We start from the raw sequence: 69051 nt of genomic DNA on the forward strand, positions 1-69051 counted from the left end.
CATATTTATCTTTTCCTTTTTAGAAATATCCTCTCTTTTGCCACACCGCCCTTTCGAAAACCGACAATCGCGACGAATATCTTATAAAGATAGTCCTCACCTGGTAACCGTCCGATCATCACAGATCTCCACGTGGCAGAAGTGATCCGATGCCACGTGCCGGAGATGAATCTATTTCTTTATGTTGATGGCGAAGTAAAACCAACTACTACTAGTATTCTATCGACCCCAAATTCTTAGTGGCTAAGGCAGTCAAGTCCCATTAGATTCTACTACTGTATTATTAGTAGTACTACCTTTTTCTTCTGTTTTTTTTTTTTATCAAATTTGTAGTATGTGTATGGTATATTATTCTCTCTATCCCAACTTTCACCTAAGATTGACACATATTTTTTATTAGTTTATATTTATATTTTTAAAATAATAAAATTAATTTTCTCTCTTTAATTAATATAATTGAACACTTTTTCTCTTAAATTCAAATATTCAACTCTTTTTCTCTTTCCATTTAATACTTACACCAACATATTTCTTTTCCAATCAAACATATTGACCAACAACTCCTAAAATCAAATGTGTCATTTAAGCCGGAACGGGGCGTGTATTTTTTAATTCTTGACTAGTGCTATAGTTTTTAACTTCTGAATTTGAGTTTCAATAAATAACTTTGAATTAAAATTTTTTTGGTAAACCTTTTTCTTATAATTCGATTGAGTGATATAGACTTCCGTAAAAGGTTATGGTTATTTACGGTTGTAGTATTCACTTTGTGTTATCGATAAATGACAAGCAAGGTGGTATATAATGCAACTCTATAACACATCTATAATTTATTATAGTGATTGTTTTATTTTGAGTGATACTATGATGGATAAATGAAAACAATCCAAATTCAGACATTGTTACTATAGTTGCATAAAAACTAGTAACGGTTATTTTTCACTTAATTAGTTTTTATGCAACTTACAACTAAAACATTCCACAAACTACAAATATGGAGTACATATAATTACATACTACACATATGTGGCCACATAATCCATAATGAAAAATGTTGAATAAAATCATAATTTTCCAACATATATCCTCATGACTCATTAGATATAGAAAATTGTTCATTCCATCAAAATACTTCATGCAAACAATACCCATATAAATTATTCTACTAATAAATTAAAATAATAAATAAAAGAATCTCATGACTTGGAATGTAGGCCAAATATATCCAACTCTAGATTTTTTAATTTTTTTTATAAAAAAAGTAGTAACATTTTCATGGGTCCTCAAATCCTATAAAAAGACATGCAAAGACAACTCCATTTTCACCAACACAAAAATCTCAATGTTTCATTGAAAACAATTTTGATACCCAATTTCCAAAATCCCTCCAAATTTCTTTCCTCAACCTATTAGTTAAACAAAGTGAAATAGTACTTTTGTTAGTAATTAGAGAAGAAGAAAAATGGGAGTTGAAGGAACATTTGATTACATAGTTGATTTGATCAGCAGCACAAAGAGGAAGAAGAGAAAGCAACTCAACACCGTTGATCTCAAAGTTAGAATGGATTGTGAAGGCTGTGGAGAAAGAATAAAAAATGTCCTCTCCGGCATGAAAGGTAGCGTCTGCTAATAAATGTCTCATTTTTCTGTTTTAAAATTTTCATCATTATTATATGTCTTATTTCATTTTTACTATACGTTTTTATTGAAAAAATGAAAATTTGTTGCAGGAGCAAAATCAGTGACGGTGGACTGGAAACAACAGAAAGCAACGGTGTACGGATTTGTGGATGCTAAAAAGGTGTTGAAGAAGGCGAAATCGACTGGGAAGAAGTCAGAGCCGTGGCCATATGTTCCGTACGGCCTCATCGCGCATCCCTACGCTAGCGGTGTGTATGACAAGAAGGCACCGGCCAATCACGTGCGCGGTACCGACGAGCCTGGTGTCGGCACCTTCAACCCGGTCGAGGAGAAGTACGCTCTCATGTTTAGCGACGACAACCCCCATGCTTGCGCGGTCATGTAGGGTTTTTGTTCGGATAGCAAAATGATTGTGTTTGAATCCGAATCTTGATATATATAGACATGTATCGGGTCGGTCCTAAAATTATTAGGGTCGATTATAATATATAGTGTGTTAATAAATACTTGGAACTTTAAATTTACAAAGTCTTTAAATTTACCTAAATTTTACTATAAATTACTACTATTACACAAAAAACATCTACTACTAATAATCTAAATCACTTAAATATCCATAATTCAATAAAACATTTAACCATTGTTAAAACAATTCAAACATATCTTTATTTTGTGTTGATGGAAAAAATTTCAATGTATGTGATTTGTTGTCAGAGTGATAACCGATGTATCTTCTCATTATTCACCTTGATAAATCCTCTAAATAGGAGTATATTACAAAAAGATTGACTTGTACAAAAATTAAATACGAATATTGGTCTTAAATGTAGGAATTTCACACAATAATCCGTCCTAATACAACTACAACTACAAAAAATCAAGAACATGACCGTTTCAAATCATAATTCAATATCATTTTCCATCTACATGCATGCAAATAATATAGATTTATTTCAATTGGCAAAATTATTATAAATAGATGCTGGCAATCCTTCATCCTCGGATGTTGCAGTTGAACAAATTCCTCACTCCTTTTCAACGTCTTGACACAGATAGATATCTTGCTGCTTCACAACACTATTAATTAATCGATTCCCCAAACTCTTGAATCTCCCTTCCACTTTTCAACAAAAAGCTGAAATCTTTGGAGAAATTTGTCAAGAAACCAAAAAAGCTGAAATCTTTGGAGAAATTTGATCAAGAAACCAAGAGGGCTTGTTGCATGGTTCAAAGAAGCAATAAAGATTTTATCTTTGATCCAAATTGTTGAGGCCCATAATTTTTTTATTAATAATCTTGATTGCTTTTTTGGGGGGGCTTGATTCATTGGGTGAGAGCAGCCAATTTGTAGTGTTTCTTGAGGGAATTTGATGTTGCAGAATGGCCCTTTGAAGATGGAGTATTTATTTAGTTGCCTTTTTGCCCTTAGGTGGGATGTGGGGTTGCTATTCTAAAAGCCCTTCATTCACTTTGTGTGGTTTTTGAACATTTTCTTGGTGAGAATTTATATTTATAGTAAAAAGATTGTATTAGTTCTTAAATATTGTACTCCATATTGATAAAATGTGCATGCATCACATGTTTTTTCTTTATTTAATGAATGTTGAGTTTTATTTGTATCCACCATCACATGTTGATTTTGGACTTTTAGTGTAGCTTGTTGAGCATCACTTTATTTGTACATTTTGTGATGTAATAAGATTTCTACCTAATTCTATGATGTTTCTATAGATTCACATTAGAAATTCTTGCAGTGGTGGATCAGTGAGGGTTTAAGTCCTGTCCTCTCCACATAAAACATGAATTGTTCAATGATTGTGGATTTAGGTTCAAAAAAGAGGTAAAAGAAGTTGTTAGTACGTAGAAAGTGTTGAAGAATATGAGATGCAAAAAAGGGTTTAAATCCCTTTTTAATTCAACACTTTTGATAAGCAAAATTTGGTGTGATTTTGAGTTTATTGATATTTTTGCATTTTATTAGGCCACAAATTTTACATTTTTGATGATTTCATTGCTGCATTTGTGTTTGTGTAGTCTGTTATCTTGATGGGAGATCCTAACAAGAAGAAAGAAGAAGAAATGGAGGGGTCTTCGCGCCATCCGTCGCTGCCATACAAGGTCGGCATTCCTCCAAAGCAGAAGCTGTGGAAGGAGTTCTCCGCAACTCTCAAGGAGACGTTCTTTGCAGACGATCCTCTTCGCTCGTTCAAGGACCAATCGGGACCGCGCAAGTTCCTCCTAGGAGTCGAGGCTGTCTTCCCGATTCTCTCGTGGGGCAGAGGCTACAATCTTAGCAAATTCAAAGGGGATTTAGTGGCAGGGCTCACCATTGCCACCCTCTGCATCCCTCAAGTATGTAGCAACTCATAAACGCGCCCAATCATTATCGTTTGCATCGTTTTAGTCATGTTTCTGTTACTGAATTTGCAACAACAGGACATTGGCTATGCCAAGCTTGCAAATTTGGATCCACAGTATGGCTTATGTGAGTGGCATTTATTTGTCGAATTCGCGCATTTTTCCTTCAAGTTTTATGTGATGTGACTAACTTTTGATTGTTGTGAAGATTCAAGCTTCGTCCCGCCTTTGATCTACGCGTTGATGGGGAGCTCGAGGGATATAGCCATTGGCCCCGTTGCTGTGGTGTCTCTGCTGTTGGGGACTCTGCTGCAAGACGAGGTTGATCCCGTTGCCAACCCTCTCGTGTACCGTAGGCTGGCTTTCACCGCGACTTTCTTTGCTGGGATCACACAAGCCACCCTTGGCATTCTCAGGCAATCAAATTTCTATGGCTTCCTTAACTGAAAGTAACCGATTCATCGACTGAATGTCGTGTGCGTTGTGCGTGTGTGCAGATTGGGATTCTTGATTGACTTCCTCTCACATGCTGCCATAGTTGGATTCATGGGTGGTGCTGCTATCACTATTGCTCTTCAACAGCTCAAGGGATTTTTAGGCATAAAAAAGTTCACCAAAAACACAGATATAATATCTGTAGTCAAATCTATCTTGAGCTCAGCCCCTCATGGAGTGAGCCTCTCTCTCTCTCTTGCTCGCTTGCGCCCTCTCTCTATCGTTGATTTGCAATTGCTTATGTGAGTTGTGTTTATGCAGTGGAATGTGCCTACTATTCTCATTGGAACAAGTTTTCTGGTGTTTCTCTTATCAGCAAAGTATATTGTAAGTTTTTGACATTCGGCTTTCTAAGCCACGAACGAACGTCATTGGTGTTTCTAAATCACGGTGCTTATGCAGGGGAAGAAGTACAAGAACCTCTTCTGGATAGCCGCGATTTCTCCCCTCGTCTCAGTGATCCTCTCCACCTTCATCGTCTTCGTTAGCAACGCTGAGGAGAAGGGCGTGCAGATTGTAAGGCCTCTTGTCGTTCTGTTTCTATTGTGATGAAGCCTTGTGTTAATGAACGCGTTCGTGTCGTTGGAAAACAGGTGAAGCATATTGAGAAGGGCATAAATAGGCCTTCTGTTGATGAGATTTACTTCACCAAGGATTATGCCTTGAAAGGCCTTAGGATTGGGATAGTTGCTGGCATGGTTGCTTTGACGGTGAGTTTATGTCTCGTTTTTGTGATTTTATTTGATTTTTTTGAAGATAGAATTACAAGAAGTTTATACCCTTTTGATTTTTTAGGAAGCTGTTGCAATTGGAAGAACTTTTGCTGCAATGAAAGATTATCAGATTGATGGAAACAAAGAAATGGTTGCTCTTGGAGCAATGAACATAGCCGGTTCGATGACGTCCTGCTACGTTTCTACAGGTTCATTTTCCCGGTCGGCGGTGAACTTCATGGCCGGGTGCCAGACGGCGGTGTCGAACATAGTGATGTCCATCGTCGTGCTTCTCACGCTCCTCTTCCTCACCCCTCTCTTCGAGTACACGCCGAACGCCATCCTGTCGTCCATCATCATCTCGGCCGTCATCGGCCTGATCGACTACGATGCGGCGATCTTGATATGGAAGATCGACAGGTTCGACTTCGTGGCCTGCATGGGGGCCTTTCTTGGCGTCGTGTTCATCTCCGTCGAGCTCGGCCTCCTGATCGCGGTAAGTGGTTGGGTCGTTTGGAAAAAAAGGGGTAATCCTAATAGCGTGCGTTCTCGTCTCGACAGGTGTCGATTTCGTTCGCCAAGCTGCTATTGCAAGTGACTAGGCCAAGAACAGCCCTACTTGGGAAGATCCCAGGCACAAATGTGTATAGGAATATACAGCAGTATCCAGAGGCAACTAAGGTTGCTGGAGTTCTCATTATAAGACTTGATTCTGCTATTTACTTCTCAAATTCAAACTATATAAGAGAGAGGTAACTTGATTTTTTCGTGTATTTGCTTTTAGTACTCTGTCGCGTATTATTATTGAGTCACGTCTAGTTTTTGCACCTACTCTTTGGATGGTCATGTGGGCCTACTCTTTGAAATTTTTGGGCCTGTCCAAGCTTCAGTATCATGCTGTACTATGTTTCACCACTCTAGTTGTGCTGCTTTCAATATACCGTCGCGTATTTTCAGTATAACAGCTTATTGCACTACTTGTGCTTACAAGACTTTTAGCACCTTAAATATCAATACTTTGTTGCGTATTATCAATAAAACGCATCATCCTACGTCTTTTGCAGGCTACTTAGGTGGCTAACGGATGAGGACGAGCTTCTCGGTGCCACATGCCTCCCTAAAATCCAGTTTTTGATCGTAGAAATGTCACGTAGGCTTTTCGCATTCGTCTCTAACTTTTTGGCTTCTAATCCTTGGAGTTGATCGATATAATATGTTTGTTTTCCCGATGCTGTTGCAGCCGTCACTGACATCGACACGAGCGGGATCCACGCCCTCGAAGACCTGCACAGGAGCCTGCAGAAGAGATCAGTTGAGGTAACTAGGCTCAACTTGATAGAAAAAATTTAGGGCTAATTTTCATAAATTTTGAACATTTTTTTAATATTTGGACAGCTTGTTCTTGCAAATCCTGGGCCAACTGTGATGGATAAATTACACGCATCCGACGTGGCAGATTTGATTGGTGAAGATAGGATTTTTCTGACAGTGGCTGATGCAGTTCAGACATGTTCATCCAAGTTTAGTGACGAAGTCTAGTGAGACTATTGTTGGGTGTATCTACCTTAATTTCGGTTAATCGAAGAGACTAATGTTGGGTGCAAACACTGTACTGAACTGAAAAATCAAAAATCCAATCAACACCAAAAGTATGAAGAATCGAAATTAAGATTTACGAACTTGTGATGGCCTTTTTGTCTTAAAAATTCTTTGAATGAATGATTTGTAGCGTATGAAATTGATAATTTTAATTCTCACTTGTTTTCAATGTCAAGGATTATTCTAATTCTTTTGTACAATAATTACTAAACTCTACTAATAAATTAACAATAACACGCTAAAATATTTGATTGTGTAAATGACCAACCTAAAAAATAAATTTAATGTTGGAATTAAAAAGACTTATTTGACTGTGATTTTATTTTTAAAAACTAGTATCTCTCCCGTGCTATGCACGGCACATTATATTTTTTTTCCGGAATCTATATAATACTTACCAAATAATTATGTAGAATAAATATTAAATGAAAAATAATTTATCATAATTAATCCATAAATATTAATGAAAATCTTTACATATCTAATATAAAAATTGGGAACACACGTCAACAACATATAATTAAAAAAATATATAATTCAATAATATAACACTATCACCAATAAATAAAAAATACAATTAAAAACTCTTGATGAAAAAATAAAATGGTAGAAGTATATCGTGAGACTAAAAAATAAATCAAATTTACATTACACAAAACAAAAAAACAAAGAATGTATAATTACCATTTCTCCTAATGAGATTTTAGATATTGATAATCAAAAGCTATAATCTAAGATTGCACTGGTGAGACACTTCCTAGTCGAGCTTCATTTTATTGCAATATAGTGACCCTATACACTAAAAACCCAAACCTTGAAACCTAAATCCTAAACCCTTAACTTTAAAATATACTCATCATGACTAACAAATGAGCCAAATATCAATAAAATTGTCCCTCCGTTCCAATTCAATTTTACTTTGTTGATCACCTATTTTATTTTGGGAGTTTTAGATTTGTCGATAATCCTTACTAACAAAACATATAAAATCACAAAACTGATAGAGAATACAGTACATTTACCTACAAATAAAATCATAAAGACGATTGGGTGACGATATACCACTTGGAAAATTTCTTCATTGAAATGATAATTTTAATTAAAGGAATTCAAATTTATAGAATGATTTTTAACGTTTAGAATTCTATGAATGACTTTTAGTTATCCTAATGTCCATTTTTTCCGTATCACGTTGCTGACATAATTGCAAAATTAAGAATCCTTAATCACACACGTTTTTTTGTTTTGGATAACTGCAAATTTATAGGCTCTTTTAAATCACACGTATTTAACCTTAATATAGTTTTTATTGTTTTTTCAACAGTAATATAATTTTTTAAATAAAATGGCATTCTTGTAAATTTTCCCAAAACTCCCCTTTTATATATAGTGACCCTATACACTAAAAACCCAAACCTTGAAACCTAAATCCTAAACCCTTAACTTTAAAATATATTCATCATGTCCAACAAATGAGCCAAATATGAACAAAATTCTCCCTCCGTCCCAGTTCAATTTTACTTTGTTGATCACTTATCCTATTTGGGGCTTTTAAATCTGTATTCGATATCTTACACTGGGTCGGGCTAATTGATAAATCTTACTGATAGTAGATCTTGACTGTAAATATGTTTATATGCTCATATCAAGAAAGTACTTTACAATCCTAAACCCTTAACTTTAAAATATATTCATCATGTCCAACAAATGAGCCAAATATCAATAAAATTCTCCTTCCGTCCCAGTTCAATTTTACTTTGTTGATCACTTATCCTATTTGGGGCTTTTAAATTTGTATTCGTTATTTTACACTGGGTCGGGCTAATTGATAAATCTTACTGATAGTAGACGTTTTTTTCCTGAATCTTGACTATGAATATGTTTATATGATCATATCAAGAAAGTACTTTATAATAGGGCTATGTGAATGGTAAACAAAATTTTTTTTTGCTTGCATTCATCCAAGCATCTATTCATCCAATAGTATTATTTATTGGAGCCGAAGTAGTGTTTTGTTGAAATGAGGAGTCAGAGACATCACCAAAAAGGGTTTAATTTCGGAACTTTTGGAGCCGAAGTAGTGTTTTGTTGAAATGAGGAGTCAAAGACATCGCCAGAACGGGTTTAATTTCGGTTGTGGCCAAGCCGTGGGCATTTTCATATTAACCGTTTCTACTTTTTAAAATTAATTTGATCATATGTTGAAATCATTAATTGCCTTATAATTAGGGATATAACCTTTCCTATTCCTCACTTCGGATAAACATAAGTGTGAACAACGGTTATTTGCCTTATAATTAGGGAATATGTAGTGTCATGTTTGGCTAATAAAATGAGGTAGTATAATTTTATGCATGACATGTAAACGTTTGGATGAGATGTGTCGTTTCATACACAATAACTATGGAAGTTATTTTTTTGTGTTAATTAATATACAATTATGCATGAAATGTACGTGTAAACGTGTTGACAAACATTAAGGAAGGAAATTGTACGCCCTATTTGTCTTCAAGTTTGCTTGAATTATTTTGCAATATCCACTACATTTAATGGAACTTTTAGTAACAACCCAAAATCAGTTTTAATTAAATAATAATTATATTTAGCAATATTCATTACATTTATTGGAAGTCTAATTAATTTCCATGAAAACTGCCGTTAACCCTAAACAAATTCACAAAGTAAAAGCTGGGGCTCTACTTTACAAATTATCGATGCACAATCCAAATATTTTTTAGAAACGAATAATGAGACGAATCTAAAAACAAAATATGACCGACTTCTCAAAGGAAAATAAAGACTACAATATTAGTAAAATTGAGCAAACGCCCATGCACTGCTTGGGAATTAATTTATTTTATAGTATTAGTTTAAATTTTAAAATTAAATACTATTTATATGCCATAAAATAATATAAATAAATACGTATGCAACAAAAATTTAGCTCTTTTTCGGCTTAACAGTCTCACCAAACGAAACCCCTTTTTTTCTTTTTCTTTTTCTTTTTTTCTTTTTTGACCACTAAGTGCCCGTAACAACATATTTATAAGTAGGAAACGAAAGTCGGCTTCGTTTTTAGTTCTTTGTGCAAATTATTTAATTTCCAACATATACTACTGTACATATTATTTTATTTATTAGGAGTATTATACATGCACAATTCTTTTGTCATAAAAATATCTGATTCAAGTATATAAACTTTTTACTTTATTATCACACACACGTATACATATAGATATATTTGTACATAAATTTATTGATTCATCATAAATAATCAAATATTATATATTGAGATAAAATTATACATGTTATATTCTAACTATTACAATTGAAGAAAAAAATAATAATAAGTGGAATAGAAATTACAATGAAAATAATAAAACAAATAGAATTATGATTAGTCGAGTTGAGAACATCCCACTTTCAGCAAGACAAATTATGTTGCGGCTAGCCTCTTGAATTGACGTATTGTTCCAAAGATAAACGACTCTCCTAGCATATAGAAGCACCTTAAATCCGCTAGGTACAAATGAAATTGATTAAGCTCCGAGAATTCAGCAATACAATACTCCTAAAATGATACATAAAAACAAAAAGAACTTTAGAGATAAGAGAAAGTGATTTTTTTGATATATAATCCATCCACAACTCTATGACTTTTATAGCCATAAATAAGGATATGGAAAGTTATGGAATTAACACACTATAAACCATCAAATTAAGATAACGAATGTTACTTATATGAAATGAAAAGCCAAAATTCTTCCCATGGCCATGATCACCTTCCACTACACACGACATTACTCCCACATTTAATTATTTCCTTAATTTCTTTGCATACTTTGTTAGAGGTAATTTGATGTGGGAAATTGATCTGTATGATTGTGATATAATATTAGTGATGGATTGCAAGTACTAAAATATTTCCAATCACACATTAAACCCAACAATATTCAAGAAAATTTATAAAGGAAAATTGTGCACGCACATAATATTAAATTAATCAAAGCTATAGTTTTGTAATTAAATTTAAAGTAGTATTGTTAAATAGATTGTTTTTGTTAACTATCATATTTGTGACTGTTCAATACAGAATATTTATTATAGTGAACGGCTTGTATTAAATTTATTTGTGTAAATGAAACCTTTTCATCTCTTTAATTACTACATTAATAAATAAAATCATTTTTAAATTTATAATTTTATTAAAAAAGTTATAACGGCAATCTTGTTATTTTTCCCAAAACTCCCCCTTTATAGATGTATAGATAGATTATCGTCTATTTCTATTTGAAGTTGAACTATGAGTACTGCTCAAATATTGAGAAACTAACTGATTTTGCATCTGTTAATTAAATATGAACTATTATATTTAGAGAATACGAATAGAAACGCCACAAAATCGATGGCTCTGCAATCTTCATTTCGTTGTGTTTTTTCTCAATTGCAACGCTGCGCTTCTCTCCAGCGTTCAGTCTTGCCCAAATTCTCGACCCCATTTCACAGAAATCTCTCTCTCCTCTTCTCCACTTCTCACAAGACTGCTTCCATTCGCCCACTCGCCGCCGCCAAAGGTAACTCAGCGTTTCACGAATATTGTCTGTTTGATTAAGTAGAGTGAAAAAAATTGAATCTTGTAATGCCCCAGTATGGAATTGGATAAAGAGGAAAAGAAGAAAACGTTAGTTGATAGCTTATCTTTGAATTACTATGTCGTTTCTTGCTGAAAATGTTTGGTAGTCAGTAAAAATTAGAATCTATATTTACATGAATATTTGATTGGTTGATGATAATAATAATAATACTACAGTGGTATATGAAGAACTAGTTTTTCTTGATTATGAAGCTATTGTCAAATTATTGTTTTTTAATTTTGATAGAGAACACATTAGTACTGAACAAAGATGAGAGGTTGGGGGATGGAGAAGTGAGCTGTGCAGAGCCAGTTCCGAGTTCGAGCACAATTGCTGCGATTGTGACCTCGTTGGGTGGGCCTCCCGGTGCGGTGGGGATAGTCAGGTTGTCTGGTCCTTCAGCAGTCTCTATAGCTGGGGAAGTTTTTAGACCGATGTCAAGAAAGAGGAGAAAGGGTGCTCGTTGGTGGCCTAATAGCCATGTTGTTGAGTACGGTGAGGTTTTGGATTCACATGGCAACATCATTGATGAGGTACACCTCGTGTTCTGGTATCTATATATCGAGGGCGTGTGTGGGCGTGGATTAGTCCTACTTTTGTAATGATATGAGTGTGTTTTATTTTTTCCAACCAGGTTCTGGTAGTTCCCATGTTGGCCCCAAAATCTTACACTCGCGAGGATGTGATTGAGCTTCAGTGCCATGGTAGTGAAGTGTGTCTGCGACGTGTGTTAAGGGCTTGCCTAGATGCTGGAGCGAGGCTTGCGGAACCAGGTCAAATCCTGTCTTCTTTTTATCTCGACTAACTATGATCTGTCGCTATATCCTTGATAATTCACTGGTTTGGTTGCAATTGGACCAAGCCAGTTGTGTCACTTTCTTGATGTTATGAATGGAATTGATAGTATTCCATCGGTATCTCAGGCGAATTCACTCTCCGGGCTTTTCTAAATGGACGGCTCGATCTTTCTCAAGCTGAGAATGTGGGGAAACTTGTAACATCCAAGTCGATGGCTGCAGCAGATGCTGCATTAGCAGGATTACAGGTAACATTTCATATTTCTTAGAATCCGTTTAGTAAATTTGGTTGAACTAATGATTTTGGATCTTCATCCTTTAAGTAGAGGCTCGTCAATAGTCATGGTTGGCATCTGAACACCTTTGAATTTTCTTATCATGTTACAGGGAGGCTTCTCTTTCATGGTCAAATCATTAAGAGCTCAATGCATTGAGTTACTTACGGAGATTGAAGCCCGTCTAGATTTTGATGACGAGATGCCACCCCTTGACATTAACCTAGTTGCCGATAGGATACATAAGATGCTGCAAGAAGTAGATGGTGCTCTGGAAACTGCCAATTATGACAAGCTTCTGCAGTCGGGAGTTCAGGTATTACATGGAATTTAATAACTGGTATAGTTTTTATTTTCACACGAAGAAATTTTTCATTAATTATACATGACATTGTTCACTGATCTTGTTCAGATTGCTATTGTTGGCCGACCTAATGTTGGAAAATCGAGCCTTCTTAATGCTTGGAGCAAGGTATGATTCAGAGGCTTATTTTTTTAGCATTCAATCTTATTCTTCTTTTCAGTGATGGAAATTGATGAAAACTGTGAATGCACTAGACTTTATCCCTTTATGGCCATTTCTCTACTATGCCTGATCATGTAACGGTACATAAATTTTAGCATGCAGAGTGAGCGAGCAATTGTAACCAATATTGCGGGTACAACACGTGATGTAGTTGAAGCCAATGTTACTGTTGGCGGGATTCCTGTCACACTTCTTGATACAGCTGGTATAAGGGACACAGATGATGTGGTGGAAAAAATCGGTAAGTCAACTATCCAGCAACAGTTTTCTACTGATGAAAGTTGTCGAAGTTCAATTGATGAAAAACAGTTGTGATGTTACCTATCAGCTTGATTTGTATAAGTTTCTTTCACTCCTTTATGAGTCTAATATATTGAGTTAAGCAGTATATTCTTGAAGATTTCTTTGTGTTTCCCTGGTTAAGAATCCCTCGAATATCGAAGATTTACATGCTTTTTATGTCCTTCTCTTGTGTGTTCATTTGTTCTGTACTCTGTTTATTTAAGGTGTTGAGAGGTCGGAAGCAGTTGCTATGGGTGCCGATGTCATTGTTATGACAGTAAGTGCGGCTGAGGGGTGGACTTCCGAGGATGACAGACTTCTTGAGAGAATTCATAGCAATAAGGTATCGTGAACTCTCTCTCGCGCGCTATTTGGTGTGTCGATGGTGTTTCTTGAATTAGTATTTGAGATAGACTAACATTCTTTCACGCTGCACGTATGCTTAGTGTTTGTTTCCCCTCGTAAATACAGATCGCAACTTCATCGACTTCTCCAGTGGTTCTTGTGGTCAATAAAATCGACTGTGCTTCATCCTGTGCGTGGATAGACACTCTCTCAAGATCGTTCAGCAAGTACGTCTTCACCTGTGCCGTGACTGGTAAAGGGATCTCCGATTTGGAATCTGCAATCATAGAGCTAGTTGGTCTGAACAAGATCCCTGCTGGGGGACGCAAATGGACAGTAAATCAGGTCGGTTTTTATCAAAACTTTCATCCTCGTTTGCAACACTGTTGTACATTACTTGGACTCGATTCTTGAAAAAATGGATGAGAGTCCGTATTAAATGATAAATTTTGTGGTCATTATCAGAGGCAATGTGAGCAGCTCGTTCGTGCAAGGGAGGCGTTTGTGAGGCTGCAGTCGTCTATCGAGGAAGAGATCCCTCTCGATTTTTGGACGATTGATCTCAGAGAAGCAGCCATGGCTCTTGCGCAGATAAGCGGAGAAGACATCTCAGAAGAAGTTCTGTCAAACATTTTCAGCAAATTCTGCATCGGTAAATAGTCGTGGTTCTGAGGTTTTTTTTTATAAGAAAATCGAGTATAAGAGACATCTTTCATTACAAAGGCATTTCTTAGTCAGATCAGTTTGTCATAGTCTGCATTACAAAAAACACAGCAATTATTGTGATGCTATGCAAGAAAAGAATTCAATTAATGAACGAACTTCTGTTATTTCACGGGCCGTGTTGCTTTGCCCTCATCCGGCTTCCCCAGCTCCCATCTCCCTGCTCGTCTCTGTTACATGACCGTCTCCTCAGCTCCGAGAGCTGGCCTTCCCACTTACACCTCGTTTCTGACCTATCCGTTTTCTGAGATTCTTGATCCAGCAGGTTCGCATACGTCTTCTGCAGCTCAACAAACATGCGCGTGGATTCTTCCCTCAGGGACGGATCACACACGTCGGGATGGTAACGGAGAGCCAGTTTCCGGTATGCTTTCTTCAATTGATCTGCATCCACCCTCGTATTTTTAAGAGCCGATATCTCTTGCATAAACTCTTTGCTAGTAGTAATAGCCGTGCAAGAAATAGGTCCAAATTTCCGCTGCCCTCGCACACCTTCCCGATAGGAGAATGTTAGGTGACTGATAACGCTCGTCATAGTGAAACAAAGTTGAGAATTTAGGTCGAAAATCGATCTTTCTCGAGCAATCTTGGTCGAAATACCATAGTTATATAGTGAATGTTTGGATTATGCTGGGATCTGGACACGGTTTTGACCATCTCTTGTTGAAGAAAATTACTTAGTTATTTTCACCATTTTTTTTTATCATATTTTAAAGATATTTGACGATATATCCTAAATCCTGGGGTTTGGAGTATATTGTGATATTTGAGCCTAACCTCGATTTCTCCAAAGGTGTCTTTCTTATTTGATATCGAACCGAGCAATGGTTCCCTATTTACCCCTTGACTATAGTGACTCGAACCCCCGACGCTAGAGAAACAACTTCATGTTTATTCACACCTTTTTTTCGTAAAAAAAATGGATTTAAAAAAATTACAAGTCTCTAGCTAGTGATAAAGATTCTAAATTTTATTTGTAACACATGTACGAAAGATCACTTCCTCTTTTTCTAGTATAAATTTCGGTACAATTATTTGATAACACATGTAGGTCACCTTGGACCGGACAGCTCGACCGCGTCTAAATTTGTTGTTGAGTGGATGGCCCAATCGTAATTCTGGCGAGAAGCATCTTCGAGCTCTTGCCTGTGAGCCTCGGCCTTCAGCCATTCATCCCATTTATCGCCCAGCCCGTCGCCTTCTAGTATTCTTACCACTTCAGACATCTTAGGCCGGTCCACCGATGATTTTTGCGTGCATAGGACAGAGACCTTGATCAGCAGCTCGACTTCTGATTCAATGTAATTGCTCTGCATATTGGGATCGACCATCTTTTTGAACTTCTTCTCTTTTAGAAGTCCCTTGACCTGAATGATGAGTTCGCTACTTAGTATCGGAATTCTCGTTTGGCAGTGCGTAAACGTAAAACTCATAGATGAAATCTCGAAACGGAATGGCCTAGCATTGTATATGGCTTGAGATTTAAGATGGATCAATTTATTCAGCATCTCATATTGCATCTAAATATTCGTTTCGTTTTGCTTATGAAAATGCAACATTTCTATGTATCCATTGTAACTCGAAATAATTCAAACTAATAATAATAAAGGAGAATACGTACCCAATCTAGCAACAAAACATCATCGTCCTTGGCAAAGCGAGCCAGATCGAAAGCCTTCTGCCCGGTTATCAGCTCAAGAAGCATAATTCCGTATCCGTAAACATCGGTTTTCTCAGATGATTTTCCAGTGGATATGTACTCTGGAGCGATATGTCCCAGGGTGCCACAAACAGTAGTTGTCACATGGGTATCCTTATAATTCATAAGTTTAGCCATACCAAAATCTCCCACAACAGCCTCAAAATCCTTGTCTAGCAAGATGTTCGCAGCCTTGACGTCGCGATGAATGATCTTCGGGTCGCAGTTTTCATGCAAATACGACAGGCCTCGGGCAGAACCGAGAGCAATGTTCTTCCTAGTCTGCCAATCGAGCGGCGGCCTCGGCGGCTCATTAGGTTGACGTTCTACAACGGGTGAACATGGATGAGTTTAGGTTCTTAAAATCGAAGTATTACCAACCAACAAAAAATAAAGAACCTGTTCGTAAACATGATGCAACGCTCCCATTATCCATATACGGATAAACGAGCAATCGTTCCGTCGGACTCATACAAAAGCCATAAAGTCTAAGAAGATTTCGGTGCACGGCCAAACTTATCATCTCGACCTCCGACTGAAACTGAAGCTCTCCGCTGGGAGTCCTCCCATCCTTGAGTTTTTTAACAGCAACGAGTGAGCCATCGACAAGACGTCCTTTATACACCTTTGCGAAGCCGCCTGTCCCCAAAATATGTTCCTTGCTGAAATTGTCCGTTGCAACTTGCAGCTCTCGGAGAGAGAATCTCTTGAGCTGACCGAGATGTACTTCGGGATCCTCATCCGCTGCAATGCAATCGGATAAGTGCACACGAAACAACAAGATTATTCCATATTCGTAGAGTTAACATTTTTGAATCAAACCAGAGACAGACCTGGTACATCGAAGTAATATTCTTGTGGTTTTCTGCTCCGACACCACCATGCAATGGCGACTGCCGGTGCAGCTAATAGCAGAGCAGCACCAGCCGCAACTCCGCCAGCAATGGCTCCCGTCATACTATCTCCTCCTGCATTTACATAACGCAAGTAGATTATACAAAGCAACTCGGCCTATCTAGTACTCCCTTCGTCACCAAAAAATAGTTTCGTTTTACCATGTTAGAAACGTTTTCACCACACATTACACTACTCCACTACTGATGTAGGTTTCACTATCTACTGACACTATTTCAACTACTTTTCTTTAACTTTCTCCTACTTTATTAATTTCGTATTAAAACATATATAAAAAAGATGTATTATTACACTAGGAATACCTCGGGATGGCGGAATAATCGGAGGGGGCGGAGAAAACGGAGGCGATCCCGGGCATGGCTTTCCAATGACAGGGCCACACAGCTTCGAGTTATTTTCGAAACTGCAAACACACAAAAGGTAAAATGTTAACTCTCACTTATATGGTATTTTCGAAACTGCAAACACACATCTATGTGTGATCGGAATACCTAATAGGCGTGAACAACGAAAACGAGCCATTATCCGGAACCACACCTGAAAGCTGGTTGTTCGAAAAATCCCTGCAGGAATTCGCAATGATAAAACAGAAAAACAAGTACTCCATTTTAGAAGAACTCGGGACACTCACAACACTTGTAGAGCCGAGAGGTTGGTTAATGACGTAGGGATGGGACCCGTGAAGCTGTTTTTGTTTAGCCGGCTGTCCTTACAAGGAACATATGTGAGATTCGTAGGACGTTTTTGAATAGAAAGCGGAATGTTTTTGGTCGACTAGACTTACAGGATACGCAGCTTGGAAAGCTGCCCCAACGTTTCAGGAATGGGACCGGTAAAAGTGTTCATGTACAGGTCCAGGCTCTCCAAATTAGTTAGGTCTCCGAGTTCATCAGGAACTGCCCCGCTGATCTTGTTGTTGTACAACGCCCTGTAAAAATATGATTGAGAATCTTTACGCTGGAAAAAAGATACGGAAGCAAACACAAAACAAGGCTCACAGGTACTTCAAATTCTTCAATTGGCCGAGCTCTGGGACTAACTGGCCAGACAAACCCGAGTTTCCTAGATCACTGAAGGCGCAAGATTAGACCAACGAGGTGAGGGGTAGTAAGAAGAACAGATTCTTACAGTCTATCCACGATGCGGTTGGCGTTGCAGGTGACGTGGAACCAACTGCACGGGTCGGCATGGGTCGGGTCCCAGGTTATGAGCTCGTTTTTCGGATCTTGTAAGCTTGTCTTAAGGCTTTGCAAGGCATCACCTATTCACACAAACATGAAATAGAAGACAAAACCCAAAACAAAAAAAACAACCAAATAAAGATGAAAGAAAACAGACTTTCCATATTAGCAGAAATATGCACCACCAACAAGATCAACCAAACCACACTCCATCTCTCCATCAACTTCTTCTTCATCATCACCACCACATATACATACAACAAACTGCATCTATAGCTATCCCTCAATCAGGGCTAAAGCTTTGATTTTTTTTTATTCTTATATTACTGTCATGTCATGTCATATCATTGCCTTCATCAATTTTAACTTCCTTTATTAAGGAAAGACACGATAAAAAGATATGAGAAAAAGAAAAACAGTGGGAAAAAGGGAAAATTGATTAGATAATTCAGGAAGCTTATGCGCTGTTTGGTTTTCATACTTTTTTTTTTTTGTTGATCATTTCTTGGCCCATGAAATGTATCTCAGCATATTTAATTATTTATACTATATCTATATGTCAAGATTAAATTGTACGTATCTTGCAATTATCCATTTCACTTTCACATGTTCAACTAATTTAATGCGAAATATGGTCTAATTTAACTTATTTCATTGCCATCTTGTCTAATGAATTGAATTTGAACTTTAATAGAACCTATTTGTATTTACATTTTATCTTCCATATTAACTCCACTTGTTTCCCAATTCACTTTGTGACCTTTATATTTATTTTTGAGTATTCTCCTTTACGACTTAAATTGTTACGTGGGGATTCACTTTGTGACCTTTTTATTAATTTTTGGAAAATTTTATGACATAAATCGTTAAGTGGGACAACACTTTTGATACTTTATGAAATAAAGCTTTAAGAAATATTTGTAAGTGGAATGAATGATAAATGAAAATGTGATGGGGGCAACGCAACAATAGAGTAGGTAGGGTAATACAGTGCAAATTATTTAATATATAAAAGAAATAACATTGATGAAAAACAAGATCACATGATTCACATATAATACACCTTTACTTCTCCTAATAAATTAACCCCTTTCTTCATAACCACTTTGTTCATAAACTCATTCAAAATTAAAGATGCCAGATTTCTGAACCAAGTAGGGAAATTGATTATCCAAACCATCACATACTATGTTTATGTTCCATAGAAATTAGGTAAAATCTATAACTTTTATTTATTTTAATTAGGGCTAATAGTCAAAAAATACACAAACTATAACCCGATCCAAGTCTTTACCACCAGATTTGAATGTGGTGAAAAATGCATGGGCTTTTTGTCTTCACACACCACTACCTAAATTCTTGTGGCAAAATATAAATGTCTCACTTAGACTTGGCACGGAGGGAGTATAATATGAGAGATAGCAACCTAAAAAGTGAAATTAATGAATAAAAGTATTTTTTTTCATGCAATCCATTCCAAAAGTATGCAAATCATTTAAAAAATAAAATTATGAATGGCTCTTAGCTTGGACCGGACAACTCGACAGCGTGTAAATATTCGGTCTCGGAAGTCGGGTGATGACCAAGTTCGACCTACTCAGCCTTGAGCCATTCGTCCCATTTCTCGGCCAGTTGCAGCCCATCGCCTTTTAGCATCCTCACCACTTCCGACATCTTAGGCCGGTCCATCGAGGAGCTTTGCGTGCATAGGAGAGATCAGCTGCACCACTTCTGATTCGATGTAATTGATCTCAGGATCTACCAACATTTTGAGCTTCTTCTTTTTTAGAAGTCCTTTGACCTGAAAATTGCAAACTAATCCATATTACCATATAGGGCCACTGAAATGCAACATTCCTATATATGTATCCATCCTTTGACTTTTTTTAGTCTTATACTTTTTCAACACTTTTTATAGAGCTTCACCACAATGGAGTTATTGCCTTCATCATTTTTAACTTCCTTTAATACAAGCAAATCATTTTTAATTTCATAAAAAGTTGCCCAATCGCAAAAAAGGAGGAAAAAGGGAAAGAAATGGATAAAAAGAAATACAGTAGGAAAAAGGGAAAATTGATTAGAGGATAGCTAACTAGTGGTCTCGTACACTCGCCTCGTCATCTAGACGGACGCAGAAAAAAATATTAGTAGAGACTACGTTAGTCTTAGTTGAGGTAGTAGTTACATAGCTAGAATTCAGGAAGCTTATGTGCAGTTTGGTTTTCATATATTTTTTTATTTTTTATTTTTATCATTTCTCGGTCCATGAAAATGCATCTCAGCCTATTTATATGTCAAGATTAAATTGTATGTAACGATTATCCATTTCACTAATTTAATACATTCAACTAATTTAATCATAGATAAAGCCTAATTTAAGTTATTTTAAATTTAATTTTTTTATTATCTTGTTTAACTAATTGAATTGAATGTTAACTTTACGAATTTGAATTGAATGTCAACTTTAATGGAGCCCGGTGGTACCATTTTATCTTCTACTACTATATTAATTGCAGCTCTTTCCCATTCACTTTGTGAACTTTTTACTTGTTTTGATTCTCCTTTACGACTTAAATTATAACGTGGGACAATTCTTTTGATACTTTAATAAATAAAGGTTTTTCCCCCTTTCGCTTTGTGACCTTTTTATTAATTTTCTAAGTATTTACGTGGGACAATTTTTTTGTTACTTTATGAAATAAAGGTTTAAGAAATATTTTTATATAGGTATATTTTAGTCAAATAAGTGGAACGATAAATGCAAATGTGATGGGGGCAACGCACAATAGAGTAGGTAGGGTACATGCAACCTATTAACTTGTCAACATGTTTTAGTTATTTTTTCTTTGAATAAGCTAAGGGCATCCATTATAAAACTATGCAAATCATTTCAAAAAAATAAAATTATGAAGGGCTCTTAGCTTGGAACGGACAACTCGACCTTGTGTAAATATTCGGTCGAGTTAGTGCTCTAATCGGGTGAGGAGCAAGTTCGACGTCCTGCCTATGGGCCTCGGCCTTGAGCCATTCGTCCCATTTCTCGGCCAGCTGCAGCCCGTCGCCTTTTAGCATCCTCACCACTTCCGACATCTTAGGCCGGTCCATTGAGGATCTTTGTGTGCATAGGACAGAGATCTGGATCAGCTGCTCGACTTCTGATTCGATGTAAATGCTCTGCATATTGGGATCGACCATGGGTTCGAACTTCTTCTCTTTTAGAAGTCCAATGACCTGAAAATTGATGTGTTGTCGTAAACATTCAAGGATTCTCGTTTGGCAGTGCATAAAACTCGTAGATGAAATCTCAAAACGGAACGACCTAGCGTCTTATCGTTGTCATTTTGCTTATGAAAATGCAATGTATCCATCCTAACTCGAAATCCGAACTAATGAATAAGGAGATTACGTACCCAATCTAGCAACAAAACATCATTGTCCTTGGCAAAGCGAGCCAGATCGAAAGCCTTCTGTCCAGTTATCAGCTCAAGAAGCGTAATTCCGTATCCGTAAACATCGATTTTCTCTGTTAATTTTCCGGTGGATATGTACTCTGGAGCGATATGTCCCATGGTGCCACAAACAGAAGTTGTCACGTGGGTATCGTTATGATTCATAAGTTTAACCATACCATAATCTCCGACAACGGCCTCAAACTCGTCATCTAGCAAGATGTTTGCTGCCTTGACGTCGCGAAGAATGATCTTCGGGTCGCAATGATCATGCAAATACGACAGGCCTTGTGCGGAACCAAGAGCGATGTGCTTCCTAGTCAGCCAATTGAGCGGCGGCTCATTAGGCTGACGTTCTACAACGGACGAGTTTAGGTTCTTAAAATCCAAGTGTTACCAATTTAACAATAAATTGTAGGTAGAAGAACCTCGTAAACGTGATGCAACGCTCCCATTAGCCATATAAGGATAAACGAGCAACCGTTCCGTTAGAGTCATACAAAAGCCACAAAGTCTAAGAAGATTCCGGTGTGCGGCCTTACTTATCATCTCGACCTCCGATTGAAACTGAAGCTCTCCGCCGGGAGTCCTCCCATCCTTGAGTCTCTTAACAGCAACGAGCGAGCCATCGGCAAGACGTCCTCTATACACCTTCGAGAAGCCGCCTGTCCCCACAATATTTTCCTTGCTGAAATTGTCGGTTGCGACTTGCAGCTCTCGGAGAGAGAATCTCTTGAGCTGTCCGAGATATACTTCGGGATCCTCTTCCTCTGCAACGGAATCAAATAAGATCACAAGAAAAAACAAGATTATTCCCTATTTATAGAGTTAGCATTCTCGAATCAAACCAAAGACAGACCTGGTACATCGAAGTAAAGTTCTTGTATTCTGCTCCGACACCACAATGCAATGGCGCTTGCTAGTGCAGCTGATAGAATTGCAGCGCCAGTCGATACTCCGCCAGCAATGACTACCACCGTCATACTATATCCTCCTGCAATTTACATAACGGAAGTAGGAATAGTTTTATTTACCGGTTTGGCCCGTCTATCAAAATTAGTTCACTTATATTTTTTTTTTAAAATCTTTCTCACCACACATTTCACTATGCACTAATACTATTTCAATTGTTTTTCTCTTTTATTTCTCCTACTTTACAAATTTCTCATTAAAACTCGTCTCGTTCCAGAGTCTTCATGCTGAATAAAGATATGATGTTAAACTAGGAATACCTCGGGGTTGTGGAACATACGGAGGGGACGGAGATAACACAGGCAATCCAAGGCATGGTGGTCCTATTCCAAGGCCACGCAGTTTCAAGTTATTATCAAAACTGCAAACACAGAGGTAAAATGTTGACTCTGACCTATATGGTATTTTCAAAACTGCAAACACCCAATCTATGTGTGATCGGAATACCTAATAGGCGTGAATAATGAAAAGGAGCCGTTATCCGGAACCACACCTGAAAGCCGATTATTCGACAAATCCCTGTAGGATTCACAACAAACTCAATGATAAAAACAGAAAATAAGAACTCCCTCCATCTCAAGGTAGATGTCACACTTTCATTTTTAGTTTATGTCACATTTTTTTTTGAAAAAGTTCTTTTTCACATTAATATACTCTCTCTCTCTACTTAACACACAAAACATCATCCCTAAAATCTCGTGCCACCACCACCCAAGTGTGACATCTACCTCGGGATGAAGGGAGTACTAGTTTGTACCAACTTAGGATACTCACAACACTTGTAGGGATGCGAGGTTGGTGAGTGACATAGGGATGGGACCTGTGAAGCTGTTGTTGTTAAGCCGGCTGTTCTTACAACAAACATAAAAACAATAAGATTCACAATAGGTTTCTGAATAGAAACGGACAATTTTTTTCTCGACTAGACTTACAGGCGCCGTAGTTTGGAAAGTCTCCCCAACATTTCAGGAATGGGACCGGTGAAATTATTCATGTACAGGTCCAGACTCTCCAAGTTACTCAGATTTCCGAGATCATCGGGAACTGCCCCGCTGAAGTTGTTGTTGTACAACTCCCTATAAAAATATGATCAAGAATCTTTATACTAACACACCAAATTATGCATTGGTTGGAAATAAGATACCATCCCTATTCAAAATCAACAGAAGCAAACAGAAAACTAGCTTACAAGTACTTCAAATTCTTCAATAGGCCGAGCTGTGGGACTAACAGACCAGACAAAGCCAAATTCCCTAGATCACTGACGGCAGAGTCGAACGAAGCAAGATTAGACCAACGCTCAGACAAGCACAAACGAAGGGTAGTAGGCAGAACAAATTCTCACAGTCTTTCCACAATGAAATCGTTGTTGCAGATGACGTGAAACCAAGTGCACGGGTTGGGATGGCTCGAGTCCCAGGTTTTGAGCTCGTTGTTCGGATCTTGTAAGTTTGTCCTAAGGCTATGCAAGACATCACCTATTCAGACAAACATGAAATAGAAACAAGATATAGAAGACAACACACAATATTATTATTAGGTAAATAAGAAGATGAAAGAATACAAACTTTCAATATTAGCAGAAATATGCACCAACAAGATCAACCAAACCACACTCCATCTCACCATCAACTTCTTCATCATCAAGATCAACAAGATCAACCAAACCACATATACATACAAGAAACTGTATCTATAGCTAAAACCCACAGCATTTACAGATAGGCCATCAAAATACAGATGCCATTATCTCTGATTCAGACCAAAAGCTTCGACTTTTTAAAACCATGGTTCTTTATTCTTGAACATAGTGTAAAAATGTGTGCTTTACTTTAGTGTCATATCAATACATTGATTGCTATTCACTATAGTATTTCATCCACTTCATCACTTTTAATTATTTAGTGTAATAGATTTGGTTGTAAGTAGTATTATAATTTTATTTTTCAACATCCTATCTACATATATTTAATCAGATACATATAATTTACATAACTAAATTTTTATATTTTTATTTGATTTAAATAAAACTAATTAATACATAAATAAATTAAAATTAATAATAAAATTGTGCTAAAAGTTAAAAAGTAACAAAATGTAAACATAGACATATGTTTTTTTTTTAAAAAGCGTTACAACAGTAGATAGAAGTTGAGAGAAAAAAATGGACCTTTGCCCATTATAAAGAAAGGGTAAGGAAAAGAGAAAAGGGAAAAGGAAAAATAAATGGATAAAAAGAGAAAAGGAAAATAGTGGGAGAAGGTGTTTACAACTATTGTGATGGTCTCTCATGGCATGCCTAGTCACAACGGATCCTTGTCACGTGACAAGAAATTAGAAAATTTGCCAAATTTTGCTTATGAAAATTCTCTGACTGTATTTTTCCACATGCACAATCTCACTATTTTCATGAAATTATAGTAACTTAAATTTGGTAGAATTTTCAATTCTTTGATTACTTATAATGTTGACATTATTAAGTATATTCCTCTACAGTTACACTAGGGCTGTCTAGTGAAGCATCATCCCTGGAAATGCAATATTTCTATATATCTTTGTGAACTCGAAATTCGAATCTAATGAATAAAGGTGAGATAACGTACCCAATCGAGCAACATGACTTCATCGTCATTCGCTAGGCGAGTCAGATCCAAAGCCCTCTGCCCGTTTATCAGCTCATGAAGCATAATCTCGTATCTGAAAAACATTGGTTTTCTCGGATGACCTTTGGGTCACATTGGTCGTGCAAATATGCCAAGCAATTGGCGGATCCGAGAGCTATACGCTTCCTAGTCGGCCAATCGAGTGGCGGACGTTCTGCAACGGATGCACGTGGATGAGATTAGGCTCTTAAAATTGAAGTATTACCAATCAACAACAAACCGTAGGTAGAAAGAAAAAACTCAAAAACATGATGCAATGCTCCCATTAGCCATATATGGATAAACAAGCAACCGTTCCGTTGGAGTCATACAAAAGCCACAAAGCATAAGAAGGTTCCAGTGCACGGCCATACTTATCATCTCGACCTCTGTTTGAAACTGAAGCTCTCTGCCAGCGTCCTCTCCTCCATGAGTCTTTTAACAACGACGAGCGAGCAATCAGCAAGACGTCCTTTATACACCTTCCCGAAGAGCTGTCTGAGATGTACTCCGGGGGCTCTGCAATGCAATCGGATAAGTTCATGGGAGACAACAAGAATACTCCATATTCATAGAGTTAACATTTTTGAATCAATTCACAACCTGGTACATCCAAGTTATATTCTTGCGGTTTGCAATGGCGATTGCCGTTGCAGCAAATAGCTGAGTAGCGGTCGCCACAACTCCACCAACAATGGCTCCTGTTTTTCTTCTGCATTTACATATCAGAGTATGCAATCATACGATTAGTGTATTAGTAGCAATATAGCATAAAAAAGTTCAAAAAGGAAGAAAGTTGTGTTAAGATCAGTCTTAAGACTGTCGGAATCAAGGGAAGATCAAGGCAAAAATCAAGCTAAGATGGGGAAAAAATCAAGCTGCTTAGTTGTTGATAGATTTCATCTTTTAGTATTTGAAATTTTGATGAAGTTAAAAGTCCTTACTTCATTCTATATAAAGAGTTGAATTTAGTAAAGTACAATCATCCAAGTTCAATATTGAAGCATTTTAGTGTCTTTTATTTTCCGCATTTCGATTATGCTTTCCAACAATGACGAGCTGAATGATACTAATCTTGGAATACCTCGAAACAAGAGATGGGGTGGCAGAGAAAATGGAGGCGATCCAGGGCATGGCCGTCCAGTGGTGGGGCCACACAGGTTCGAGTTATTTGCAAAACTGCAAACGCATGTCATCTATTGTTAGAAATTGATATGAGAGAAAGAGCAGTGGAAAACGTCGTCCCAAACTAATAGATGCGTGACTGGGATACCTGATACGCGTGAAACAGTGGAAAGGAGCCGTTATCCAGAACCACACCCGAAAGCTGGTTGTTCGATAAATCAGTGAGGTTCATGGCAATGCAATGAGATAAAAACAGAAAATAAGTAGTTTAGACGAACTCAGGACACTCACTCACAGCACTTGTAGGGACGAGACGTTGGTCAGTGACATAGGGATGGGACCTGTGAAGCTGTTTCTGTTAAGCCGACTGTCCTTACAAGTTACAACAAACATAACAACAGACAATAAGATTCGCATGAGGTTTTTGAATTGAAACGAATTAACGAACATACTATTCGCTCGACAATAGCCACAGTTTGGGAAGCTTCCCCAACGATTCAGGAATGGGACCGGTGAAACTGTTCATGTACAGATCCCGACTCTCCAAATTAATCAGATTTCCGAGATCAGTGGGAAGTGGATTATTGTTGTGTAACTCCCTGTAGGCTCATATACATCAACAGAAACAATGCGACGCAAGTCAGCAAATTATGCATTGGTTGGAAAAAAGATACGAAAACGAGCAATTCACTTGTGGGTATCCAGATCATAATGCTAAGAAAGAATATGCAGAGACAGAAGCAAACAGAATACAAGTAGTTCAAATTCTTTAATAAGCCAAGTTGTGGGACCAATTGACCCAACAAAGCAGAATTCTCCAATTGACACTCCGGGGGTGGTAATAGTACCAACAGATTCTTACACTCTTTCCACACTTTGCAGGTGACGTGAAAAAGAGTACGGGTTGACGAGGGTCCGGTCCCAGTTGTTAGGATCTTGCAAGCTTCTACTTAGGGCTTAGGCTATACAAGGCTGATCCTATGTAGTGGTAAAATCTATACAAACTTAAAACAGAAAAGCCCTAATTTTGTTAACAAGAGAAGGGTAAAACAGCTGTGAAGGAGCAAATTCATAAAATCATGGAAGAAATCCAATCAATAATCCAATAAGGGTGAGCGTTTCACCACTAACATTTCAAATATTGCTATAAACCAAAACTATGTATTTTTCCACTTTAAAAAAACAGCTGCATTCTCAACCTAAAAGCCATAGCTTCCAAAACCAGAAATACAAAATCACGTTCAAAAGAAAAAATCAAGAATCCCCTAAAATGAAAATAAAAATACTAGTACTATCTTTTTCAAAAAAAGAAACAATATTAGGTAAATATGAAGATCAAAGAACACAAACCTTCGATATTAGCAAAAATATGCACAGATCAACCAAACGACACTCCATCCCTCCAAAAACCACAGCATTTACAGAAGAGACCCAACGGCATAAGATTAGTTAGTAAGACAATCGAAATCCTATTAATTAAAATTATTACCCATAAACTGAAAATAAAATAAGAAGTCTAAGTATTAAAAGACAAATGGTTATTTATAACCTTGTACCACTACATGATTTGACCCCTTTCTTTAACTCCACTTTGTTCATTAATTCATAGTCCAAATTAAAGATGCCAAATTCATCAACCAACTACGGAAATCGACTATCCAAACCATCACATATATTTAATCGAGGTAAAATCTATGCCATTTGTTCTGTAATTTTATACTCCCTCCGTCCCGCTTTAGCAGTCTCATTGACTTTTTACCTGCACTCGTTTTGTAAAAATGATAATAAATAGTTAAAGTGAAGAAATAATAAAGTAAAAAAGATAATAATGTAGATAAGACTCTTCTCTATATTATTCTATTTTTTACGTTATTATTTCTCCAGTTTAACTATTTATTATCATTTTTATACTATTTTTTACTTTATTATTTCTTCAACTTTAACTATTTATTATCATTTTTATAAAACGAGTGCAGAAAAGTCAATGGGACTGCTAAAGCGGGACGGAGGGAGTATAATTTAATTAAAGTACACATCAATTTTCACATTTAAACATTTAAGATGGCGTTCGGTTGCATGACTAATAATCATGAGACTATCCATCTAGGATTAAGTTGTAGAATTATTTTAGTTAGAGGGGAGGGCTATGATTAATTATCATGAGACTATCCATCTAAGATTAAGTTGAGGGGGTCAATCTTATGAACCAAACATAATACATATTTAATCATGAGATTTAGTCTTGCCAACCGAACACACCTAAATATATTATGAACCGAACACACCTAAATATATTATGAAGATATTAATTTATATTTTTCATGTTGAGTGCAATTTTAAATGATGAGGAGATAGTAATTTTCGACTATTAGCCATTTTAAGCATTACTCCTTAATCATTACTCATTACACAGAAGGCCCACGATTAATAATTTTGGGCCAACTGAGACCCATTAAGAATTAAATTAAAATCCAAATAACCACTCCATAAACCCTACCCACAAATCCAATTTCCACCCAATTATTCCAATCGCCGCCGTCGCTCTCCCCAGTCTCGACGATGGTGGCCGCCGGAAAAAAGACGGTACACCTTCCACTTTCTATCTCTAAGCATTCATATATGTGTTTAATGCTATATGTATTTGATGCTATCTCTTGATTTAACTATTTGGATTAACGTGTGATAATGGAATTTGATTCGATTAAAAATTGGAAAAATTGCAGAAGAAGACTCATGAGAGCACCAACAACAGGCTGGCTCTTGTGATGAAGAGTGGTAAATACACTCTTGGTTACAAAACTGTGCTCAAGACGCTCAGGAATTCCAAAGGTTTGTTTTAGGTCACGATTATTATAGCAAACTATGTTCAGTGTTGTTTGAAGAATCTGTTTTAATGAATTAGGGCTAAATTCATGGCAGGTAAATTGATATTGATTTCCAACAACTGCCCACCGTTGAGGAAGTCTGAGATTGAGTACTATGCAATGCTTGCTAAGATTGGTGTTCATCATTACAATGGGAGTGAGTTTCTTCCCCCTTTTAGTTTATTTTAGTTGGGTTTATACTATTATTTTCATTCATGAAGTATGAGGTGTTGAATTCCAATGGTGTTAGCAATATTTGTAGCTGAATTAGGAGATTTTCTTTATTGTGCCTTTTATTTGTGTCGAATGTACGATAAATTGCTTTCAGTTTTTTTCTTTCAGCTCCATAAGTTTCTTCCCTCAAATACATTTCATTGTGTGATCAGTTTTTCATTTGCATCTAAAAGAGCCACGATCCTGATAGTGGATTGTGATCAGTTTAACACTCTGTATGTACGACCTAGTTTTGATTGCTTGCACGGTGCAGGTGGCTGCTGAGTTCTTATGTCCCTCAAGTTGTTTCCTTTTTGCATTTTACCATTGTCGAGCATCCTGATGTGTTGCTATATGTAGTAGTATATATCAAGTGTAGTAACTTAATGACTTATGTATAATGCCCCGAAGTGTGACATGCTATTCGATTCAGTTCTACAAGTCTCTTCCTCTAATACATTTCATTGTGTGATCATTTATGCATTTGCATTTGCATTTGCATCTAAAAGAGATGCACTCCATTCACATAGAAGTTTGCTATAATTTTAACTTGTGATAATTTTCCACCACTGTAGAAACTTAATTCATGTTCTTTATGTCTTGCTTGTGACTAATTGGTAAGACGTTGACCGGCTGCTATGTTCTTGTCTGCCAAGTTGTTTCCTCATTCCTTTTACCACCATTGAGCATTGGACATCTGTTTAGTTCCATTCTTTGCTTACCTATGACTTTTTCTGCGTAGACAATGTTGATCTTGGGACGGCATGTGGGAAGTACTTCCGTGTTTCATGCCTCAGCATAGTTGACCCAGGTATAACACTGATGTTTTCTAGTAAAAATCGAGCTCTTGAGCAGAATTATCCAAGTCATGATGTGTTTCTGTATTTTATTTTTCAGGTGACTCCGACATCATCAAAAATTTACCCGGAGATCATTGAAGACGAACTACATTATTCTCTTTTGTTGCTTAGGATCCTTCTATGTTTGAAATTTTGCTTGTGTTAGAAAATCGTTGTGGTAGAACCTAGTTTTGTTTTTGAGTTTTGACTTCATCATGGTTAAGGCTTACCAATATATAAATTGAATGTTTTTCAACTTGTTTCTACTTTCTATTGATCACCGTGTTGCAATAACCATAAGTTTGATATTTTTTATTATGCTCTTTGATCTTCATTGCTCTACTAACAAGTAAAAATACTATTGGACAATTAAGTTAAATCATATTCAAAGAATGATTTATTTATCAATAAAATTCCACTAGAAGATATGGTATTCTAATTGGAGTGGTATAAGTATTTTCTCACTAATTCTTGTACCAATTAATTATAAAATCCGAAATAGTCGTTTAAATTTAACTCTTAATCTGTCACTTTAATTTATCATCACACAGTATTAGATAAAATTTTAAAAATGTTGTTTAATTAATTAGCATATTTTAATTAATTAATTAACAAATGGAAGATTTTCTTTTTATTTTCTTACGTAGCGACGCACGTGTCTGTGCTGTGTGTGGAAGCGCCTATATATAGGCACTCCCATTTCATTTCCCCAAATAGGTTAGAATCTAGGGTTTATATCTCTGCGCAGCTTTTCTCTTTCCCCCAAATTCAATTGAAGGGAACCGCTCCATAGGTATGCTACATCTCTTCAAGAATTTCGACAAATTGCTTGTCAATTTGGAATTCTTGGAGTGATGTGGTTTACCACTGGATCCGATCCCTATTTCTCTCTCTCAGATTTGCTTGCTTCATCAGAGAAGAAGCTAATAATTCATCTAAACACCGTAAGCTCGGCCATGTGTGAATCGTTGATTTGTGTTTACATCTGCTGTTTTTTGACATTTGAAACTCAATTTGTAGTGAATTTTTTCGTTTTTGTTACATAATTTCATGAGGATTCCTTTGATAGAGTTCTAAAGCACAGTGTGTTGGAAATTTGAGTCGTGAATGTTCATCAAAGTGCAGATTCGGGAACAAATTTTGAATTCAATATATACCGTTATCTCTCTTTAATTATATTTATAAACCATTCCCTCTCTGGAAATTGTTGCCGACATAATCAGAAATCAGAATAACATCACCATATTTTTTAACTCGTTTAATTTTTATCTGTTTTAAACGTAAATAATTTAATAGGACTATACAAACGGTTCTTCGTCCGTATACACTAAATGGCAGCTAATCTGCAGTCAGAATATATCCGTGAACTATGTCATTTGAAAAAGTACAAAAACAGTTATTTTTAAAAATAATTTCAATGTCCTTTCTTATATTTCCTCCGAAATTGTAAGGTTAAAATATGCAATAGCTAGCGACGGCGATGAGGAGTAGAGAGTGGCGGGGCTCGTTTGTTGAAGCCCTTTTTTTTAAAAAAAAATCATGTACTTTTTTTTTAAAATCTTTGTAATTTTTTTTTTAATGGAATGGATTATTTTTCCCGTATATGTGTCTGGCAGGTGATTTTTTTAGTGTTGCTGACGTGGCAGAGAGGAGAGAATGGCTGGCTTTATGGGCTGGCCTAAGCACCATTGCGGATGCTCTTAGGTTATCACATAAATATGAGTTATGATATGATCGGCACCCCTATATATATATATAGATAGGATTATGATCAATTGAGATTTTTTATGCTAATTGAGAAATGAGATGCAATATCAGCCACTCATTTTTATTAAATGAGTGGTCCGAGAAATATCTTTAGATTAATTAATTATGAAAGGGCAGAATGGTAATATCATAGTAAATTTTATTCAATAAATATTTTTTTTTAATTTTTAATTTTAATTTTTTATTAATTTTTTTTAAAATTTTTAAAATTATTTTTTATTCTTTTTTAATTTTTTAAATTTTTTTTTATTTTCTTAAAAAAATTTATTTTTTTAAATTATTTTAAATTTTATTTTTCAACTACATATACAATTCATGTCAACTACACACATATAATGTCAACTATGTGTACAATCCATGTCAACCACACACACAATTCATGTCAACTACACAAATATAATGTCAACTATGTATAGAATTCATGTCAACTACATATACAATTCATATTAACTACACAATATAATGTCAACTACATGTACAATTCATGTCAAATAGTATTTATTGAATAAAGTTGTTGACATTTGATGTGTAGTTGACATGAATTGTATATGTAGTTGAAAAAAAAATTTAAAAAAATGAAAAATGAAAAAAAAATGAAATTTTTTTTAATAAAATTACAATTATGCCCCTCTGTTGACATAAACTACATGCTGTCGACATTTCACAAATATTCTGGATGAAGTGGTGAGATTGCATCTCAATTCTCAATTAGGCTAATAAATCTCAACCTAACAAGCTACCATATATATATATATATATATATATATATATATATATATATATATATATATATATATGGAGTATATAATAGAGTAGAGTATATAGATATATGTGTGTACAGTGTACTACTGGCAGTATACAAATAATGTGTGTGTACTACTGCTGTACGCATATAATTATGTGTGTTGTACACTGTGTATTATTTATACATGGAGTAAATATACTGTAATATACTCATGACACTTTAAATTCCTATAAGAAATAGAATGGAAAAAGGAAAGAACACACTCATGACTCATCTGAACTCCGGCACCGGCAGGTGAAGGGCGTTGCGGGCGGCGGGTGGAACCATGGAAGGAGGAGGCGGATAGATTAGAAGAGAGGAGAGGAGTTTTAGAAAATAAACCCAACCTAAACTAAAATGCTTAAATTAATTAATTGAAAACTATAAACCCTTCATCCTATAATAATCAGGTGTATCGGGTATTTCAGAAAGGGATGGGTTGATACGATATATCGTATCGAAAACGTTGTATCGTGTTTCGTATCGAAAATATTGATATGAAAAAATTTCATATCGTTATCGTATCGAAAGTTTCGATATGGATAATATCAATATCGTTATCGTATCGATATTTCGATATAGAGTAAAGGCCAAAATTGGTCCTCAACATATGACCATTTTATGTTTTTGGTCCTAAACATTATCTTTTGGATTTTTTGGTCCTGAACATATGGAAATTTGATCATTTTGGTCCTCCGTCAACATTTCCGTTAAAAACTAACTGTCAACGACTTTAATCCTGATTTTGACCAAATTAAACTTTTAATTCTGATTTTTACTCCCTAATTCATTTAGTAAATATTTATTTAAAATCAGATTTAAAAACAAATAATCAAAAATTCTCCAAACAAGTTTTCCAGAAATCCAATTCAACTTCAAGTTTCAGAAACTGAAGTTCTCCAGAAATCCAATTCAAGTTCAAGTTGCAGAAATCTAGGTTCTCGGTTCTCCATAAATCCAATTCAAGTTCAAGTTGCGTCTCCAGAAACATTTCGGGAGTGGATCCCCTGCTATGGAGAAAACACAGCAGGGACTGCTATGTCACCAAACGACAGCGTTTCACCAACTTTTACAAACTTATCTCTATCCAAATTACTTTAACTCTCGGTGCCCTGACCATTCCATTATAATCATTATTTTAGTGGTTTAAGAATTACGCTGAACTATTAGTCACTACTCCTAAATAACACCATTTCATTATTATCATTATTTTAGTGATTTACGCTGAATAATTATTTCACTATTAAATGACGATTAATTATTAGTGTTGGACTAGTCATTATAATTTACGGATTGTTAATACTAACTAAAATTTCATTAATTAATAGTATTCAGCTACAACTTACATGCTTATTTTAATATTAGTATTTTAAGTATTAATATTATGGTAAGTTAATTTTAAACCATAGTTAGATGTCATCAGTTGCAATCGGGATTTATCAATTGTAATTATAATTTATTTTAACTAAAACTTTATCAAATTCAGCAAGTAGTTTTATATTTAAATGTGTTAATCTCAATTATCATAACTTTCATTAAATTTTAACTAATTCATAACTTTGAAACTTCAATATAACATTTCAGTTTTCTCAATTGTCTTATGATGGTTAAACTAAAACTAATGGAAAAAATCAAAAGTATGATATGACAACAAAACTATGTATTCTTATCAAATTATTTTAGTTAACACTCTAAATATAGTAATTTTAATGACAATTATCTCTTAAATCGTTAACTTTCAATTATAAAATGCTAATTTACACTAAAATAATAAATAGAAAGTTTCAATTATTTAAAAAAAAATTAGTACTAGCACTTCCCCATCTCATGTTACTTGCATTTTTTAGGTCGTAAATTTAGATTAATTTTCTAATGTAATTAAATTAGTATTTTAAGAATAATGAAAGAACACTTATTAAAGAAATACTTAATTAATTCTAATATATTAATTAAATATTCTAATTATCACTTAAAATATTAATGGTATAAGTAGTTTCGGACAAACTGAAATTGATAAGTGCGAGTAACATGTGACGGAGGAATTATATAAAATTTGAGATTAACACATTTTACTATAAAACTACTTGCTGAATTTGATAATGTTTTATAAAAATAAACTACAACTACAATTGATAACTCCCGATTACAACTATTGAGTGATGACATCTAACTATGATATAAAATTAACTTATCATAATATCTTAAATAATACTCCGTAAATTATAATGACTAATTCAATACCCCTAATGAATTTTTATTTAATAGTGAAATAATAGTTCAGCGTAAATCATTACAATAATTACAATGGAATGGCCATGCAGGATAAAGGAATGATATAAAATTTGAGGAAGTATAAGTTTGTAAAAGTCAAGTGAAACGCTGTCGTTTGGTGGCACAGCAGCCCCTGCTGTGTTTTCTCCACAGCAGGGGATCCACTCCCAAACATTTCTCCAAACAAATCCAATTCCTCTGCAGATTTTATCTTTTTATCCCCACTTCTCCGGAAATTCAAGTTGCAATCTTGTCTCAATCAATACAAAAAGCAAAACCCCCCCAAAATGGGCGGTTGTTTCAGCAAGAAAAATCACTCGAGCCCGACACCAATGGCTACAGATCCGCTGCGGGAGCCAACGCCGGGTACCAGCAAATCAACCACGACTACCAAAAACCGGTTGCGGCGCACCACCCGCCGCCGCAGACATAGGGGGCGTGGAGGAATGCGTCGTCGCAGAAAACGACGCCGTAGATGCAGAGGGAGAAGAGCATTGCGGTGTCGGTGAGGAAGAAGAGGACGTTGTGGCCTTTCTTGTTGAAGAGCCCTAATTTGGTGAATTCATAGACGAGGGAGAAGAGCCCTAATTTGGTGGATTCTGAGGAAGAAGAGGACGTTGTGGTCTTTCTTGTTGATTTTTAATCCCTAAAAATAATTAGGGAATTATTAGAGATTAAAAAAGCAAAATTAAAAGTTTAATTTGGTCAAATTCGGGATTAAATCCCGTTGACTGTTAGTTTTTAACGGAAATATTGACGGAAGATCAAAATGATCAAATTTTCATATGTTCAGGACCACAAAATCCAAAAGTTAATGTTTAGGACCAAAAACGTAAAGTGGTCATATGTTTAGGACCAATTTTGGCCTTTACTCTTCGATATACGATATATCGAAATATCGTTATCATATCGAATATCTGTATATCGAAAAATATAATTTCAAAACAAAAAAATAACACAAAAAATAATAAAACTTCAACATAATAAAAATAAATAGTGTTCTTATTAGAGTTTCATATATATATTTTCTAAATATATGAATGAATTAAATGGATTTATATATATTTATAATTTTAAACTTCTGTATTGAATTTCAATATTTTTCAATATATATCGTATATTCGATATAAAACGATATATCAAAAATATCGATATATATCGTATATTCGATATAAAAAGATATATCGCGATATAAGGAAATTCATATCGTTATCGTATCAAAAACTTACGATACGATACCGTATTGTATCGAAAATTACGATATACCGAAAATTTGATAATTTTTCGATATTTTTCAATACGATATGAGCGATATATCATTTTTTCGGTATTTTTCCCCAACCCTAATTTCGGGTATACCCGTGTGGATATCGGGTACCCGATACCCGCAACACCAAAAATCTTGATACCCAACCCCGCCCCGTTTTCCGCTATCACCGGGTAGAGGGTCGGGATGGGAATTACCCGTTTTGACACCCTTAATAGTAACACCTAACTTTGGGGCCTGAATCTCCCGTAGGGCAAGGGAAGGCCATGCCTGTAAGTTTGTAACAACGACAACATTGGCATCGAGCCTTGTCCCCATTTGCACAATGCTGGTTGGGTCACGTACTGACGTGGGAAACTTTTCTTGAGTAGGAGTATCCTAGCGACCACAATTGGTCTTAAGCGGATTCGAACATCAATTGGTGGCTATTTGTGACGAGTCTGGACATTTTAAAACTAAAGATTGAAATATTTAGTATAGTTATTACTCATTTTAAGGTTGAATTATTTTCATTAAAATATGAAATTGAATAATTACTCTTCATTTAATTAGATTAATTAATTTCAAGAAAAAGTTAAAAAAAAAAGGTCCGTAATTTTCCCGGCTTAATCCCTAAACCCCTAAATCTTCCATGAAATAAATTCATAGCTCAAAAAGCTCTAATCTTTTCCTATGGCGATTCTAATCCTACGCCGGAATCTGGTCTCCTTCTTCTCCAGCCACAATTCCTCTCTTCTCAAATCTCCCTTCTCTCTCTTCTTCTCCACCGACACCGCAAAGCAGCCCTTAAACGCCGCCGCAGTCTCCAAATTCCTAATCAAAAACCACAATTTCTCCCCCGCCGCCGCCGCGCACATCGCGTCTCTATCCCGCCTCCGAAACCATGAAAACGCCGACGCAGTCCTCTCATTCCTCAAACAAATCGGCTTCTCCAACGCTCAATTAGAGAAAATCCTCAAAACTTCCCCCCATTTCCTCTCCTCCAACCTCGATTCCAACATCAAGCGCAAATTCGAGGCATTCCAAACCCTAGGGTTCACCTCCGCCGAAGTCGTCGAGATAATCACCCGCCAATCGCGTGTTCTGAACCACAGCGTGCCTCGAATCTCCTCCTCCGTCTCCGCCCTGATTGAGGTCTTCGGATCCACCGCCGTCGCGGCGAAGTTTCTCAAAGCGTCGGGGGCATTCCTCTGCGACATGGAGAGCACTCTAATCCCCAATGTTGAGTACCTAAAAAGCTGCGGCGTGCCGATGGCGCAGATCATCCAGCTCACGACCTCGCCGCAGCTCTTCCTCCACAAGCCGGAGAATCTGAGGAAATTCGTGGAGAAGGCGGACGCGATGGGGTCGGAGAGGGGCTCCAAGAGCTTCATCTACGCGGTTAGGGCGGTGAGCTCGATGAAGAGCGAGAGCTGGGAGCTGAAATTGGGGACTCTCCGCGAGCTAGGGTATTCGGAGGAGGATATAATGCGGGCGTTCAGGAGCTCGCCGAAGGTGTTCACTTGTTCGAGGCGGAAGATTAGGAGAGTGGCGGAGGTGCTGCTGGAGACGGGGAGGTATGATAGGGCAATGATTGCAAGGACGCCTTGTGTGTTTCAGTATAGTATTGAGAAGAGGCTGAATCCGAGGTTGGGGGTTTTGAGGGTTTTGGAGAAGAAGGGCTTGATTAAGAATTGGCCGAGTATTGCTTCGATGGTGCTGTGTACGGATGTGGAGTTTTTTGGGAGATTTGTGGCACCTTATTTGGATAAGATTGTTGATGAAGTTGGTGATTCGTGGAGTTCGTTTAGTCGTGTATGAGTTTACTTGATTGATTCAGTGGTTGTGATTGATCTTGATTGTCTAGGTTGGGTGGTTTTTGAACGTTGAATCGACAATGGCCGTGTGACTTTTTTTGTGTTAGATAGATCATTTCATTGCGCTTCTGTTCTGTTAGCTGTGATTCTTGGATCATATTGGTTAGGTTTAGAGGCTTTTGAGCATGGTTATGCTAATTGTTGAATCAACAATGGAAATTTGTGGAATTGATCAATGGAAGTGTTATGAATCTTGGATCGATTCGATTTCTTGATTGTTTTTTGGAGTTTTCGAGTGTGGTTGTGTAAATTGTTGAATCAACAATGGCTATATGACGTTTTTGGTGTCTAGTTAGATCATTTGATCACATTCTTGATACTTGTATCATATTGGTTTCTTGATAGTTTAGTTGAGAGGCTTCTTTTGGTGCCTAAATCATTTGTTCTTGTTGTCAAATTTCACATTCCTTAAGTGCCATAGGTGAAAAGATTGGAGATTTGGAAAATCTGATAATTCTGGTTCCTTCATTGTTTTTTCCAAGAGATTTTTTAATATGGATGGCTATAAATTATAGTAATGAGTTTTTTTGGTGTCTAGATCATTTGCTCTTGTTGTGAATTGTTGAAAGATTGAAGAAATGTAGGTTATATAATGGAGTAAAATCAGACAAATTTGATTAATGAAGTTGTCGTGGAGGTTGGGAGGTATGATCGGATGAGCATTGCGGAGACGCCTGGTGTGTTTCTGTACACCTCGGAAAAACGGGTATATCATATATGGCCGCGGTTGAAGGTTTTGAGAGTGGTCGAAGAGAGAAGAAGATGATGAGTAGGGACTGGCCTAGTCTTGCAACCATGGTGTTCATTTGAAATGCCAAGTTTTATATAGAGATATGTGAGTCCTAATTTGGACCCTCTGAATGAATTGCTATCTTTCTTTGATTGCAATTTTTTCTATTTTGTTTGAAAATGATGATATGGGGCTTTTCTTTCATTGATTAATTCCTTCGGATGTGAATGAATTGGGTTCTTTCTTTGATGACAATTTTTTCTCTCAGAGATTCAGAGGAGAACAATTTTGGAATTTTTATAAATGTGTTGAAAATAACGATTTTTTTTTGTTCTACTTTATTATTTCAGTGATAAATAATTTAATACCTTCATATGTGAAACAGCTGGTTTCTTTCTATGATGCAATTTTGGAATTTTAGAGTCACTTGTATAATAGGAGTAGTAGTAATTTATATGGGCAGGATCTCATTTAATATTTCAATGCATGTTTTAAAAAATTACTACACTCTAAAGTCTAAAATACCAAATATTTTTCAAATATAACACCAGATTAAAAATTCAACTACCCCACTTTTTAATAATTTGAGCTTAATACCAGCTACCAATAAGAAACTTCGTTGTATGCTTAGGACCTGAAATTTGTTCTTCATTTTAGTTCGTCACAGATTTTTAAAAATATAAAATAAAATTAGTGAAAAATGGCTCATAAAGTGAAATGCATTAGTGATATATATAGTCTAATTAGCAAAAATAGTGAAAATGAAATAAAATATGTAATGGTTGACATTCTAAAAAATTACTACCAAGTGGCTAGTAATTAATGGTGGATGAATAAGTTACTCTCTTTGCAGTGTCATATTTTGTCATGTTATGTGATATACATCGTACAACCTCCTTGTTTCCACTTGATAAAAATCGAAGCTTATATATATGTGGGCATTTAGTCCTAATATTTACTAATGTGATATATATTGTCACAATCTATGTGCAGAACTGCATTTAGACAAGAGTAAAGGTCAAATGTGATCCCTAATATATGGCCGTTTTATTAACTTGGTTCTTAACATTATCTTTTTAATTATTTGGTCCCTCACAAATAAACTCAGACTCGAATCGGTCCTCACTTAGCAAAACCGTCAAAAAATAGACGATGACCGCAATTTGACTATATTAAATTACTAATAGTAATTAATTATACCTAATTATAATTCTTTTCCTATTAGCAAAATTGGAAAAAAGATAGTATCAGTTGCAAAATGAAATGAATAATTTGTAATTTAATAGGAATTAAGAATTATAATTAGGTATAATTAATTACCATTAGTAATTTAATATAGTCAAATTGCAATCACCGTCTATTTTTTGACGATTTTGTTAAGTGAGGACCGATTCGGGTCCGAATTTATTTGTGAGGGACCAAATAATCAAAATGATAATGTTAAGGACCAAATCGATAAAACGGTCATATGTTAGGGACCACATTTGGTCTTTACTCTTTAGACAAATAGCTTCACATAGCGCGTTACCATTTAACACCACATTAATATACTTATGCGCAAATTACCATAAATATAATTCGTTTAAGATAGAGTCTACACGTTTTCGAGTATCAGCATACAATGTACGAATAGCTGTCGGCATTACTCCATTTTCCACCCCACCACTCACCATGCAAAAAACCTCCATAAAAACCCCTCCCACTCACCTATTAACTCCAAACCACAAATTAAAACTTTATATATTGAAAAAACAAAAAAAAAAATCAAAATCAAAAATTTTCTTTCTGTTCTCCATTTCCTTCACTAATAAAATCTCCATGCAAAATCAAGAACTCGGTGACTACCTCGGCGTCGAGAGCTGCACCGATTTCACATCCGATGTAGCTCCGATCGCCTCCCGCAGCAGCGGGAGCAGCTGCCCCCACCGCACCAGGCGGAGCGAGGCGGTGGAGTACCCGCCGCCGATCGCTCTGCTGGCGCGTGCGGACAATCAGCCGTCGCACGTGCCGTGGGTGATGAGGAGGCACCGCACGAGCGACGGGCGGCTGGTGATCACGGAGGAGAGGGCGCTGCGCCGCGAGAATTTTAAGGCGCACCGCTTCGACGGCCGCCTGGTTCTCAGCCTGATTCCGGCGGCGGAGGAGGAGGAGATCGGTTTTCCGGGGAATGTGGCTGATTCCGGCGAGGAAATTGAAGCGAAGGATAAGAGAATTGGGACTCCGACGGCGGAGGTTTATGAGCCTTGCGGCGGTTTTGGGGTGGCGATGGCCGGATTTAGGCCGCCGGTTCATACTTAGAATATAAGAGTATTAGTAGTATTTTCAAAATAAAAATATTATATCAATATTTTTATTTATATTCTATTTTTGTTTAATTTTCTACATCTATAATATTCTCTTAGTGACTTTCATATATTTACTCACATTTGAGGATTCTTTGTTGTTAGATTTCAAGTGCTTGACTCAAATTACTAATTATTCCATTCCAAAAAAGATTGATCCATCATAGCATGAGATTTTATATAATTTTTATTTTTTATATTAAGGTGATAAAAAATAAAATAGAGATAAATGTATTTTTATTTTTAAAAATCAAACTATAATGAAAAATAAGTCATTTTCAATGGGATAAAAGAGATACCTATATTTATATATAATTAGAAATGTTAGTCCAAAATTATCTAAATAATTATTAATTCGTTTGAAATATTTTCAGATTGTGGGGGACAGTTTAGTGAATATTCCGTTTCACATTGAATTAAAGTTTAATTAATGAATTCAAGCTATAATTAGTTATTAACAAAGGGAAACTGATAGTTAAATATATTTCACTACTACTATATAATTTATAAAGTTCTCAATATATTAAGTATATCTCTAATCTAAAAAAAAAATGAACTATTTACATTTTGAGTCTGTCTTATGATCCATTCTCTGGTAGCAATACTTGAATAATTTTTTTTTCTGTCTCTTAGTTACCGATTGTGCATATATATGTGTGCCTTAAAAAAAATCATTTTTTAAGTGATGGGCGAGTATACAAATTTCGATATATTGTTTTTTTCTCATCAATTTTAAATCTTGATATATATTGTCTAATTTAACTAGTTTGGTTATGGCATGTATGTTGCGTCTAAAAAATAATATATACAATATTAAAATTTGATAGAATAGATTGACCTAGCACACTTGATTGAACGAAGCCAAAATGTTGGTAGGCAGTTCAGCATATATCCAAAATTGGAATTAATTCAAATTTTAAAACGCCATTACAACACAGCATGTGTAAATGAAAATTTTAACAATTTTTATCTCTCTCGAACCCATCTTTTGCAATCGTTTTTTTTTTCTCTATATTTCCTTATGTAAATTTTGTCATTCTTAATTCTCTTATTTATAGTAATTGGGTCTTCCATAGTTGAATTTTATATTTTAATAACTTCAAAAATTGAAAAAAAAAAAATAAAGAAGTTGGTAAGGACTTAAACCCCTCCCCTACTAAGTGTGTGCCTATGAACACAAGCTTGCACATATATGTACATACTATATAGAACGAAATGTTATTCACCTTTTGTGATCACTTACAATTTTAATTCTTACACAAACATAATTTGATAATATATATACACAATTAATTTATTAAAAATATAAAAGTCAAACCTTGATTTGCTTCTCTTTTTCCTTCTAAATAATTAAATGAACACCTATGAATTTATAATCTTTTATATTCTCTCTCTCCCACAAGAATATGCACTGCTTCCTTTTTAATCCGTCCCATAAGGATATACATTTTCTAATTTTGGAAACTATTTTCTCCCCATTGAAGCGTGACTCATTCTCCACTAATAATATTTTAATTACTTTTTCTTTCTATCTCTTTCTTACTTTACAAATTATGCATTAAAATTCATACCTAACCAAAAGTGCGTACTCTTTTATAACGGAGTGAGTAATAATTAATGACGTCAAAAATAAACTTTGATATTAGAATAAAAATTTAAAAAAAAATGCAAACACAATATATATTCCCCTTATACATTGGATCTGAGTGTGATGAATAATGTTGCATTAATTTTATAGAAAGATACAGTGTTGAGAAGTGTCGCATAATGTTGCAGTAAATTTATAGTAAAAGTTAAAGAGTGTTGAGACGCGTTATCGTGTAGCGAATACTAATTAGGTGAAGATGATGTAAGCAATGACGCACAACGTAAGTTAGGTTTGTGTCATGTTTATGAGCAATACTTTCCTTTTTTTGTATGAATTACAAAATACTCAAATCATAAATAGATGAACAATACAAACTTGTTCAATAAGACTAACAAAAAAGTCTACAAATCAGTGCGAGAAATAGTCACTGAATATGCCAATAGATACCCTTGGTAATTATCAAAAAGATATAAAAAAAATTATAAAAGACACAAAAATTAATCAATTGTAAAATTAACCAAGTAACATCAATCCATCAAAAATCAAACCCAAAGAGCACTCAAACCAAATAACTAAACCAACAAAAACAATAGCAACTCAAGTGCAACAACAAATCTCCATCCTAGCATCGACTTGGTATCAAGAAACAAAAGATTCACAAACTACAAAGGTTCATCTCTCAAAATCAACCTCAAATGCCAAGACGTCAAAAAACTTGTTTCTTTTTCATCTCCAAGTTTGATAGATAATTTTTGAATATCACTTTATTTCTAATATCCTAAATAGACAATGAGATGACGTAAACATAAAAATCCAAAGATTCGTAGTAAGCTTACAGAATTGAGACTATAACCACGATAGGATATATAGCCCGCTAGATAAGTATTCTTAAATTTGTTCTATACAATTCTCTACTATATAAATATATATAATACACGAATCAAGACATAGTCATTGTCTAATTGCAAAAAATCATTAATTAGTTGTGACTTGTGATTGCACGTTGTCTCAATTTTGGCGACTATTCTATGTCATGAAATGCCCAACTTGCAACATACTTTTATTAATAATACAAATTATAAAACAAATTAACTATGCATGTAAACAATATGTCACGTCGACTCTGAAAGAAAGTTAATCAAGAAAATTATCTCGCAGTATAGTATCCAGCTTTTATTTTGTTATTTTGTAGATCACTTTAAATTAATGTGTGAGTAAAGGTATCGTGCTATACAAAACGTACTACTACTATTCTTGAATATATTTTTTTTAAATATCTGATTCGAACAAAAAATTCAAAAAAACTGAATTGAATTTTCAATTTTAATTTAGTTCAAATTGAATTTTCGAAATGTAATGAATAAACTACTTCTCTCAATTAGAATAACCCCAAAATAACGGGGCCCAAAAAGAAGTACCCTAAAAAGCGAGGGTCCCTTGCAAATTTTCTAAGTCAAATTTCTCCGGCTCCATTGTTTTGTTCCTACCACAGTAAACATGTCTCAATCAAAATGATTAAAATTTATCAGACAGATTCAGTCAGGTAAAGAATCTCATTTGGACCTCTTCTAAATCTATACCTTCTTCTAAACTTATTCATTCTTTATTCATTTCCATTATCAAACAAAACAAGTTTCTCCTCCTTTTATCTAATCAACTGTTCATATCCCTTAAATCACCAATCTTTTCAACCATTCTTCCAACTCAAAATCCCCCTTTTTAGTTGTACCAAACTTGTTGCTTTCCCACAGAAATCTAGCCAATTTCGATCTGGGTTTTTGATAATGTTGGTTTATTGTGTTTCTTGATTTCAAAGGCTGGATTTTTAGTTTTGATCTGGGATCTTTGTTATGGTCTTAGTTTCTTGAATTTGGGGCTTTTCTTGTTGTTGGGCTTCATTAAAGTTGGAGTCTTTGGTTGTTTCTTGCTGTTTTGGAGTTTGACTTCGATTTGATTTGATTTGGCTTGTCGGTTGTGGGGATTTGAGGCTAGATTTGTTTTGATGGCTGTGGATGAATTGGTGGAGCTCAAATTTAGGCTGTCTGATGGTAGTGACATTGGACCAAGCAAGTATAATTCTAGTGCAACTGTGACCTCTCTCAAGGAAAAGATTATTGCTCTATGGCCTAAAGGTTCTGCATCATATGCTTACTTAAGATTTTTGTGTTAAATCTTGTGATTTGATTTCCTTATGTTATGCTTCTGCTTGAATTATAGTTTTTCTTGTTCATTTATATGATTCTTGATTTGTGGATAAGATGTTTTTATTGTCTACATAATTTTAGCATTTTGAGTGAAGAAATAGGGGAATATATTTATGTTGAAATAGCTCTTCTTCTTTCATTTGGTGTTGGAAGTAAGGATTTTAAGAGGTTTACGCCTTGTTGTTTCTTAGTTGTGAGTTTATGCCAACGCTTCTTAGTTGATTAGCTGATCGTACATTAGCTCTATTACGAAGGATAGAGTTATATGCCGTAATGCGTTGAGGATTGTTTGCTGCACAGATTTTTTCAACTTAAACAACATTATATCATTGTAATGTAACAGCCCAGGCTTAGAGAAGATGGTGAAAATTGTCCATACAGAAAAAGAATGTTCGACGACTTTTGTGGTTCTCCTAGTTAATTTGTAGCTCAGCCTCTTGTGGCTGTTGATGGGGTTTGATTGCGCGAATTATTTGATTATGGTTCAAATAAATCATAAACTGATGTGTGGTTCAAACAGTTCTCATTTAGTTGTATATTTTTGTTCCTTTGCCTATAAGAGAAGCATTATTGATCATTGATAGTTTATCTTGACTTTCCAAAGGAGAGCTTCCCAGTTTTCTCTTTAGATGCATAGAAAGTTATTCTTGCTATTTTTGCTTTACATTATTACTCCTATTTCTTAATTTTGTCTGAGTATAAGTCTGAGTTTGATGCCAGTTTCGTATCTATATCAGTTGCTTGAATTTTCTATGTTTTGAAGTATTGCGTGATTTATTGCTTGATGGTGGCCTTGTATCCTAACAAAAGACCTCTATTATGCAGACTCTGAAAATGGGCCAAAATCCGTCAGTGATATAAAGCTCATTAACGCGGGAAGGATTCTTGAAAATAACAGAACACTTGCTGAATCACGGCTTCCTCTCAGTGAAGTTCCTGGAGGCGTCATCACAATGCATGTTGTCGTGCGCCCCCCCCTTCCCGACAAAAATAGTGGTAGATTTCGTTTGTACCTCGATACATTGCTTTGTCGCTCATTTCATCTTGAGAGCATTTACTACTCTTTCCTACCCTTGCATTCTTAAAGTTTGACTGCTTTTAATCGTTGAAGATTCATTTCACTGTATTCTTCACGGGCACACACATGAGCTCGTTGCCTGTTCTGAACATTTGCAACAGATAAATTGCAGGAAAATTCTCAGAAGAAAGGAGGGTGCCTTTGCACCATATTGTAACGGACGGAGCTGCTGCAGAGCGCCTCGTCTCATATGTTTGTATTACAGGTTCTTGATTGCATTTTACAACATTACACATGTTTATAGAGTAAAAAGATTTCCATCATAGTTATTGGTCTCGGTTCTTTATTCTTGTGCTTGATAAAATGGAAGAAAGATCGTTGGGAGACGATGCAGGAGAGCGTGGTCGAGTCTAAGAGAAGTTTCTCTGATGATAAGGAGAAATGAATGCATGATTAAACACACTGCAAAGCAAGTCATGTTTGTGGTTGAATTGCATTATGAATCTTGAAGTTGTATTGTGTTATGTATACTCAAATTTGTTTTTTGTCTATATTGTCACAACTTGAAAATAGAATTGGGTTGAATTGCTCATAGTATTATATTACTACTTATTTTTATTGATTTTTAGTTGGATTTTAGTAATACTAGTATCACGCCCGTGCGATGCACGACTCATTTTAATTTCTTCTTACTTATTTCATTCTGCGAAATAATAAACAAAAAAATATTCAACGTCCTCTTGCTTTGGATTATACTTATTCAATCACATTAACCCCACATGGCCACATCACTTATCATTATTTCATATAAATTAAATGACATGACAAAATTCTTATTCACTTTAATAGTACATTACGCTGATTGAAAAAAAACAATTTGGCATACTATATGTTTTATTATATATCCAATATTTGAATCGCCTGGGCAATGGAATGATCTAAATCTTTGAATTAGAACGTAAATTTACTCCAATCATTTATGTGCGCCTCTATCTATTTCTAGCAATCTTCATTTCTCTATTAATCAAGAAATAATAGATTAGAAAGCAAATGAAAAAAATCAATAAATTCAATGAAAAATCAATAAAATCAGTCACATATCCTATATTGTAATTTGTTTGTGGACTATAAAAGTTTATTACTGATATAAAATTGTGCAAGAAGGCTAATATTGAAAAATCACAATACACAAAAGTTCATGACTATAAAATTTCCAAAAAGTGCTCACCAATTTCAAAACCAAATCCCGTGGTTCGCATGCCTTGTTAATTTGAGTACACACCGCCAACCTTCCTATTTCCTTTTTTTTTATTGTTGGAATTGTGATAGAATTGTGAATGAGTATTTATAGAGCTTTAATTTGTTTAATATTGTAATTAAGAGTCTCTTCTAATTTCTGTATTAATCAAGATTAATTTGAAATAATTAATGCCTGGACTCAAATATTTAATCATATGGCAGTTACTACTACACGAAAATGTAATACTATTTGAATTGTGCTCAAAATTTAATTCAGTGGCACGTCAAATTTGTAACTGAACATTTTTATTCTAAATCAATTATCCACACAATTATTTACAAATTAACGTAATTTGATTGTCTACATATCAAATTCGCCGAGATGGTGTAGTTGTAACTGTCATATTAAAAAAAAAAGTCAATTAGTCCAAAAGTTAGCAATATTTAAATTGATATCCCATGATTCATAAATATTATAAACTAATGTCAAAACTCGCCTTTTATATATGTATAGATTATCAAGATGAGTTCAATTCACAGTAATCACGAGATAAATATGAACCATTTTTAATTCTGATTTTTAAATTGAAAAAGAAAAGATGAGTTCATCAAAGGGTTAAATATGAATTAGTCATTTCTATACATTATCTAATTACAACACAAAAAGGGGCAAAATGGATTCAAAAGTTGCATATAAATTAAGACAAAACTACAAAACATCTATGCAAAGTCTCATTTGCCACTGCAATAGCTATTTACACTGCTGCCTCGCTCGTCGAGGCTCGGCGGCCGACGACATCGGGTCATCAACTTGTTCAGCTTTGTATGCACGGAGGGGCGCAAGTGATGCACGACCCGATGGGAAAAAAAAACAGCAGGAGAAACGACTTAAAACTTCATGCCTATGAAGGAGGAGGATGGTCCATTGACGATGCCCGCTCCAACGGCCCTAGCCTCTTGGAGGCTCTGATGTTCTTCAGCGTCATCCTGAGCTTCTGCCGCTCGCCTTCGACCTCCGCGAACTGGAGGCTCAGTTGGGAGTAGCGGTCGTGCATCTCTCGTAGCTCGGCCTCGACAGCGACGTGTCGACCCTTGAGCTCCAGCATCTCCTTGATGAGTTGATTGATGTCTCGGAAGCTCTTGAACACTGCCTCCTCGTCGCTGTGCTGTTTCAAGAACGAGCTGAGGCGGAGATGAACGAGAAACGTTAGGTTCCGTTAAAACATAACGAGCCGGTCTTAGATGTTAATGGTTAAGCACAAAGCAATTACAAAAGCAGCAAAAACACGCGATAATTGGTTACACAGTTCGTCACACCGAGGATTCGACACACGGAGATCAAGAACGAATATTTTGCTCGTACAAGAAATACATAAATAGTGCAAGTTGAAGACAAGTTTCATAGGCAGTACGAAGACCTACCTCTGGAACTGGATGTTTGGTTTATTCTTCGACTTCAAGGCTTCAGCAAGCTCGATTTCCAATGCAAGAACCCGATCCAACGTGTTCCCACCACTTGAAATCTCGTCGAACAGAGGAAACATGCTTCTGAGCTCTTCATTTGCCTTCCAAGGGACAAATAAGGAAACATATTTAGATACATATTTGCAGCAAAGTTATGAAAACACTCTGATTGATCTCACCTTATGCAGTTGCATGATTTCTCTTTGGGTATCTTGATCATCGCCATTGTTGAAGACTGCGTTTTCGTTTTTCATCTTCTCCAGCTGCAGAGAGAAAGGCGAAAGATATATCAATCTGGTAAGAAACTCAGACTTTATGTGCATAAAAGTTTGTTTTCAAGAGAATAAGTACCTCTTCGTGCAAATGCTCGAAGCTAGATCTCAATCTTTGCGCTCCCAAATGATCGCCGTTGCCATCTGAAGTCTTCCCGTTGCTCAGCATGTACGGAGCAGCATCCTGCACAATGGCTACTAATGTAAAATTGCACGAAATGCAGATTTAGCGACACAACTTTGAAACTTTCGCCAAAAACTGTACCTGAAATGTTTGCAACTGAGCACGTCCGCTCGAGTCTGGACTTCCACTGTCAGGGGTTAAGACAGGCTCAGTTGGAGCTGAACTTTCCCGATCATCTTGTTTCGAGCAAACAGGGGAAGCATCTCCTGTTGACCCGTTTCGGGCAAGCTCTACTTCCAGCTCAGAGCCATATTCGATCTTTTCTAAATTCGTTAAAGATTTCGTATCCTCCAACTGTACCTTCATCAATGCGAGTTCATCGGCCAGATGAGATTTTTGAGCCTCGAATTCTAGCAACGAAGCACCGAGCTTTTCCTTTTCCTCCTTGCAGCATTCTAGGCTTAGTAGAGCACATTCCAGTTCGGCCTTTGTCCTGTCATAGGCGTTGCTCTTTTCACGCTTTTCCGAGATCACCGACAGCAGCTCTGCTTCCAATGCTGAGAGTCTAGTCGAGAGCTCTTCGTTCTTCTTCAAGCTCACAGCCTCGGACTTCTTCCTGGTCTCAATTTCATCAATTGCATCTTGTAGCCTCATAAGTATCTCTTCCCCGTGCTTCTTCGACATAGAGAGCTGCTGCTTCAATTCTTGGTTTTTGGTTTCGTATTGTTCTTTGATGAACGCGACTCTCAAGGAGTCTTGCATCGTAGATGCCGCTGGGACTTCATTCTCTCTCTTCTCCCGAGCTGCAGCGCATTCGGCTTCAGCCTTGTCTTTGAGCTCCTTCAAATGAGTAGATAAGTTCTTGAATTCCTCCGTCTTCAAAACCTGTTCGGCAAGCTTATGCGAAAGCTCGTTAAACTGGGAGCGGAGTGTCACCAGTTCCTCTTTTAAGCCCTCGAGCAAAGATATACGCGCAGTCTGTTCATCAACTTTGCCTTTGAGCACAATTAACATAACTTCCAATTCATCTTTCAAAAGAATCAAATCACTCATTTCCTCCTCGGTGGCTGCAACTGTTTTCTGAAATCGTGTCAGTTCATATTTGGTCTCCTCGAGCTGATCCTTCATCTCATCATTTGATTCAGAAAGAAGCTTATTTTGAGCTTCGGAGGCTGCTAAATCAGATCTTAAGCTTTCGAGATTTGCCAGCAAGCTATCTTTCTCTTGTCTCCGGTCAGCTTCACCTGCATGACTATGATTCAACATTGACTCGATATTGTGATACCTTTCCTGAAGATCCCTCAGACACACCTCCGATGATGCAAGTCTCTGCAGTTCCTCCAATACGGTCTCGTATTTGTTTGACATATAAGTAAGTTTAATGTCTGCAGCAAGTGTGTAATCATGCATATCCAACAACTGACTTTCGAGACTAGCTTGCCACGAACTATTTTTCTTTAGTTCTTCCACAAGATGAGCAAGTTTTGATTTCTCCAATTCAAGATGTGATGCTCGCTCCCTAATGTGCACGAGTTCAGCTATCTGCCGCTCGAGCTCTATCACTTTTCCCTGATCCTTGCTCGAACTAAGACCAAGATCTCGAACTTTTCGTTCAAGTTCAGCTTTCTGCTCATCGAACTCCCGTTGTTTTTCCTGATCCTTGCTAAAACCAAGAGTAAAATCTTGAACTTTTCGTTCCAGATCAGCTTTCTGGTGCTCGAGCTCTACCCCTTCTTCCCGAACCTTGCCCAAACAAAGAGTAAGATCTTGAACTTCTCGTTCCAGTTCAGCTTTCTGCTGCTCAAACGCTAGCAGTTTTTCCTGATCCTTGCTCGAACAAAGAATGAGATCCTGAACTTTTCGTTCCAGATCAGCTTTCTGGTGCTCGAACTCTACCCCTTCTTCGCGAACCTTGGCCAAACAAAGTGTAAGATCTTGAACTTCTCGTTCCAGTTCAGCTTTCTGCTGCTCGAACTCTAGCAGTTGAACCTTATCCTTACTCGAACAAAGAGTAAGATCTTCAACTTTTTGTTCCAGCTCAGCTTTCTGCTTGTCAATCTGTAGCTGTTTTTCCTGATCCCTGCTCAAACAAAGAGTACGGTCTTGAACTTCTCGTTGCAGTTCAGCTTTCTGCTGCTCAAACTCTAGCAGTTTTTCCCTTTCATTGCTCAAACAAAGAGTAAGATCTTGAACTTTTCGTTCCATTTCAGCTTTCTGCTGCTCAAACTCCATCCGTTCTTCCTTATCCTTGCTCGAACAAATCATAAGATCTCGAACTTTACGTTCCAGTTCAGCTTTCTGCTGCTCGAGCACTAGCCCATCTTCCTCGGCCTTGCTCAAAGAAAGAGTAAGATCTAGAACTTTTTGATCCAGTTCAACTTTCTGCTGCTCGAACTCTAGCAGTTTTTCCTGATCCTCACTCGATCCAAGACTGAGATCTTGCACTTTCTGTTCCAGTTCACCTTTCTGTTGCTCAAACTCCACCAGTTTTTCCTGCTCCTTGCTCAAACAAAGAGTAAGATATTGAACTTTCCGCTCAAGTTCATCTGTCGAGGCTTCTCCATCGTGCAACTTATCGCGCAAGCTTCTCAAATCTTCTTTCAGAGAATTAACCTCACATGAAAACTTCATAGATTCATCGGTTTTCTCCTTTAACCGCACAGCAAGTTCTTGCTTGTCATGCATCAGCTCAGCAATCTCTAGCTGACTCCTCCCGATTTCTTCCGCCAGAGAGTCCAAGTTCGAAATCTCTCGAGCGAGGTGACCGTTACTGCACGTCAGTTTTTGCATCTGATCCTCGAAAAGAGCAAGATCTGCTAAAAGCACTTCATTCTGCTCGGCATATCTCTCATCGATTTCACAACTTAAGTCGAGCTTGTTAGCCACCGATTCGATTCCAGCTCGAAGCCTGTCCACGAGGGCATTGGAGACATCTAGTTTCATCACCATATCTGGTATGCCACTTTTGAACTTCTGCTTCAACAACAGAATCTCGGATCTCACAGAGCTCAAGGACATGTCGGCAGAGGCTTTCTCGCTTTTTAGGTACTCATTCTCTTCCATCAACTGGATATTTTTCATTGACACGCTATGCTGGATTTCTTCGATCTGCAGCACGGCATCTTTTACATCCCCATTCTCCATGTCGAGACTTCGGGAACCAGCCAACATACCGAACTGCTTATTGTACGATATCGACAGATTGGCCAACTTATCTTGCACGAACCCAACACTCTCCTCAAGATACCTTTTTGAAGAAACCAATTCATCTACTTCGGCTTTAAGTCTCTCGTTTTCAAATGCTTCTTGCTTTAGTTGAAACGACAGCTCAGCATTCTCGGACAAACAAGCTGCAAGTTTGCTTTGGCAGTTTTTGAGTTCTGAAAACGTGCTTTCCAATTCGATCAGCTTCTCAGCGAGAAGATAATTTTCCTCCGAAATGCTCGCCAATTTATCTTCTAAAAGCTGGTTCCGCAGAGCCATTTCACTACACTGGGAAATGCTGCTCGATTTAAACTCGTTGAGCTCGTGTATCTCATCAGTAGCCTTCTGCAGCTGTAACATAAGATGATTTTGAGAAGCGGTCGAGCTTTTCAACTCCTCCACTAGCTCACTCGTTTTCTCACACAATGATTGTTCCAAAGCTTTCGAGTATATATCCAAGTTCAAGTTCATTGAATGCATTTCACCGAGTTCTTCCTCAACCTTCCGATAAAGATCTTCCTGCATCGAGACGGATCTCTTCAAGTCTTCTAAGAGAATATCTCCACCCGCAGATCTTTTCTTCGAACCTGGAAGTTGATTGTAAGCTAATTTTGTGGTATCGTCATCTTCAACTTGTAAATCCGGTTGGGAAGGTAAAGCCTGCTTTATAAGGCTTTCGTTAGCCTCAAACATCGATGTAACCTGTGAAGAAAGCAGCTCAAGATCCTTTTGCAGTTTATCCACTGCAATCGAGTAATTTAGGCGGGCTCTTCTAAGTGCAGCTTCTGAAGTTGTCGCCCTTCTCTCGAGCTCCTCATTAACGGCCTCTAAACCACGCCTCTCATCGACAAATCGTAGCATCTGCTGATTTGTTTCTTCACGAAGCGATTCCACTTCAGTTTTGCTGACAGAAAGCGCGTACAAGCACGTTGTATGCTCGTTTCTCAGGAGCTGCAGCTCTTCCAGCAGACGTTTCTGGTTAACCTCGAGCTCGTGAATAAGGGCTTCGTAGTACAGTTCCATTTGATTCATTTTTCTTGTGAGGCCTTCTTTCTCGACTTTCGCCTCATCCAACTCCCTTACGAGATCATAAATTTGAGCCTTCATTGCATCAATAGGTCCGAGAGGGTTAACTACATCGGACACCGGAGGGCTCGAACTGAAATGCTGAAGAACACTTTCAGGTGGACACAAATCCAAACCAAACCCGTTTCCGGACTCAAACTGCTGGCTCGTTTCTCTGATATTCGTCACTTCACCGTTACCAAGGTTGAAATCGAGCAGAAAATCAAGCAATGTCTCCAGCTCTTGGTGAATGAAATTAGTGTCTCCGTCGTATGTTTTCTTCTGAAGTTCTCTTATCTTTCCTTGGACTATAGAAATCCCTTTCGAAAACTGAAGCCGCATATCCCGAACGACGTCATCGACCCGATCATCCCGAGCTTCCACTAGAGGAATTTGAGGGCTTAGTTTCAAATCTTTAAGCTGGGCGATATCATCCTTAAACTTCAGGCATTCCGATTTCATGGACAAGACTTCCTTTGCCAATTCTTCGGCTGAAGATATCTCAGTGGTGAGCTCGTGCGAAAGCTTCTGCGTTTCAGCTCCCAACTCATCTGCCACGCCTTGCAACGAACTGACTTCCAGCTTGAGGTTGAACAGAGACGATTCAGCCGATTCCAAGCTGCCTCTAAGTCGACTGTTCTCCAGACAAGCCATTGCAAGTTCATTATCTTCTTTTGCTGTATGTGGAGAAAGCTCATGTGGACCACCGGATGTCGTACATTTGGCTGCATCGAGCTCGCTTGTGAAAGACGTCTCCTGCTTCTCTGCATACAAACTGCCTGAAGTGTTTGAGGAGCCATCAATCGCCTCCTCTTCGAGTGAAGAGAGCTCGCTGGCATCCCCTTTAAATTTCAGCCTGGCACTAACCTGCAGAAGATTGAAAACCAAAAAAGTTATCTTCCGATTATTAGAAGAAACTCAGACTGATCATAAATTATAAAACCTTATCCATCTGATCATTGATGACTCCATCACCATGGTGATCAGCCCCCGATTCTAATCCTTTTTCTCTGAGTTCTCTCTGCTGCTCGAACTCCCTGGACGTGAAATGGTTATGATTTAAAGGATTGCAAGAGGAATGAAGGTTAGATTTCAACATAATAGTTCAGTACCTGAATCCGGTCTTTGACGTCAGAAGCTGGACGGTGATCTGGAAGATAAGAAGGAAGTTAAATAAGATAGTTCGAAAAATAAATTTCAGCATACTTGCAATGGCTACGGCATGCAGTATTTTCTTACATGTAAAACAGTTCCGAAGTTGCAGCCGTGAAGAGGAAATGCGCCAACGATAGGCTTGGATGCATCGACGTAATCAGCAAGGTTGATAGTAGCCTCACCAAGTACGCTAGCACGTGAGGATCCCTGTAGGTGTGAAATTGCATTATAACAGCTCATATTATTGCAGAAGTTGGAAGCCATCGTAAAGGTTGAAACTAAATATTGGAACAAAGATAGAAACTGCACCATGGCAACAACGAGCTTGTAGAGCTTCTCATCGTATTGTTTGCTTTTGGAATCTTGAAGAAGCCTAGTAGTTTCATAAATAGGATCGCCCCATTTACAACTTCCGTTTCTTACATTTGCTTTGGTCGTCTTAGCTGTTGGCTTTCCTGTATCAGCAGGGATGAACGTTATAAACAACTTTTCCCATCCGGTCTGTGGAATCTGCAACATTATGGACAAAGCATCCGTTAAAGCAAAACGGCTTCGTGCAGGTACATGATTTTTAGACTAAAATAAACCTAGTCGTAGTCGACATGTTAAAAACATTGCCCCAATAACAAGAAAAGTGGAGTAGGTTCGTTACGGGACACTGAGTGTAGCTAAAAGTCGAAAACCACAATTTCGACAAGAAGGCGGCGCTTGGAGCAAAGAAATGATTCAAAGCTAGTAGTGGACTTGAAAAACATAACAGAATCACTTAGCACATATGGCATATCTATTTTTTGGTGTAACTAGGAAATAACAAAGAGTCAAAGACAGAAAAAATATACGAATTTCTGCCTTTTTCATATTTCTTGCTTGATAGGTGCAGAGACAATATTGGTGTACATCATAAACCATAAATCAAATTCAAAAGTATATGCAAGCAAATTCGAGTTCATCATGGCTGCTAGGATTTTACAGCTGATTTACTGACTGAAACCTCTAAACTGAATTAGAAATAACCTCGGATATCGTCCCATGTTTTCCTACATTTTCACAATTAAAATGTTATAAAAGACATGTGTGAGATAACACAGCTAAACGTGTACGATTTCATGGAAGAAAACCTAGAGTAAATCCAGCAACACTTAACTGAAAATGCATAATCTACGAGGCGGCACCAAAGCATTATATGCTAATTCTGCTATAAGGAATGCAAAATGAGACAATCACATTTATTGCCTATTTCCTTGGTTCTGCTCAAAACTACGGGGCAAGACACTTAATATATTATGCAACAAAATGAAGATCGATATTTTATTAATTGATAGTCCACTGCAGCAACTAGCAGAAGGGAAATAGCTCGAGTCGTAACTCATCATATGACCCTTAGCCAGCATGACGGATTGATCATTAATCAGTCCTAGACATATTAGCCTTAATATCTAAGAAAAACTATTAATCAGAAACCAAATGATAGGCTCTCAGAAAAACTATCATTCGTGTATACAAAGAATGAGTAGATCAAAAATAGTAAAAGCTTAGAAGAGAGATCATACATGTGTGGCATGAAATTGGAGGCGAAAGACAACTTTTACTTTCGTCTTCTCAAGCTTCCACTTTGATATTCTTGACATTATTCCACACGTGGACTAAACATCACCTGCTGACACTGACACGCGCACTTCACTTCAACACAACGTATACTGAAAAATAGACATTCTGTAGAACGCAAACAACGGAAGTTGGGAAACTAACTGCTAAAGTTCTAAGCAGATCAACGGGCTAAACAAAGAAACCAAACACCATTTAGAATGCGAAAAGTCGAGAAACAAACAACAACTTCATCATTCTAACACAACAACCAACCTAAATCATGAGAAATTCAAATTTGGATTGAAAATATATCTAGCTCATTGGCATCAATCAGGCAATATATCCAATTATTCATCAGCATTGAATGCAAGCTGCAGTTAACTTCCAGGAATCAAAAATAAATAAAGCGAAGATATTTCACATAGCAAATCCAAATCATATTAAAATAGCAACATTGAAGCATAGATTCAGCTAAAAAGTAGGAAACGCCTTTTGTGGAACATAATGGTCTTCTTAATTACCCCATAATCCATTTCATTAACATAAAAGAAGGAAACTTTAAACAAAGCCCCCTAAAAATTAAAACTTGGAACCCCACAAAAACTCCAAAATATTCTCGCCCACAACCAAGATTCAGCAACAAATCCATCAAGAAACTCACTTCGAATATAAAGGCAGAATCTTGAAAATGGGATTCTCAGAAACTGAAAAATTGCTTAATAAATTCAGCATAATAAACTTTAATTGCTCCCAAAAAGTACAACAGCATGAGAAAAACAGTAGCAATAATTCCAATTTCCCCATTTATTTCTACAAATAATAAAAAGAATTCTACATACATTTACGGATTATAACCACAAAATTTCACCTACATCTCTACAATACGAATAATGCTAGTAACATTTCACACTTAATCGAGCTAGCAAATCATTTTCTCCACCATTTATAATCACGAAAAATGAAAAAAACTCTATACCCCTTCTTTGATGTGGGCTGCCTACCTAATCATGGATCTGAGGTGGGCAGCTTCAAATGCAAGTAAAACTGAAACAGGGAACCTTAAAATACAAAATTTTGGAAAGAAAAAATGGAATCTTTGTGGAGAAGTGATGTTTTCGAACAGCACTAATCAGTGAGTGGCGGTGGGCTAAAAATTGAATCTTGAAATGTTATGAATTCGAAATGCTGGGAATTCTTGAGAGTATAAATTGCATCTGTGTATTTACCAAATCTATGTTTATTTGTTTTTTTTAAATCCCAGATTAATTTGGTTGGAAAAAAGCAGGGATTATGAAAAGGAGGGAAAAAGTAATTAGTTTTGTGTTTTTATTACATTTTTGTTTGTTTGCATCTTTCCAATTATTTCAAAACCTTGTTGGGAATTAATGTGTTACGAAATTACCCCTTTCAAGGCTGATAGTGTGAAGTCATTAACGAGGATATTTTGGTAATTTCGGAAGGTCCCATTGTTGACTTCGTCTTCTAGATCTACCGATACTAACTATTTTTCCTTTTTCATGTTTCATTTTATTACAGCGAAGATATTGTTGTAAAAATAAAAAATCGAAATACATTAATTATTTAGAGAATGATGACGATTATTAATCATTTAAAAATTGATGGATGTCCGCATTATTTTTAATTATATACTAACATTTTGTTTGATAAAAACGAATTGTAGGAGTAATGTATTGGTGGATTGCATCACGTAGCATTAAAACTTTGGAAATAACGAAATTTGTGAAATGGTCATTTTTAATTCATAGTAATAAAAACTTATTGATTGCATCGCCATAAATAGTGTTCAAAAGATGGTTGGACTGTCAATTTTAATTTTTAAGGAAAATATGTTAAGCTGAGTTGAATGGATATACTATTCTTTTGGATCCAATTGAATTAGAATGATACGAGGAAGATTAACAAAGATGACCCATATAAATCAATCGAATAAATATAAAAACAAATTTTAAAAAGATATCAAATATACTCCAAATGTTTCCAAAAGTTATCATAGATCTCACTATATGGAAAAATTAAACTATATACAGTATTTAGTAAATCGTAAGTGGTACTTAGAATGTTAAAATATAAAATAGTGTGTAAGATTTTATTGTATCTATTTGAGTGACGTTTTGGTAATGAGATACTAATATGTGTGAAATTTAGTTTTGTATTTTAACGAATTAAAACTAAACAACAATAATGGATAAATTTAAAGTTTTTTCCTCTTTCAAGATAGCTTTAACATCTATTCCAATTAGAATAGAGGTATGAAAACTGAAAAGGCACATAGAGAAGTTATAAATGTAGCATAAAATTTGATTAGTATAACGAAATGCATAGTCAATTCCCCTATCTTGATAACTTATGAAATCTGTATAGAGATGATCGAATGTGTTTTAGTTTAGGTTTGATCTTTAAAATACACACAATTTGGGTTGTTTTTTTTTTATTTGTACATTAAAGAAAAAAACTTAGTATTTATTGTGTATTTTCTTACAAACTCTATCCAATCAACATTCAACAATATGGGTTTTTTCATATAGCAATTGCCTCTAAACTAATTAAACTAATGATTATTTTAAAAACTCTTTGAATCATTATTGACTGAGTGTTAATAGTAATAATTACATTCAATATCTTGATTGATTATAATTGCTACCATAGAAGTTATTTATGGTAAATTAATTACATAGTATATGTAACGGGGTGCAGATTGTCCCTTTAGCACGTGCATATGGCAGGAATTTACTATCAAAAAATTGAAAATTGTAATGCAATGGGACACCCTATTATCATCTTATTCTTGGTCCACTATACCAGAGCCATCAATTGCTTTGTCCACTTATTTTTGGCACTCAAACAAATTTTTGGGTCCAAAAAAATTATGATAATAGACACTATTTATAGACATATAAGGATACTATGAATATCCTAGTCATATCAAATTTAATAGAAATCCTTAAGAGAAAATGAATTGTTGGGTGTCACGATTAAATATGGAATATGGCTATGGACTCTTTTCTTTATATTGACTTCTTTATTGATTTGAGATGACTTTGGCTCACTATTTCTTGGAATATGGCTAGAGGAATATACTTTGCATCAGGTTAGTTTTTGTTTTGCCAAATATATTAATTTTTTTATGAAAAGAAAAATACTCAAATCAGATTACTAACGAACCAAAACTCTACCATATGAAAAACACTAAAAAAAACTTTTGAATGGAAAAAATCGAGATGCAATTACTTCTGTAAAAGATTTTTAAAAAATAACAATGATTTAGGAAGCGAAAGAAAACATTCCTAAATTAAAGAAAAATTAACTTAATCTTTTGCTTTCTTAGAACACTTCAATTTGCGCTATCTAATTTTAGTTGAAACACCAACAATAAAAGCATATTTTGAAGCTAGTATATTTTAAACACAAATTAGCACGGTTTTTTCGTTGTAGTGCAAGCACAACAAGCAACGAATGATCAGCATAGAAGGACGCAAGTAAAAGCAATCGGCGTACTGCCGTAACAAATATATACCGTATTATTGTTTGTCGGTATGCAAGATATATATTATTAGATCGAAAAACATACATCTAAATTTTTAGTTGGGGAATTAAATTTATTACATGATATAAAAAAAAAGTCAGAAAAAATGGAAATCGTCTCCAAGTATATTATTTTGATTTTGATACTTAAAACTAAAAATCCGAAACTAATAACCTCTCCCGAGTATATCAGCATATGCTAATGCACTTTTACTAAATTCACGGTTCAAATAATTGGAGAATAATATTAATTCGGTAACATTATTAATATTATTATATGTTTTGGAATTATTCAACAATTAAATTTTCATAATTATATGAACCATTGATGTGACTGCAGCCGCATCATCGACTTGTCCAGCACTCAAAGGAGCCACATTTTTCTTTTTCTTTTTGTCTCGATGTGAAATTAGGATAGATTGAAAGCGAATTAAATAGTTTAATATCAATTGAAAACAATCATTAATTAAATACCCAAGCATAATATATAGGTGAAGTTGATGGACCGTACAAATTAAACAAGACACAATCGATATCCAAACAAGGAAGATTAATTATACTATGCATTACATGATATAGCCAAATGTATACATACATTTTATTTTAATAAATATTAGAGTATTCTAGTAAAATAAATGAAATTAAAGATCTCTGCAGTATGCATGTATAAAGATCTCTGTGTTGGTGTTTAACTAAATATATTTGCGATGAAGTAGCAATTTTGGCCTCGTGACGCAACTGTACATATGTCAATGTGAATAAAGACATTTCATGCTTACGAACTCTTCTTTTTTGTAAAGTATAGTTATATGGTTGGATTCGATATCTCTTTGTCTTCTAGTATAATAAAAACAATAATAAAAATAACAGATTTTTTTGAAAACATGACACTGTATATACATACATAAAAGGTTTTCGGGTTCTTCAAATTAGGCAGTATGTTACAAAATCAAAATTGGATTCATCGCGCATATATATTGTGCATAGGGCTCAAATAATGAAGTTAGTATATCATTTGCTTGATTTATTTGATCCACTATATTAGAAAAATGGATGATTGAGATCTAGTCTCTAGTTCGGTCTTTAATACTATTAGTTTGAATTTGAATACAGTCCGATATATCCATACATATAGTTTCTGAATTTTCTTCATAATCTCTATGTATTCAAAGGAAAAGTTAGAAAAGGAGTATCTCTTTAATTTTCACACTATAATTTCAAGAAGCAAAGCACAGCCATATATACATACTCCATATGTATAAAAGGTTCATACAGAGATATATATAACCAGAAGCAGTTACATGGATTTTCATTAGTGCAACCATGAAACCAATTACAAACACAAAATCTAAATTAAAAGGAACAAAATAAAAAAAATGAAAATTCAAAACCAACTCTTGATTTTTCAAGAATGTGCAGAAGGAGAGTTTGGATGAACTTTCTTGAAGCTAAACAAGTAAAAGCAGCCACTCCCACTCCTGTCACACCTATCATCACTTTTGTTTTGGTTTCCTTCATTTGATTTGAGCTCATAATTGGAAGCTTCCATCTTCTTCATCTTCTCTTTGTGAAGCTTCCTCATCATGTAGGCCTCCACGAGCCCAGAATCAGCCATCGACATGGTAGATATTGCTGTTAATTTGTATCGTACTCGAAGAAGAAGAAGAAGAAGAAGAAGAATTGGTTGTGTATATGTAATAGAAATAGTATTTCTTGGGACAAAATTGTGGTATTTATAGAGATTTAATTAGGACTTGGGGAGCAAGAAAATTTAGGTCACTATATATGGATGAAGTGAAGTTGGTTTTTATGAGGAGGAGTTGTTTTATTTGACTTGGATTCTTTGTAATAAGGTCAAGACTGTGTTACTACGTACTCTTTGGATTTTCTTGTGTTTTTCAAGTTGGATTCGAGAGATATGAGGTCAACACTTACGTCGTGCTTAGAGAGAGAGATGTGTTCTTGAATACTAAAATTAATTTTTTTTAATAATTGAGATTCTTTATTAAAATATAATAGTAGTACAAAATCTAGAGTGATGGGCAAATCGCAACTACTGATCACGAGGGGCTTTCTCATATCACTCACACCTAAAAGGAAAGTGTAGAGTTTGATAGTAGTTTTGGAAATACGAATATTTGAGTAACAACATCTCGACAATGATATGCAACTTAATTGGTAAAAGGCTTATGTTCCATCTAATAGGTCGGAGATTTGAGTTGCCATGAAAACAATCTAATTATAAGTGCCGAATTACCAATCGATGAATTCTAGTTTTTAAGGGCACCCGAGTTTTCATTATAGGAATATCTTTGCTGACTTTACTAATTAAATTAAGTTAAATTAGTCACATATTTTTAGTAAAAAGAAAAATTAAAACTACGAAATCCCATATATGAAACATAATTTAACAACAATTTTTACAAACATTCAGCAAACATGAAACAAAATTCCAAATTAAATTGCAATAATTAAAGTTGTCGATTTCAAGAATCTGCAGAAGCTCTAGTTGGACGACTTTTCTTGAATCTAAACAAAGTAAAACAACCTTTCTCCCTTTTCTCACATCTCTCATCTTTTTCTTGACCTGATTTATCCTTTGATTCATCCATTTTCCTCATCTTCTCTTCGTGAAGTTTCTTCATCACGTGAACTTCTGCTAGCCCGGAAACTGCCGACATTGTGACCCGATATAAGTCGATAACGTTGTTTACGATTTCGCTCTGAGAAAACGAAGCAACAAACTCAAAATCTCTAAAAATTTGAAAATGTATTGATGGTTTCAATTCGAAAACATGGATGATCCTTTTATAGGCTACAACATTGATACTTGATATAAACTCAAATTAGATTTGGTAACAACTTAACTAATATAAAAATCCTAAGTTGGATTTGTTATGGACTTATGGTCTAGATATATTATTTAGTGCGTGGGAGGCAAGCAAAATGGTCTTAACTATAATATTGTCATAGTCTCTAGTTTGCGTAGGAGTTGATTTTTGACTATATATGATTCTTTTATTAATACAGAAACATTATTTTATTTGGATGTGTTGGTCTTATGATTTGGGATTTAGCTTTGGAAGTTTGATTTCTTATGGAAACTAATGAAAAGATAAATTCATAGTAATAAATAAATAAAAATTTATGATGAAAAGTAACAAATTCTAGAATCTAGATTAACAAAAATAATTCATAGTTTTTCATTATATCGAGCAATGTCATAGAAAGAAGCAATATTTATGTTGATTGTTGGGCGTGCGAAGCAAGCAAATTTGGTCGTCACTGGTCTTTTAAAGTTGCCTTTTTTCACTTGGATTCTCATGAAATGAGTCAAGGCTCGCAGTATTTTCTTTGGATTCCATTGTGGGGTTCAGGTAATCTTGATTGAGAGAATTTTCCAAAAGAGAGTGTCTTATGGCTTGAATCTTGATCTTGCCAGTTTTGGAAATTTTACTGCATCTAATGAACCATTTATGCTTCTATGTACTAGTATAACACAAGAATCCAGTAAGCTTTATACTTTTGCATCAAATTTTGCCAAATAAAACCCATATTCACATTTATAGACAAACATCATTCAATAGGAATTCGTCCTAACAGAAGCCAACTTTCTACATATACTTATTTCTATAAAGCCCAGATTTCAAATACTATGCAACTTCTTCTTCAGCTTCATCCCTCAACTTCGATCACGACACGAAAAGCCTAACCGTGCTGAGCCGAAAATCCCGAGCTACAGATTTTGCATTCTCGACTCACCCTTCAAATCTTGTATGATTTTTAAGGCTGCAGACAGTTCTCCGAAGGCGACGACTCCCCTTTCTCCCACTTACCACAGCATGTAAGAACAGTGGAGAGGATGTAGTCATCTACCTCAATGCACTCATCTTGCATTCGATACATGAGCTTCATAGCCTCTCCACAGCGCCCGTTTTTTGCGTAAGCTACGATCATCGCCTTCCACGAGACCATGTTCCTCTCAGGCATGCTGTCAAAGACTTGAGCCGCCTCAGAAAGATGTCCACATTTCGAGTACATATGAACCAGAGCACTCCCAACAAACACGTTGGACAGCGAAGGGGTCTTGTTCAGGGATGAGTGAATGAGCTCCCCTTGCCTTACGCTTTCCAGATTCGCGCATGCTTTCAGCACTGACGAATACGTGAACGGGTTGGGTTCCACACCTTCACCCAGCATCTCCTTTAAGTACTCGAGGGCTTCATGCTCATGGCCTAGGCGAGCACAGCCAGAAATCATCGCAGTCCACGAAACCACATCTTTATCTGGGAGGTTTTGAAGAACCTTGGCCGCAGAGGCGTAATCCCCACATTTACAATACAGCCATACAAGTGCACTCCCTATGAAGATATTGCTAGGCTCGAAATTCTTGAAAATCTGCGCATGCACTTCTTTACCTGTCGATAAAGCCTTGAGTAAGCCACAAGCTCTAAGGATGCTGACCATGGTCGAGTTGTCAGTAGGCACCCTTAATCTTTTCATTATACGGAAGAGTCTTATGGCATCGTCACCAAGGTTATTACGAGCATATCCAGCAATAATAGAATTCCAAGTGATAGCATTTCTCCTTTTCATTCCATCAAAAATTGACTTCGACTCCTCAATCCTCCCACACTTTGCATACAAATCCACCAACGCTGTCCCCACATAAACATCCATATCATACGCCTTCTTAACAACAGTAGCATGTAACTGTTCACCAAATCTGATCTCTTTCTCTTCACCACAAGCATTCAATACACTACAGACAGTGAACTCATTAAGATCAAGTCCCTCAGATAACATTTGTAACAGCAATGCAAAAGCCTCCTGTCCCCGCCCGTGCTGTGAACAAGCTGTGATCATTGTCGTCCAAGCAACCAAATCCCGGTTTTGCATCCGGTCAAAGACTTCAAAAGAGCTACCCAAATCACCACACTGAGCATAAAAATGCAAAATAGTACAATCTAAGATGTAATTACTTACTTGATTCTTTACTGCAGAAGCGTGCATCTGTCTTCCAAGCTCATAGTTAAACGTCCTGCCACACAGATTCAGTACACAGACGTATGTCTGTGCATTCCCGTATAGACCAGAGTTAACAAACTCAAGGAACAACCTCAACGCTTCATCACCTAAACCATGTCTCTGGTAGCCATTCAGCATTGCAGTCCAAGAAACAACATTTCTATCCAACATATGATCAAATACCCGACGAGCAGCCACAAGCTCCCCGAATCTAGCATACATACTAATTAAGTTATTATTAACATAAGCTACTGGATCTCTCATCCTCCTACTAACAACAGCATGTAGTTTCTTAACCTCGCGTACATTGGAACAAGACTGAACCCAACGGCCTATCGTAATTGAGTTTATGTGTCGATTACTGGGGTTGGTATAATCCAATTTCACATTACTGTCACCATCCAAATCTTCAGATAATGAGAAACTTAGGTCATCAATGCTGCTAACACTGCTGCAACCTTTTACTTTCCAGGAATGCCTTTTGCCATTGGCAATATTCAATGTATGAGCATCAACTGTGCAAGTTGGTTGATTTTGACGTAAAAATACACACGGAAGCGTAATTGTACATGATGAAGAGAACATTGAAATATTTGTATTTGATTTTGCTATATAATCTACTGCACCTTCTTCCTGTATAAAGAAAATGCATAACACCCATCAAAATACAGCAAATCACACAATAATTCTATGCTCACAACCTCACAAGATTAAAAACAAACAATTCAAAGAAAATCCAAAACTAATTCTAAAAAATATAAATTTCTAAACCTTCATATTCACATATTTTTAAGTCCAAAAACGTCCACCTAACCAATCTACAAACTTAAAGCACATATATTTGGCTAATTCAAATAAACTGAAATCATATCACTCTTTAAATTCAATCCTTATCTTTTAAACAAAACACAAATTCAGCACATACAGAAATTCAAAGAAATCCTAAACCAAATCCACAAGTAAAAAAAAAAACGCAATTCCAGCTCAATTCAAGCATAGGATAACTACATAACCACAAAAACATAGAAGAAACTAATTGTGCTATTCACTGTGAAGTAAATACAATTGAAGACAGCCAAAATTTGGAAACATATTTCAATGAAATCCCAAAATACAGCCAAAATTACACGGTTTCCTTATTTCGAAGCTTTTTTATCCTAATTATGAAGAATAATTCACAAGCATAAAATCATGTACTTACCAATATGCGTATGAATGTAGATAAATTTGGAGAGAGAAGAAGAAAGAAGCGGAAATGGAGGGAGTGATGCAGCATTTGCCATTTGTGTGAAATATTTTTTGTCTAAATTTGGGCTTGTAATTGGGTAGTTTTTAACAACTAAATTGGGCCGGGCCTACCACCGGGCCGTCAAAATAAAGGTCTGATTTTAATATTTTACTTATTGTTAATTTAGTTTTATTTTTGTTTTTGCCATTTACATGGTCACATTAAAGGGAAAATTGAACACTTGGTAACACTAACTCATCAATAAAACCAATCACCAAACACAAAAGTCATTTTAACAACCTGATTAATTTATTGATTCGAACAACCTAACCTCTTGATTAGTCATTTCAATTGTGTAGGAGATGCTGGTTTTGACGCCCCTTGCACAGCGGAAGACCTGTACAAACAAATAAATCAGACATAGATTTATTTGACCGATTATGCGATTAATCAATTCACATGTAAAACAGATAATTGCATGCTAGAACGTAAATAATTCATGCTTAAAGAAAGTAAATCCTAAACATGAATACTACGGTTTAGAGTTACCGATTTGATTCTCCAAAGAATCGACGATTGCTCGCGCCTTCTCCACGTGATGATCTTCAATACTAGACCACGGATCTTCTCTCTGGTTCCCGAACTGTATCTCGATATCAGGGTGGGCTGATCTTATCAAAATACTAGGACTCGAATAAAGAAGACATAACTTTTTCATGGAGGAGGAGCTGAAAAACTCACGGAGGAGAAAAGAATAATAAAAAAATGTCTCCTACTCGAGTAGACGTGTTTTTCATTCTAAAAATCATTAAATCTGTTTCCTTTATTCTCCTATTTATATTAAGTTCATATTGAGCACAGTCAGAGATTTATGGAAGGTTTTGGATATGGGCTCAATGCTAACGTATGTAGATTAAGAAATAGTTATTTATCAAGACCTAGTCTTTCAGTAGATAGCATAAAGACACGTCTTGCTATTAGATCCATTCAGTGCTATACCACACCAACGTCATCTTATTTTAGTAAGGCTTAGAAATAATCGGATGACATTGCAACCTTTCACGATAGGTAGTCTAAGCTTATCTGGGTTGTGAAATTCTTCTTTTTCTTTTGCAAAGCAATGCATAGAACCGATCGTGTGTTGCCTTAAAGTGGACGTCGCCCACAACCAGTCTACTAAGCAAAAGACTTAGACTTTGTTTGCTTCTTATACATGTAAATGTTTATAAAAAATCTTATAAATGCACAAGCAAACACAATGTAATAATATACTGATTCTATTCGTGCGAAACTGCTCGAATAATACTGAATCGGGTTAAAAGTGGATTATAGAGTTTTACGTATACAAGCAAGATTCTATTCGAGCGAAACTTGCTCGAAACATGCTTTTCAGTATACCAAACCTAACAATCTCCCACTTATACTCAAAACATGCTTTCGAGTATACCCACTGCCAAAAACTCTCCCACTTATACACAAAGCAGGTATTGGTACTAGATATATCGAACCACCATTCATTTCACATCATGTTTGAACATGTTGCCACAAAGGCATTTTATGTAAAAAAAATCTGCTTGCTTGTTCTCTGATCATATCTCTTCCACCATAATGTCTTTGTTGCGTACTTGATCTTTAATTAATTTCATCTCTCTATGTGATTGCTTAGCTTTATTAGCTCGTGTGTCCCTTGAGTTAGCCTTCACTAGGGTAATCATAACAAAATATAATACTCATATGAATACTCAAACTAACGATTAAAGCTATTAGGAAGAAACTCCTAACACATGCTCAGAGGATGACTTACTCGATCACTGATTAGTCATAGAACTAAGTCAGTGTAACCCCAAGGACATTACATGAATGACTGGTAAACTAGAATATAGCAATTAGTCTTTCTCAAGCACTATGGTATACTCTTTACCTCAATCAAAATCTTTTGCCACGGTTAATATGATATATACTTGTCATGCATAAGCACAACTAATATCAAATTTAGTACACATTATAGCATACATGAAACATCTATCTCCGAAACTAGTCTCATAATTCTTAAACCTTTCTCAAGCACTATGACACTTGACTAGAGACAAGACAATTCCATCTTGAAAGGTATAAACTTTTTCATGGAATTTCTAATGCCAAAATGTTCCAAGCAATGTGTAGATATAGGATTTCTAAGAGAATCTCAACATTATTTCTAGTAATCTTAAAAGGACTTAGATGCTAAGAATGTAATTAGTTTCTCTTAAATCCTTTATCTTAAACTGGGCAGACAACCAGTTTCCTACGCCAGATGTCAATCTTAGTTGTTTGCAACTTTTGTAGATTTCATCATCGTAGAGTACCAATAATACCATATGTAATGCACTTTCAACTTCCTTGTGCTTACAACACTGTTAAGGACACAAGTCAAATTCCAAATATTTGACAATTTTGATAAAACACATATACTCTGATTTAGATACTTGCCTAAGACCACGAAGGTCTATATAAGCCTCCAATCATGCATTTCTTGCCCTTAATTACATATCCATTAGAATGTTCTAGTAGATGATTTCCTCAAGACTTCTATTTATAAAAGGCTGGCTTGACAATCATAATACATACTGTAGATTATAATTTATGTAAGTTCTAATAGACAATATGATCGAATAAATCCTGGCACAATGATAGCGAGAAGATAATTCTCTTCGGGCATGACCCATTGCCATTGTCTAGCCATTTGAGATCCACATTTACACTTGCAAAGATACTTGCTCCCACTGACTGACACAACCTATATATAGTATTGCAAGTCTTGTAAAACATGTTGTCTATTTTAGATTGTAATATGGAATCTATCACATTTTCAAAGATGATTATCCAAATTAACCAATACTACATTGTAGTTAAAGGGATTATGTTCAAGTTAATCTAAGACCGAGTCTTACGACACTCTTAGACCCATGAACTTGTTGTGTTCTAGTGGAACGCTCCCACTACGATATGGTTCTTACAATCTTAGGTACTGAAGTTGATTTCATTAGTG

At 36.0% G+C, this 69051-nt stretch overlaps 11 protein-coding genes and 1 pseudogene across 22 annotated transcripts; 6 read left to right on the top strand and 6 right to left on the bottom strand.

Moving 5' to 3' along the window:
* The first annotated feature begins 1320 nt into the window (after positions 1-1320).
* LOC125219796 (heavy metal-associated isoprenylated plant protein 24-like) lies at positions 1321-2163 on the top strand. Its single transcript, XM_048121865.1, has 2 exons — positions 1321-1616; positions 1731-2163. The coding sequence occupies exons 1-2, from the start codon at positions 1463-1465 to the stop codon at positions 2024-2026; spliced, it is 450 nt and encodes a 149-aa protein (XP_047977822.1). The 5' UTR covers positions 1321-1462; the 3' UTR covers positions 2027-2163.
* Positions 2164-2566: 403 nt separating this feature from the next.
* LOC125223505 (sulfate transporter 1.3-like) lies at positions 2567-6880 on the top strand. The gene is made up of 13 exons (XM_048126683.1): positions 2567-3137; positions 3676-3993; positions 4078-4126; positions 4208-4415; positions 4497-4671; positions 4756-4821; positions 4897-5010; positions 5088-5204; positions 5290-5703; positions 5769-5959; positions 6272-6357; positions 6448-6524; positions 6603-6880. The coding sequence occupies exons 2-13, from the start codon at positions 3688-3690 to the stop codon at positions 6744-6746; spliced, it is 1947 nt and encodes a 648-aa protein (XP_047982640.1). The 5' UTR covers positions 2567-3137; positions 3676-3687; the 3' UTR covers positions 6747-6880.
* A 4318-nt stretch (positions 6881-11198) lies between these two features.
* LOC125219004 (tRNA modification GTPase MnmE) lies at positions 11199-14500 on the top strand. The gene is made up of 10 exons (XM_048120842.1): positions 11199-11380; positions 11687-11973; positions 12075-12213; positions 12364-12485; positions 12625-12828; positions 12925-12984; positions 13141-13279; positions 13545-13663; positions 13792-14010; positions 14131-14500. Exons 1-10 carry the CDS (start codon positions 11212-11214, stop codon positions 14323-14325), a joined length of 1653 nt encoding a protein of 550 aa, XP_047976799.1. The 5' UTR covers positions 11199-11211; the 3' UTR covers positions 14326-14500.
* On the bottom strand, positions 14498-14923 carry LOC125220818 (chaperone protein dnaJ 20, chloroplastic-like). Its single transcript, XM_048122955.1, has one exon. It carries the CDS (start codon positions 14921-14923, stop codon positions 14498-14500), a length of 426 nt encoding a protein of 141 aa, XP_047978912.1.
* Positions 14924-15260: 337 nt separating this feature from the next.
* Positions 15261-18568, bottom strand: LOC125222341 (somatic embryogenesis receptor kinase 2-like). The gene is made up of 11 exons (XM_048124871.1): positions 18341-18568; positions 18131-18263; positions 18001-18072; positions 17787-17930; positions 17634-17705; positions 17494-17565; positions 17305-17405; positions 16921-17055; positions 16487-16831; positions 16010-16413; positions 15261-15755 (listed from the first exon to the last, which is right to left on the bottom strand). The coding sequence occupies exons 1-11, from the start codon at positions 18420-18422 to the stop codon at positions 15441-15443; spliced, it is 1875 nt and encodes a 624-aa protein (XP_047980828.1). The 5' UTR covers positions 18423-18568; the 3' UTR covers positions 15261-15440.
* Positions 18569-20953: 2385 nt separating this feature from the next.
* On the bottom strand, positions 20954-24532 carry LOC125219240 (somatic embryogenesis receptor kinase 2-like). 7 transcript variants are annotated; one of them, XM_048121155.1, is made up of 11 exons: positions 24173-24532; positions 23950-24082; positions 23794-23865; positions 23537-23680; positions 23333-23424; positions 23052-23123; positions 22865-22927; positions 22492-22626; positions 22061-22402; positions 21594-21988; positions 20954-21414 (listed from the first exon to the last, which is right to left on the bottom strand). In XM_048121155.1, the coding sequence occupies exons 1-11, from the start codon at positions 24246-24248 to the stop codon at positions 21088-21090; spliced, it is 1851 nt and encodes a 616-aa protein (XP_047977112.1). In that variant the 5' UTR covers positions 24249-24532; the 3' UTR covers positions 20954-21087. The 7 variants fall into 7 exon arrangements, with proteins under 7 accessions (XP_047977112.1, XP_047977113.1, XP_047977114.1 ...); XM_048121156.1 differs by having other exon boundaries at positions 20956-21414; positions 22865-22965; positions 23052-23104; positions 23379-23424; positions 24173-24530; XM_048121157.1 differs by having other exon boundaries at positions 20956-21414; positions 23052-23104; positions 23379-23450; positions 24173-24530.
* Positions 24533-25285: 753 nt separating this feature from the next.
* On the bottom strand, positions 25286-27581 carry LOC125220819 (annotated as a pseudogene).
* Positions 27582-28801: 1220 nt separating this feature from the next.
* Positions 28802-30543, top strand: LOC125219242 (60S ribosomal protein L30-like). Its single transcript, XM_048121161.1, has 5 exons — positions 28802-28954; positions 29095-29200; positions 29291-29392; positions 30191-30259; positions 30346-30543. Exons 1-5 carry the CDS (start codon positions 28931-28933, stop codon positions 30384-30386), a joined length of 342 nt encoding a protein of 113 aa, XP_047977118.1. The 5' UTR covers positions 28802-28930; the 3' UTR covers positions 30387-30543.
* Positions 30544-37004: 6461 nt separating this feature from the next.
* Positions 37005-38434, top strand: LOC125217827. Its single transcript, XM_048119376.1, has one exon. The coding sequence runs from the start codon at positions 37049-37051 to the stop codon at positions 38174-38176; it is 1128 nt and encodes a 375-aa protein (XP_047975333.1). The 5' UTR covers positions 37005-37048; the 3' UTR covers positions 38177-38434.
* A 6022-nt stretch (positions 38435-44456) lies between these two features.
* LOC125185486 (membrane-anchored ubiquitin-fold protein 3-like) lies at positions 44457-46738 on the top strand. Of its 2 annotated transcripts, XM_048082016.1 has the most exons (4): positions 44457-45024; positions 45922-46092; positions 46276-46379; positions 46485-46738. In XM_048082016.1, the coding sequence occupies exons 1-3, from the start codon at positions 44895-44897 to the stop codon at positions 46329-46331; spliced, it is 357 nt and encodes a 118-aa protein (XP_047937973.1). In that variant the 5' UTR covers positions 44457-44894; the 3' UTR covers positions 46332-46379; positions 46485-46738. The 2 variants fall into 2 exon arrangements, with proteins under 2 accessions (XP_047937973.1, XP_047937972.1); XM_048082015.1 differs by having other exon boundaries at positions 44458-45024; positions 46276-46738.
* A 1217-nt stretch (positions 46739-47955) lies between these two features.
* Positions 47956-57457, bottom strand: LOC125220185 (myosin-10-like). Of its 5 annotated transcripts, none has more exons than XM_048122335.1 (11): positions 57226-57457; positions 56188-56300; positions 54947-55147; positions 54722-54844; positions 54595-54632; positions 54426-54519; positions 49355-54349; positions 49169-49273; positions 48997-49080; positions 48776-48918; positions 47956-48535 (listed from the first exon to the last, which is right to left on the bottom strand). In XM_048122335.1, the coding sequence occupies exons 2-11, from the start codon at positions 56263-56265 to the stop codon at positions 48256-48258; spliced, it is 6141 nt and encodes a 2046-aa protein (XP_047978292.1). In that variant the 5' UTR covers positions 56266-56300; positions 57226-57457; the 3' UTR covers positions 47956-48255. The 5 variants fall into 5 exon arrangements, with proteins under 5 accessions (XP_047978292.1, XP_047978294.1, XP_047978293.1 ...); XM_048122337.1 differs by having other exon boundaries at positions 57201-57457; XM_048122336.1 differs by lacking the exon at positions 57226-57457 and adding an exon at positions 57097-57142.
* Positions 57458-63273: 5816 nt separating this feature from the next.
* On the bottom strand, positions 63274-66071 carry LOC125218206 (pentatricopeptide repeat-containing protein At4g18520, chloroplastic-like). The gene is given in 3 exon segments (XM_048119831.1): positions 63274-63564; positions 63566-65428; positions 65997-66071. Coding segments are annotated over 3 exon segments (1977 nt in total). The 3' UTR covers positions 63274-63525.
* Between the last annotated feature and the right edge of the window lie 2980 nt (positions 66072-69051).

The sequence above is a fragment of the Salvia hispanica genome, chromosome 4, assembly GCF_023119035.1.
Source record: "Salvia hispanica cultivar TCC Black 2014 chromosome 4, UniMelb_Shisp_WGS_1.0, whole genome shotgun sequence".
NCBI classification, from domain to species: domain Eukaryota; kingdom Viridiplantae; phylum Streptophyta; class Magnoliopsida; order Lamiales; family Lamiaceae; genus Salvia; species Salvia hispanica.

Coding starts and splice junctions, on each gene's coding strand:
- LOC125219796 (XM_048121865.1), top strand. CDS start 1,463: ATGGGAGTTGAAGGAACATTTGATTACATAGTTGATTTGATCAGCAGC. Junction 1,617..1,730: donor TGTCCTCTCCGGCATGAAAG/GTAGCGTCTGCT, acceptor AATTTGTTGCAG/GAGCAAAATCAGTGACGGTG.
- LOC125223505 (XM_048126683.1), top strand. CDS start 3,688: ATGGGAGATCCTAACAAGAAGAAAGAAGAAGAAATGGAGGGGTCTTCG. Junction 4,127..4,207: donor GGATCCACAGTATGGCTTAT/GTGAGTGGCATT, acceptor ATTGTTGTGAAG/ATTCAAGCTTCGTCCCGCCT. Junction 4,416..4,496: donor GCCACCCTTGGCATTCTCAG/GCAATCAAATTT, acceptor GCGTGTGTGCAG/ATTGGGATTCTTGATTGACT.
- LOC125219004 (XM_048120842.1), top strand. CDS start 11,212: ATGGCTCTGCAATCTTCATTTCGTTGTGTTTTTTCTCAATTGCAACGC. Junction 12,829..12,924: donor TTCTGCAGTCGGGAGTTCAG/GTATTACATGGA, acceptor GATCTTGTTCAG/ATTGCTATTGTTGGCCGACC. Junction 13,280..13,544: donor TGATGTGGTGGAAAAAATCG/GTAAGTCAACTA, acceptor TGTTTATTTAAG/GTGTTGAGAGGTCGGAAGCA.
- LOC125220818 (XM_048122955.1), bottom strand. CDS start 14,923: ATGACGAGCGTTATCAGTCACCTAACATTCTCCTATCGGGAAGGTGTG.
- LOC125222341 (XM_048124871.1), bottom strand. CDS start 18,422: ATGATGAAGAAGAAGTTGATGGAGAGATGGAGTGTGGTTTGGTTGATC. Junction 18,264..18,340: donor TATTTCTGCTAATATGGAAA/GTCTGTTTTCTT, acceptor TTGTGTGAATAG/GTGATGCCTTGCAAAGCCTT. Junction 17,056..17,304: donor GATTATTCCGCCATCCCGAG/GTATTCCTAGTG, acceptor ATGTAAATGCAG/GAGGAGATAGTATGACGGGA.
- LOC125219240 (XM_048121154.1), bottom strand. CDS start 24,248: ATGATGAAGAAGTTGATGGTGAGATGGAGTGTGGTTTGGTTGATCTTG. Junction 23,866..23,949: donor GATTTCATTGTGGAAAGACT/GTGAGAATTTGT, acceptor CTCTGCCGTCAG/TGATCTAGGGAATTTGGCTT. Junction 22,403..22,491: donor ACTTTACTTCGATGTACCAG/GTCTGTCTTTGG, acceptor ATTCCGTTGCAG/AGGAAGAGGATCCCGAAGTA.
- LOC125219242 (XM_048121161.1), top strand. CDS start 28,931: ATGGTGGCCGCCGGAAAAAAGACG. Junction 28,955..29,094: donor TGGCCGCCGGAAAAAAGACG/GTACACCTTCCA, acceptor GAAAAATTGCAG/AAGAAGACTCATGAGAGCAC. Junction 29,201..29,290: donor GACGCTCAGGAATTCCAAAG/GTTTGTTTTAGG, acceptor AATTCATGGCAG/GTAAATTGATATTGATTTCC.
- LOC125217827 (XM_048119376.1), top strand. CDS start 37,049: ATGGCGATTCTAATCCTACGCCGGAATCTGGTCTCCTTCTTCTCCAGC.
- LOC125185486 (XM_048082016.1), top strand. CDS start 44,895: ATGGCTGTGGATGAATTGGTGGAGCTCAAATTTAGGCTGTCTGATGGT. Junction 45,025..45,921: donor TATTGCTCTATGGCCTAAAG/GTTCTGCATCAT, acceptor TCTATTATGCAG/ACTCTGAAAATGGGCCAAAA. Junction 46,093..46,275: donor CCTTCCCGACAAAAATAGTG/GTAGATTTCGTT, acceptor CATTTGCAACAG/ATAAATTGCAGGAAAATTCT.
- LOC125220185 (XM_048122335.1), bottom strand. CDS start 56,265: ATGTCAAGAATATCAAAGTGGAAGCTTGAGAAGACGAAAGTAAAAGTT. Junction 54,845..54,946: donor ACAAGCTCGTTGTTGCCATG/GTGCAGTTTCTA, acceptor TCACACCTACAG/GGATCCTCACGTGCTAGCGT. Junction 49,081..49,168: donor TCGAGCATTTGCACGAAGAG/GTACTTATTCTC, acceptor TTCTCTCTGCAG/CTGGAGAAGATGAAAAACGA.